Source organism: Ananas comosus, linkage group 13, assembly GCF_001540865.1.
Source record: "Ananas comosus cultivar F153 linkage group 13, ASM154086v1, whole genome shotgun sequence".
In the NCBI taxonomy this organism is placed as follows: Eukaryota; Viridiplantae; Streptophyta; class Magnoliopsida; order Poales; family Bromeliaceae; genus Ananas; species Ananas comosus.
This window is the reverse complement of record NC_033633.1, coordinates 3,217,388-3,283,420: the sequence shown is the minus strand read 5'-3', so window position 1 is coordinate 3,283,420 and position 66,033 is coordinate 3,217,388. Positions and strand designations below refer to the sequence as shown.

Sequence of the window (66,033 nt, the reverse complement as noted above, 5' to 3'; positions counted from 1 at the left end):
ACGGTGCCGATCGTCGATTTGGAGGCTCCATCATCGAAAACAAATGGGTGGCAACGGAGCTCGTTTGCTACCGATAGTATTCCAGCTCAACTCTATATATATATATATATATATATATATATATATATATATATATTTTTTAAAATCCGTACAAGTAGTTAAAAAAAAACTTATAAGAAAACAATATTTTTATTTTAATTAGCAATGTGTTTTACTGTAGCAATAAAAAAAATCCACCCTTTCGAATCCGTACGGTAAAAATAATAACAATAAAAAAAAGATAATAATTTGCAGATAAACAATATCCAATTAGAAATTAAAAATGTTAATCGCAATTTATTTAAATTTGAATAACAAGCATACAAGCAAGTTGTCAAACAGAATTATATGCAAGAATATATATGTATATATTTTAATAGATTAGCACCGTCAGATTTAATCACAATCAGATAGGGATCTACACCTTAGATTGTTGGAACAAATATCGCATAGGAATCCGATTGCAATTAAAATCTAACTAACTTTGTGATAAAAATAAAAACAAACAAATATATAGATAAACGCAAATAAATCAACTCACAGATAATCGCTAAATCCCAAAATTGTGGAAAAAGAATATCAACATATTAATCCGGAAGCGTGCGAGGCACTGCCCTAAGGCGTATTCTCGTCCTTACGTGCGGGATTAACCGGAAATAACACCCCAAGGTACGACCGGAATTCCTCATTCTGCGAGCACGATCGTGAAGGAGGTTGACGAAGATTCTCAACACCCAGTGGATAAGGGGAATGTTCAAAAATGAAAGATAAAAGAATAAATGGATAGAGATTAACCAATGATCAAAAATTTTTTTTTTTTTGCCTGCTCTATCTTGAGCAAGAAGAAAAGAAAAAAAGACATAAAAAGGAAAAGAGGATTTTACATTTTTTCTCTTACGAGAAAGAAGCGGAACCCGCCCAACGTAACGCGGAAGAAACGGAACGGAAAATATTCCGTTAGTTTCTTTCTCATTAAGAAAGATAATAAAATAATTAAATAAAATAAAATAAATAAAGTAGTAAATAAATATAATCATAAATAATAAATAATAAATAATTTAAAGTTCAAATAAAATAAATTCAAACTCAAAATTTTGAGTTTTTCACCAACATGTTCCTCCAGCACTCTCGCCGCCCATTTATTTCGGCGACTGTAGGGAGGAGATCATAGTGGCTATGGGTGGAGAGGTGGGCGAGGACGAGGGCGAGGGTGAGGCGGTGGAGGAGGGCGAGGGCATGTGTGTGGGCACGGACAAAGGACTGCGTGAGGGCAAGGCGGCGCGGCCGAGGATATTGTTGATGAACGAGAAGGAAGATGAGAGTTTTAGGAATATTTTGGGTATAAAAAATATGATATAAGCGGAACTCTAACGGAATATTGACGGCGGGAGCCAAAGTGAATATTTTTTATTTTTTAAGGGGGCAAAGCATACATTTTTGAATGACAGGAGGGAAAGTAAAAAAGTGGATATTGACAGGAAAATTTTCTGTAATTTAGTCTAATCTTATTGAATTTTTGTTTGAAATAAATTGGAGTTGAACTGAATTCCATTCCATTCCATTCCATTTTATTGTTCAGAAAGAAATGGAAAATTATCATTTTAATGCATCTACTTTTCCTAATATACCCTTATTTAAGTAGTAAGAAAGCTACGACTCATTTGGGATCATTGTCATTTTTTTCATTTTTTAAACACTAATTCCATAGAATTTGATTTACAGATGGAAAAACTTTGCTTTTATATTTTTTATGGTTGGTAGCTTGTAATACATTCCGACAAAATGACGAATGACAACTTAAAATAAAAAAAAAAATGGAAGCAAAAATAAAAATTGTTTTCAAGTTTTTATTTTTCATTGCCAAAAATACCTTGGATGTAAGGTTCGAAAGCAATGCACTCTCCCCTCCTACACTATTTCATGTAGAAATTCTATTAAAACAAAAAAATACAACGCCACTAAACAAGCCCTAATATTGCTATAACTAATAGCATATCAACCCCCCTAGAGCAAGTGGCAAAGGACTTGATGGTTGGTACATAAGGTTTCCAGTTCAAATCCTAGTTGATTCACATTTTCAGCTAAATTTATTTCTAAGTAAAATAAACGAAGCCATCAAACACGGGATTTGGTTTGTGCTGTGATAGATTACCTCTTCGACGATTTGAGCTTCTGAGGTTGAGACTGAACTCAGATGCGATTTGGAAACCCCATTGATTCGCATCGCTCACATCTCTCACTCAAATTTTTCTCCCGCCTTTTTCCCATTTGGGAGAAGAGCGAGGGACTTTTGAGGGTTTCACTTAGGGCTGTAATGTGAGCCGTGCCGGGCCTGCACGGCCCACATTCATCCGGGCCAAACCGGGCCAAAGATCAGCCCGGCCCGGCTCGAATAACATTCAGCCGGGCCGGGCGGGGCCGGGCCGATATTTATGAATTCCCGGCCCAGCACGACCTCGGGCCCGTATGGTCCGGGCCGTGCCAGGCCGGGCCAGGCTGGGCTTCGTGGTGACCCTTTAATATTTTAAAATTTATTAAAAATATTAAAAAATTCAAAATTTAAAAAAAATAAAATGATTCTCTTTTACCTAATATGTTAAATAAAAAAATAAAATTTCTTAAAATATTTATAAAATAATAAATTTTTAAAATAATTTTAAATTTAATAAAGTTATGAATTTTTTTTAGAAAACGGATCCTATCAAATTAAATTTCAGTTATTTAAGCTTAAGTTTTAATATACAATTAATTTTATACAACTCTTTATAAACATATCGAATATCAAATATATCCCTATAAAATTTAGTTTTCATATTTATTTCTATAAAAATTTAGTGATATTCATATTTATCTTTCTTATTTATTACCTTATAGCACTATTTATTATAAATATGTCCCCTCAAAAATTTTAACGGTTAGCATTATACAGAAATATCCTCTCAAAAAAAATTTCAATGATCATCTCCTTCCTTTCTACCATCAAAAATAATATAAAAGGGGGTTAAAAAGCCAATTTCTAAACATTAGAATTTTTGCAGAGATAAATATGAAAAATTGAACTTCGTAGAGATATATTTGCTATTCAATATGTTTACATTGAGCTGTATGCAATTAACTCTCTAATATAAGTTTGATATTTGAATTTAGGTATAATTTTAAATTGTGATTTCATTTTTAAATTTAAACTCTAAGATCAAGTTGTCAGTTTTAATTTGGATTCAAATTTTGATTATGCATTTAAATAATAAATTTTAATTTTTGAATTTTAGTTTGAACACGATATAAATTGTGAATTCAATATATCATTTTGAAATTTAAATGTGAACAAAAGTTTAAATCAAAACCTATATTTAAATTGTGAATCAAAATTTGCATAAGAGATGTGAACGCAAATCATGAATTCAAATTTAATTTAAAGTTTATATTTGAATTTTATCTTTGAGCGTGTAATTTAATTTCATATTTTAATTTGAATTGTATTTTGAACTAGGCTGGCATACTATTAATAGCACCAGTGACTTGGTGCTATTAAGTTTTCTACTATTGGATTGAAAGATGTGCGGTTAGGATGATGTTGGCTCTCTAGGGTTGAGTGGGTGGTTAGTTGAATAGTATAATCAAACGGATGAAAATAATAAAAGAGGTAAATCTAACGGTAGAAAACTTGATAGCACCAAATGTCTCGTGCTATTGATAGCATCATAGCCGGACTCTTGTATTTTAAATATTTTTTATGGGCAACTAAATGTTTTATTAATCAAACAACAATAATGGGTTGATTATTATTCTGATTCCTATTATTAACTGAAAACTTAGGAAATTTCGTCATTTTGTTTTACATTTCGATCCATTTTTATTATTAATTATAAAATATTTGAAGCCTAACTAATAAATTTTTAACTAAATATTTTTATACATAACTTTTTTAAAATATAATAAATTATATTTATCAAAATAAATTTCAATTTTATAAAAATAAAAATATATGGAGCCCTCAACTACAAGTCATTTTGAAACTTTCACTATTTGTAGAATTAAATTATTCTAATAACTTTATTTAAAAGTTGAATCAAACTTACTTATTTGTTTAGTTGTTCTATTAATATATAAAGTTGGAGGACTTATTTCAAATTGCCAAATAAGTGAGAGTGTCTTTATTTTATTCAAATTAATTAAAAAAGAAGAAACTATTACATATACCTAGTGTATATTAATACTCCATACACCTCAACTTATATTAGATGACTGATATTCTAATACCAAAACTTAGTTAAATATATCTGAACTATAAAATCTAATAATTTAAATTATATTTAATGAATCAGTTTTTAAAATCCCTATTATATTTATTAGGCTTTGAGTATATGGTGTGTTGTACACCAAGTGCACGAATGCCTAATAGAGTGCACTCATAATTTCCATAGAGAGAAAGAGGATAAATCTTTTCTTGCGCCTCACGTATCCTAATGCTCCATATACTACATGATATTTTAAATGATTGATAAAATATCTGATAATTATTACCGTAAGATAGAATATAGTAAAATAGAATATAATATAATATTAGAATATAAAATAATTAAATAATTTATTGTATATAGAAAATTATCTTTGATGCACATTTTAGAGCAGGTTTATATAAATTTTTATTGGAGATGCAGTAAGTTTCTATTGGTTTATGCCTTAATTGTAACGTGGTGGCTCGTTCAGAAATCATTTTCATGATGTGATCTAGTTACCAATTCATGTATTCTATAGAAGATATATAATATATACAATATAAAATAATTAAATAATTTATTGTATATATAGATATTTATCTTTGATGTACATTTTAGAGTACGTATATCGTCAATGGGCGCGTCCAAAATTTTTATTGAACATGTGGCAAGTTTCTATTGGTTTATACCTTAATTGTGACATGGTGGCTTAGTTCAGAAATCATTTTCATGATATTATGTGGCTGCCCATTCATGTATTCTATAAATAGATAGCTATGTACCATAATTATGAAAGAAATAAAAAAGTGTCCTGCAAGATTTCTTGTGCCTAAAAATGTACATCCCATGTGATTAAAAGAGTCATGAAGTATCTTTCAAGTACCTCCCATGTGCTCTAAATCTAATTTAATAGGCCAATGACAGATTTTTCTTGTTCTTGATTGCTTGCTAAAGGGCTCTCCAGGCATTCAATAGTAAACAGCTTTTGACTAATTAATCAGGTATTTAATAAGCTTTTTGAAGCTTTTACAACAGTGATAAGTTAATTAATGATTGAAATTAATTAGTTTCTGGGCTACTAACAATTTTCAAAATTGAGGCCCTCATCTTCATTGCAGTGAGGGGTCATAGTTCGGCATAATTGTAAATATAGTATTGTTGGAGATGTATACAGTTGAAAATATAATAATTATAATTATATGAATTTTGTTTGGTTAGTTGTAGTAGAAAATGCTGTAGTTATGTAAATACTTAGGGGTCCTTTGGTTAGATGTAATTAGAAATGTAATGTAGTTGGAGATACATACAGTTAAAAATACAACAGTTGCAACTATATACATTCTCTTTGGTTGGATGTGGTAGAAAACGTTGCAACTATAAACAATTTGTTTGGTTGCATATAGTTGAGAAATGATTTTCAAAAGTTTATCATTTTATATATATGATGGTGAGATTACCTCTAATGTAAAAAAAGAAAAAAAAAATGTTAAGGAGGTAAGCGTATCTTATTGCTTACAGTTGGAAATGCGGTCAATTTGGGCGTAGTTCCGACTATTGCAGTTCTTATTACAGTAGTTGTAGTTAAATATATCAAACCATATACTGAATTTGCATTTGTATGCAATTACAACTACAGTATAGTTATAACTACATGCAACCAAACGACCCCTATTGCATTCAGTTGAGAAGTGCATTTACAAACTTATATCATTTTATATACAGGGTGGTGAGATTACCCCTGCGTAGGAAAGGGAAAAAGAAAATTTTTTTAAAAAAAGTTTTTAGGGAGGTAAGTTTATTCTTATTTAAAATTACTCTCTCCTGGTGCTGCAATCGAGCGTCCTCGTGCAGTTACAACTATAACAAGTGAATTCAAGTGCATCAAAATAAACGTCAGATTTGAATCTATATGCAGTAAATTACAATACAGTTACAGTTGTATACAACGTAATCGTCCCTAAAGGCTATCAAAGTACACGAAATACTATCGAAAGTAAACGAAAGCATTACTTCTATGCCATTTCGACAAAAGGGCATCTGATTCAATGATCACACTGTTAAACATTATCTAGACTATTGAACTTTATCGGACACAAATTTTGCAATTTTTCAACATTATTTGCTTAGTGATCAAATGATCACAAATTCATCTTATATTAGCCATTAAAAATAGTCTATTTTATAATAAATTCAAATAGTCTAAGATCAAATTTAATACTACTAATTGATAATTGATTCTTATTTTTCTTCTAGAAATATTCTAGCTTCGTTCTTCTTTATTTTTCTCAGATTCTGAGCTTTGATTGAAAATAATGATGAATAAGATATTAAGATTATAGATAAGTTAATAAAGTTTATATATTGGTGACACTACAAAAGATTGTTATATCAAGTTAAGATATAAGATTTTAGATAATGTACAAACTTGTATATTCTAACAGTAAATACCTATAAATATAATTTCTTGATTTGCAAGCCTTTTTAAGTGAAACAATTTTTTTTTAAAAAAAAAAGATTAGAATAGATGGAATACAATATAATTTTGTTTTGTATTAGATAGAATATACCAAACTATAGGACAACTAACCAACAAAATGCCATATGATAGGGGGCAAATTAAAATTTATTCCATATATATAAATCCATTTTTACGATCGTGAAAAATAAAAGTAAAAAATGTACATAATTTATTTGTAGATTATTTTAAATTGATTACCCAAACTTTAAAAATTTTGGTTTTACTACTCAATTTTTAATTTGTTTGATTTGAGTCAGCCAACAGTATTTTGACTTTAAAATTTAAACTAATTTAATTATGTTAATGAAGTTATAGTTGCGGGAATCATATAAAATATACTTAATTATGGTTGCGGGAATCGGATAAAATATATTTAACTTGTAAAGATAAACGACGTATTCAAAATTTGAAATCGAAGTATCGTTGACCGATTCAAATCAAACAAATTGAAAGGTTGGATGGTAAATAAGTTGAATTGCACATTTGGTCCTCAAACTATGAGGTGCATGACACTTTAGTCGTCAAACTTTAATTTATTGTAATTTATTGTTCAAGCTTTCAGAATTATTGCAATTAAGATATACAGTTCAATTTAGTTGTCTAAATATTGACGTATGGTTAATATAAAAGTGATGTAACATCTTAATTATCTGTATGTCATCAATCACAACACCGTTACATCACTTTCGTGTTAGCAATACATCAATATTTACTCAACTAAATTAAGTTATAAAACTTATTTGCAACAATTTTAAAAATTCGAGCTAGAAATTACAATAAATTAAAATTTGAGCACCAAAATATCACCCAACTCATAATTTGAAGACGAAATGTACAATTTACCCCCAAATTCAAAAGTTGAAAAGTAATATAGCCAACTTAAAATAGTCTATATTTAAAATAAGTTCTATATATTTTTACCAAAGTTAAACTGATAATGTATGAAACTTTACAACTTTTGATTTTTGATCTGTTTCTTTAATTTGTTTAATTTGAAACATTCCATAGCTTTACTTAATTTTCACAAAAATGTTTCGATAGAGATGTAGGAGATGTGTCACATAATTCATGTGGGATGCTCTAATCAAACACGTTAAACGTTGCAAGTTATAACATTTTAATCCCCAAACAATAATTTATTACAATTTCAATTTCAATCTCAAACTTTATAAATTATATTTAAGTCTCATAATTTAATTTTCAATTTTGATTAAATATTGATGAATCGGTAATAAAAAAAAATGACGTAACATCCTAATCATTATTTTGATATTAATTACAACACTGTTACATCACTTTCGTATTAGCAGCATATTAATATTTAATCAACAAAATTAAATTATGTACCAGATTATAATAATGGGAAAACTTCATATACCCCCTATAGTTTCGCACTTTCTCATTTTTATATAAAGTGTATCAAATTAGTATCTATGATTTTATTTTTCTCTTTTTATTACCCATTTCACTAATTTTTTGTTAAATTGGTGACAAAGTTAAAACTAAAGGGTACTAAAGTAAATATTCGATAAACCTAGATAGGGTATATGAAGTTTTTTGTATATAATTTAACAAAATAATAACAGAGGAAAAAAAAATCAGTAATAAAGTTAAAACTAAAGGATACTAAAGTAAATATTCGATAAAACTAGGTAGGGTATCTAAAGTTTTTTTATATAATATCACAAAATATTAATAGAGGAGCGGACGAAAAGAGAAAAATGAAACCACATGGTACTAACGTGATACACTTTAAACCACAGGATACTAAAGTGAGAAAGTGCGAAACCACAGGGGCTAACTTGATACACTTTAAACCGCAGGTTACTAAAGTGAGAAAGCGTGAAACCATATGGGGGTATTTGAAGTTTTCCCTATAATAATTTAGAAAATTTAAACTAGAAATTGCAATAAATTAAGATTCAAGTGCGAAAGTGAAATTTAGCCTTGGTGGACCAAAAATGAATCCGTGCTTAAAAGTTGAGTATTCCTTGCGCAATTAAAAGGATTAAATATTCTCAGATCCTATAGTTTATACAACGGAGATTCCCTCTATATATATATATCCAGATCTCGTTATGAATATATATCTCGTTATGAATATGTGCATGTATATATATATATATCTCTAGATGAAATCATGTAGATAAATACAAGCAGAGTTTGGGATCACGGAGAAGAGCCAAATCCCAAAAGAATTTTTTTTTTTTTATTTACAAGAAAAGCTCCCTTAAAAATCCGAAGCTCTTCGCTACGGATCGTCTCCTTCTGCCATGTAATTCCTGATTCTCACCCTTTTTTTTCTAAATTTTCTGCGTTTTTTTATGATATTAATGGGTGAAAAGAAGTTTTTTTTGTTTTTTTTTTTTTTGACGATGATGATGATGATGATGATGATGATGATGATGCATATATGATGTTATGAACTGGAAAATAGTGTTTGAGAATGTCATTTAGTTTGCTGCGAAGTTGCTAACTACTTGGAAGATGCCGAGGACATCAAAAAGATTTATGCATTGAGTTTGTACATCAAAATTTTCTTGTGTGATTGGAATGAGATTTTTTTTTTTTTTACCAGTAGTTGGAAAATAGAAGCGATCAAATGTCTAGAATGGAATAGTATATTCATCTTGAAAAGTTATTTTTCCGAAAGAAGATAAATTTTTTTCGTAGGTGAACTATACTATCCTACCAAATTATACATAAGGAAATTTTTATATCGAATAAGTTATCATAGGATAACTTATTCCGACATCAAAACAAGGCCTACGAGGTCTCGGCGATCATGATTCAGTAGGTGAAGTTTGAATATGATATTCCAGTTTACACATTTGATCACATTCCTCAACAAATTAAGAGATACATTGAATAAGATGTTCATGTGTTCAAACAAAGCGTAAGAGTGTGCAAATAAGTTCTATACTTTTGGTAGGTAGATCTACATAGATGGTTGATTTTGTATACGACACTAACATTTTCGTGCATCTTGCATCATTTGATCTCATTTTAGTCAGAATTTCATAATTTTATGGCGAAGCCATCAAATTTGATGTCTTCTATATTGTTGTTTCTGCAGATCCAACATTCTAAATTTCAGAACAAAAATTGTGACATTTGGAGTTTCACTTCTTTAAAACTATCCGTTGGAAGTAATTTAGAGCCGAATTCTACTCCATTTGGAAGTTGGAATTCTCAGTTTCAATCTTTTGATTGAGTTGAATGCTTTATGTTAGTTATTAATTTTCGGTCACAGCAACATCAGTTAATGGGTAGAGTTTTTTCGAAGTGTTCAGTGATGCAATGAAGCTTCTAAGTTGATTTGTCACACACAATCTACTAGATAAGATTTTTTTACTTTGAATGAATTGCTGCTCCTTCTAAATGTTTTCGCATGGGCTAATTCAAGTTCAAGTATTTCATAATCCTACTAAACTAACAAGCCAAAGGTTAAAAACACGCAAAGAGCTGTTAATGTGAATTTACTCCTGTCAGATTATGATGATTTGGCTATTCTTTTAGGTTTTCTAGAGAACATATATGTCACAGTTGATGTCAAATGACATGGCCCTTTTTTGACACCATGGATTTGTGCAACTTGTATTTCGTTTTAGCGAGTCGCTCTTCTACTGATAATACAATGATTTTTGATAACTGTAAACAGAAAAGAGAAAGCAAAAATGGATACAGTGAAAGCATGCTTTTGTGTTTGTTTCCGTTTTCTTTCCTTATGCGATATGCCGATCAACTGTACAGCATTTTAGAGGGTTCAGGTATGCTTCTCCGGTGGAGAGAATTGCCGTTGTGGATGGTTTCTTGTTAATTTTTTGCAGAAATATGATATATGAAAAAGCAACTAGACCGAATTCCTCAACTATTAGAGAATGGAAGCTCCAATTTGAACCTGATATATCGAATCAGGACCACATTCAAATTCTTTTAGGATTCTGTAAATGGTCCCTAATGGTTCCTCATTTAGTTCCAATTGGAATAATTAGGATATTTTTCAATTAAAATCCAAAAGCACGGTCAAATTTACGTTAGAATCTGCTGAGATGGAAATTTTGACATAAACTTCTATTGCGATTTTCTGGACTTTTCCAGTAAAATATCTATAAGCTGGTTCTGTACTTCTGGATTGCATCACAGGCTAAGCATTACAACATAGAGTTTGAGATCACCGACAATATGATATCGAATTGTTTGTTAGTTTCATAAATTTAAGCTTGAGGCGACATTAAATACGATCTTTTAGGATGCGCAGTAAATACAGTTTTATGCCTATAGACAGAATACGACAAATTAAACAATATTAGTTTTGTGGATGGATAACTTTGTTCTCATTCTTTTTGATACATCATTCTATACTTCCATCATTTGATTCATCTCTTGTTTTGATAAGAGCTAAATAATGAAATTTGATTTTCTCTGGTGTGAAATAGAAGCTTCCGAGATCGGAGATGGTAAGTAAGTAGAACACATCTTTAAGCGCCTGCGGAACTGAACTTTGTGAAAGAAGAGATGACTTCAAGCAAAGCTGACAGGAAAGCTGCTTTAGATGTTGCGGCATGGATGTTCAACATAGTGACTTCTGTTGGAATAATTATGGTGAACAAAGCTTTAATGGCCACCTATGGCTTCAGTTTTGGTAAGTATAAAAAAGGCTATAACGAGCTTTGAGTTGATTATTTCTGCTACATGCTTAATCTCTTACATTTGCGGGGTTTGGTTCACACTGTGAGTTTGCGATAACTTCTTTATGTACATTTACAGTTTAAAACTTTTCTTTTGTCTTTAATTTATTAGGTATGGTAGTACAAGTATTAGATCAACGTTCGACTCATGCAGAGGCACAATGAGAATCACTTACCCAAAATTCATTTCCTTCGAAATGTATTCTATGGCGATATATAATTAGATTTGTTACAACCACTTAATCTACTACTTGATTTTTGAATTTTCTGACTGGGAGTGCAATCTTCTTCGCATCCTTTCTGTTGCATTTATCGTGTCATAGACTTTCAGCATGCGGAATTTCAATAGGTAGTAGTAAGGCCTTTCTCATCTTTCTAAGGACTCGCCGTGTTAAAACATTCTCACCCATGTACTTTGCTCTTTCTTCGGGTTATACACGACGAGGCTGCATATCTTATACTGTTAGTAAAGATACAGTGTCAATGTTTGCGTTCTGTATCTGTATGTTTCGCACCTGCCGGCCCATCTATCATCATTTGGATCCATTTCATTGCACATTTAATTTAAAAATCATTTTACTGTATATGAAAACCGAAAATTTGCAAATATTCAGATCTGCGAGAACCTGTAAGATTTGCGGGTATACTTGCCCCCCTTATGTTTGTTTTCTTACTATATATTGCAGAAATTTTATTAATCTGATACAGCTAAGAAGTGTGATTTTGATCCATTCAAAAAAGCATTCCTGATTTTGGTGCTGTTTTCGTGATTATGTTTTACAGCGACATCACTAACTGGCCTGCATTTTGCAACCACGACTATTATGACAATTGTTCTAAGGTGGTTGGGACTTGTTCAGCCCTCCCACTTACCTGTACCTGAACTCATCAAGTTCGTCATTTGTGCGAACTTGTCAATTGTCGGCATGAACGTCAGTCTGATGTGGAATTCCGTGGGGTTTTATCAGGTCGATTATGGATCTTATGCACTATTTCTTAATAGTTTGGTTGAGTGATGAGTTTTTTTTTTTTTAAATTTCCGTGCTATTCCGTGGTCTCCAGATAACGAAGCTCTGTATGATACCAGTATCTTGTCTCCTAGAAGTTTTGTTGGATAAGGTCCGTTATTCTCGGGACACAAAGCTCAGTATAGTGGTGGTTCTCGTAGGTGTTGCAGTTTGTACGGTCACCGACGTGAGCGTCAATGCTAGAGGTGTATTAGCAGCAACTATAGCAGTTTGGAGCACTTCTTTGCAACAATATGTAAGTTTACAAAAGGCTCTTCCAATTTCGCGACTTAATTCTCTGAAGCTTTTACTCAAGTACTTTAGTCCTTGATTTCTTTTCTTACTTCGTATATCGCAAGTTCCGTTCCTGACCACAAGAAACATAGTTTTTACTTAGAAACAATTTATCGTTGTTTAAATGAAGGGTGTAGCGCTAAGTGGCAAAATCAGATGCTACAGTGGCTTGGTACAAGTAAATTGAAATTTTCACTGCCTGTGGAATGAAATAAGTCGGCATCAAATACTCAACAAGAAAAAGCCCTCCTAGCTTTTAGCATTGCTCCGTTGTGTTGTAATTTAAATATTGCTTTTCAACGCAGTATGTTCATTTTCTTCAACGGAAGTATTCGCTTACGTCCTTCAACCTCTTGAGCCACACTGCTCCTGGCCAGGCAGCATCTCTTCTGCTAGTAGGGCCTTTCATGGATTTCTGGTTGACCAGCAAACGGGTGGACGCGTTCAACTACACTGTGCCTTCTGTGGTAACTACTGACCCTGCATTTTAAGAAGTATGTGATGATTTGAAAATCGAAAGATAGTACAAATGCTGCTACACCTTCGCAATCTTGTTACGTAATGTGCTGCTTCTTCGTTTTCTCGTTTACATGAGATTTTACTAATATGAACACCATTGGCTTTCTAAGATTAATCACGACTGAACGGTAGAAAATATATACGAGTTATTGTCTCATCGAAATTCTCTACTTTCCGCTCTGCAGCTTTTCATAATCTCGTCATGCTCGATAGCGGTTGGAACCAACCTGAGCCAATTCATATGCATAGGTCGATTCTCGGCGGTGTCTTTCCAGGTGATAGGTCACATGAAGACGATACTCGTGTTGATCCTCGGATTCACCTTCTTCGGAAAGGAGGGTCTCAACTTTCACGTAGTTCTCGGCATGATCCTAGCTGTTATAGGAATGGTTTGGTACGGCAACGCCTCGGCAAAACCCGGGGGGAAGGAACGTCGAAGCTATCCGGTTGTAGAAAGATTGCAGAAGCCTGTCAGCAGTTCAGACTCAAAAGCAGTTGAGGAGGTCTAAAATCGACCCGTTCGCAGTTTAGATTCCTCAAATTTAGTGACAGAAGCAAAATTAGTTGAATTACTAACACAATCATAGTTTTGTTTCATTGATATTTCTTTTCTATATCGAAATCTTTGTTTTAATGGTCACAAATTCCCTCCTCGGGAGTAAGTTATTCTTTAGGTATATAGTGATTGGCTATACCTCATTTATCCAAGCTTGTAAAAGAACTACAGTTTTTCAACAGTTTATGTTGCATTTTGAGACTCTTTGGACAAATTTTTAGTAAACAAGGTTCATATAAATTGTTTTCTTGTCATGATTTTTGCTGAAAACTCAATGAGGTGATATGTGGCAGAACCCTACAGATTACACAGCAAAGGTGGGAATCGGAGCTCAACCAATGATTGATTTTTTTTTCTTTTGTTTTTTTTTAATTATTAAGAATATATTGGTGCCAAAAAATATATATATTTTGTACCAAAGTATATACGCAGTTATATTTGTCAACAATACACATTGATACGCTAAGCAAAACGCTATGCTGTACTGTGCTGGTAAATACCCAGCACGACTTTACTTTATGCCACAAAAATTCTTGATCAGCAACTTGTAAGCATCAAAGATTGTGGGAAGTTGGGATTATTAATTAAAATTTGCTACCCCTGTTGTACTGCAGCAGCAGAGTTAATGTGAAAAAAAGAAATGCATGCACATAATGCACAATTCAAGGACCTACACCTTCGGCAATAATATCAGTTTTTTTTCCTCTTTTTTTTCTTTTAATAGTAACAACCTGTCGAGGTGCCGATTAAACGAGCCAAACAAAAAAAAAATGCTCTGCTTATTTATTAGCAAGCCGAACACGAGCCCTACTACTTGATGAAAGTTAAAAGAAAATTAGGATACAATTGGTATTCACAAAATATAATCTCTCTCTCTCTCTCTCTCTCTCTCTATATATATATATATATATATATATTCGAACTATATCAAGCTGACCACGTGGGAGTTGACTCTAGCTAGTTTTCGACTTGTTAAAATTTCGAGCTGAAAAATTTAACTCATGTTCGGCTCTTGTTTATTAAACAAGCGATCGATCTTGAGCTCATTTCGAGTTGACTCATGCGCAGCGAGCTGGATTGCCAGCCCTAGCAACAATTTTGTTGTAGTCCAAAAACTCCTAAACACAATCACTTGTATCCAGCTACCTAACTACCTCTTAAAATTCATTTCCCACCACCAAATATTGTAAGCTACTGTTTTGCACCACTACATATACTGCAAATATACTCCCTGCAACTATGTGAAATTGGACAGTTACACTACTGAAATTGGTTTTTGGACATTTACCTCCAAAATGTTTGCTAATTTCTATGACCATGCACATTGCACACATACAAGTAAGGTTTTCAAGGACACACACAAATACCTACTTTGCAGGAAACCACAAGATAACGCTTTATGTCTAACTTGCGTGCAGTTATCGCTGCAGTTGTATCAAAATTATTCTAAGGAAATCACAAGATCATATTTCATCTTTTTTTAAATGAAAGGGAATGGTTTTCAACATATAACTGACAAAAAGGAAAAGTACATCAGAGACATATTTCTGGCTGAATATATTCTTGCACTTCCACAAACATCCACATTGCTTCACTGAATCTCTTCTGTCCCCAGTGCCACTTTTGCTCGCATTGTAATTGCTGGTTGGAAATAAATACAGCAACCATAAAATTTGTCCAGGATCCGGATTATCACTCAGATTACACCGACAAGTTGATGCGGCAAACTCAATAATCACTATTCAGGAATTGTAAATTTAAAAGAATGTATACATTCAATATACATTACTTCACAATACTCCAAGTAATAGAATAACTGATGTTGGGAAAAAGAAAAGAAAAAAACAGCTTTCTGAAGAAACAGAGAGAAGTATGCGCAACTTTCAGAACAAAGGCTTTTTCTCATCTTTTTCTTTAAACTTACTTTTATCAGTAGAGAGTTAAGAAACAACATACGAATTGCACTTTGATGAACTTACCACCCCCCATGTTTTACTTCAGATACTCTTGTGCATATTGTATCACTAATATGAAAGTTCTGCCTTTTCTGATCACGTTAGCCACCTTAATTAATTATTAATGTTCTAAGAAGACAATAATAAGAGTTCTCATTCCTTACCTATTTACTTGCAACTCGGAGACATAAGAAACATGAATAAGAGGATTACAGCTGTTTCCTTGTATGCACGCAGAAAAAGGGTACTTCCCAGAATGAACAATTAGAAGAAAAAAGGTCATTATGGTGAAAAACTTAGGTGGTGTACACCAATTTGATAAAAAACAATTCTGGTTTGGTACACTGCAGATGTTCAACAAGATTAAATTGTATGCATACAGATGTTAGAGGGAATTCTAATTAACCCAAATAGATAAAGCAGCGGACAATAAAAAGACTAGAATACAACTTCAAGCAAAGAAAAACAAAAAGGAAGAGCGAGCAATATAGAGGCCAAAAAAATGGAGGAAATTAAGAGACTTATTACTTACTAGACTTAAAAATATCCCTCAGAATGCCAGATATCCACAAATCGTGAAATCTTGGTTCCTCAACCTCAAAAGCATGCTTATGAGGGAGCACCATTCATTCACAGTTTTGGTTGAAGTTCAGATTACTAAACATTTCATCACAGGGATATGCGAACGAAATCAAAAATAAAAGAAAAAAATCATAGTCGTTGATAGCTTAATCATGTTGTATAGAAACTTCGGTCGTACATTGATAAATTTAACATTTGCCAGGGTATCACTTGCCTACTTTTTCACTAATTTCTCAAAAATAATAATGTCGCATGCCCTGGTAGCACCATCTGTAACTTCTTAATCCCCTTGCCAACATAATGTCCTTTGTTAAAAGACTCTAGTTTCTCATTTTGGTTAAGCATCATCTGCTGTGCTGCTTCTTCTAAGCTTTCTATGGATCTTAAGCTAGCAAAATATTATAACCATATAATCACTGCAGACTGCCAATCTATTATATCCAGAACTGTCAAATGTTTGTTGGCATCACTAACAATAATGTTACTCGTAAAGAAGACGCCAGTCGTTGCATTTGAAACCATCAATGACAGATAGTAAGCTAGAAAAGTCTACCCTGAAATTAACTGTCAAGTCGGCGAAATCATTGAAATCATAGGATTTCATCGACCTAAAAGTTACATTTCTGTTGGACAGCGAGATTTGTGCATGCCCCCAAATAAATTGATACTATCTATTACGCACAAGCAACACTTTAAAATTTGTCTCGTTTGTTATATCAATATTGCGGCAAACATGTACGTCATTGATTCCGATGCTTCATAGATAGACATGCGCATAGCTTACTAATACAAGAAGATTGGAATGCTACATTGTACATGCCAAGTTTAAATAGAAAACAATAATATAAGAACTCCCCTATGCAACAACATTTCTTTTATTGCAAAAATATAACATAGAAAATATCTCATGATTTTCATTCAAATTTTCAGGCATTTAAAGAACAGTTCGGTTCAAATACCAGACGATTGAATTCACCAAGCTCGACTACGTGGCGGACCACCACCGCCGGCTTCTCGCTGTTGCTCTAGCATCCTGGCAGCTTTCTCTTCTTTCATCTTTTCCACAATCTCGAGCACCTTCGGATTGAAGAAACGATCTCTGACAAACTTCTTCTCCTCCGCCTGTATTTCTTTGATGGCGCTTGGGTATGGGTTCGGAGGCGGCTTCTTCCCCTGGAGGCGTGCGATTTGCTTCAGTTCTTTGTACGCCTTCTTCTTCGCTCTCTTCTCGGCGAGATATTCCATCTGAAGTTAAAGCGGAAAGGTGTGCTTAGTATAGAGAAAGGTGCGCGAGCAGTGTGAATAAAATGATAGCTTTATAGTATAGAACGGCGCGTGCTACTAACATCAGCTACAGCCATAGCTTCATCTTCGTTGACTCCCTGCCCTTTCAGCTCCAACACACGCCAAGCGAAAACTCGCGAAGGAGGCGGATCGAACCCACTTATCCTGTTGAAAATGGATATCCGATATTCCAATTAGAGTTTAGATTACGAAAACAAATTAAATAGCAACAATGCGAGGATATAAAAAGCAAAATCACGCTATTAAGAGATAAAGAAGAAACAAACGGCGGAAAAAGTCTTGTCGCCAGCAATCCTTGCTTTTCAAAATCTCAAACAACTTAACCATTTCAAAACTAACAAAATTTTCTCCTTGTAAATTATATTGAGGATGAAGACATTACATTCTCTCCAAACAAAGAGCAAACAAACAACTCAAAAAAAAAAAAAAAAAAAAAAAAAATCCAGTAAAACTGTAACATAAACAATATCAATCAACAACTGCAACACGCAAAATCTCGGATATTCGCAGAAATTCGCAATTTGAGAAACAACAACGCATATAAGAAAAGGGTTAAATTGCATTTTTGGTCTTCAAACTTTTGAGGTGCACGAGTACGCTTGAGTCCTCAAATGGCTTTAATTTGTTACAATTCCTGGCTCAAATTTTTTGAATTGTTGCAATGAAGTGCCGCAGTCTAATTCAGTTGGTTAAATAATGATGCATCGCTAACGTGGCAGCAGCAGCGTCGGCAGTGTTGTAATGAAAACGTCAGAACTAATAAAATGCCACATTACTAGCACATCAGCAACAATTCAGAAAGCTTGAACCAGAAATTGCAACGTATTAAAGTCTGCGAACTACGGCGTCAATAGAAGAAGAAGAAGAGGAGGAGGAGATTACTTGACGGGGTCGTGATACAAGGAATCGGGGTGCTTCTTGTAGAAGCGCTTGATGTAAACGTCCTCCGGCAGCTCGATCCTCTTGATCTTGCCGTCGGTCCGCGGGAAGGTGACAGGCGGCGCCCTGATTGTGATCCGAGGTGCAGTCAGTCATAAAACCCTAGAACCAGTTGTGTGTGTGTGTCTGTTCTGTTTACAAATCGAGAATTAGAGAGGAAGGCGGGCGTTACTGTTCCATGGCTTTGAGCCAGGCAGGGGCGGGCCTGGCGAGGCCCTTCACCAGCTTCCGCATCCGCGTCAGCAGATCCCCCCGCATGAACGACATCCCTCTCTCTCCCTCTCTCCCTAAGTCCGTCTGCCCTTCCCTCCCTCTGCGATTACACTCGCCTTATGTCCGTCTGCCGCGGCAGTGAAATATGCACAGAGACGGAACGGAAAGGGAGGAGGGGGGGCGGGCGGGGACGACGGATTAGGGATTCAACCAACCTATATTGAGCCGGATCGACAAGTAAGTTCTTTAAAAATTGATTTGGCCAAATAATTTTATTTTGGCTTTGTTTGATATTGAAGCTCATCCAAAGCTAATAGATAAAATATTGATAAAATAAAAATTAAAAAAAATATCATAACCGACTCTCTATCCACACGTAACGCAATCTTTCGCAATTCTAAAGGAAGACTTAGGCTTCGTTTGGGATTGCGAAGAGATTACGTTACGTGCGGGGATATATTTTCTGCGGTCCCAACGGAGAACGCAAAAGCATATTCGTTTATGCTTTTTTCTCAACTTTATTTTATTTAATAACGTTTGATAGGCCTCAATACCAAACTAAGCCTTAATTCAATTCAACGTTCAAGATAGAGCAAAAAAATAAAGAGTACTCGCAATCCCACATCCAAACGAAGTCCTAATCCAATTCAGCATTCAAAATAGAGTAAAAAGATAATAGGGACGTGTACATATTTTTTTCTCTATCTTTTTTTAAGTTTTAAAATCGTAGGTTATACATATGATAGGGACGTGTACATATTTTTTAAAGTATCATTTTAATCCAAAATTATGATTATCTCCTAATTTGACTCTTTATCATCTCACAGGGCACAATATGTCTTATGGATTATACTTGTTTAAAAAGACCTTTTGAAAAATAATAAAACTAAATCAAAATAGTTAAAAATTTTAGATATTTCATTTTGAAATAACAATCTAATTTTACTATCTGATTTTTTTAATTATGCCCTTCCAATTTAGATTTTGAATGTACTATTTATTTCAAATGACTTAATTATATACAATACCTCATTTAATATATACGATCCAAAATTTGTAATAGAAAATTAATCAAGTAATAGTAAATGAGAGTTGAGCTCCTATGTTTTTGAAAGCTGAGGAGCTCAATTTGCTTGTGATTTTTTAGCCATCGGATTGCCTCACGATTCATATAGTATTAATAAAAAAAACTTAAATGAGATATATCGTTAATAATACTATACGGATCTTGAGACGATCCGATGGTTACAAAGTTATAAACACAAAATGCTTCAGTATTTTTAAAAGTGTAGGAGCTTAACTCTAGTGTAATGACGAATCATAATTCACTTAAGTTTTATTAAAAATAATAATAAAAGGAAACAAGTACATCTTTTCCGAAAAAAGTTAGTTCTTCAACAATAAGGTTTACAAATCCTCCATCTAAGTGTTTAAACCCATCCCCCTACTGTAATAATTTTTTTAAAAAAATTGTTATTAAAAATAGGGAGTGAAAAGACAAGTTAAAAAATTTTAGTTTATGGATGAACACAAAGATTTAAGTGTCGTGACACGAGATCGTGCCGAAAACTTGCCGGCATGGTACTGCACCGTGCCGATGCGTGCCAGTCACAAAAAATTTATGTGCGCGAACACGTAAAGACATGAAATATTTATTTTCTTTAGCAAATAAAATATGTCAATTATTTATTATGTATTTTTATCAAATCTTTTGAACTTTAATAATAAAATTACTTAGTAATTTTAAGAATAGAGGACTTTGAGTTGTACCATCGATACGAAGGCTGTATCGTGCCGGTAACTTACTGGCACAGTACGGCAAGTTGGATACGGTCCGTGCCGATGGGTACTTTAATCCTTGGATGGACATATTGTAAGATTACAACCAAAAATAATTGTGAATATAACATTGCACTAGAAAAATAATAAGGCTTAATATCGAATTATGTAGAGATTGCTGAAACTGATATTCACGCTGATACCGATTATGTAACTCAAAATCTAAATTCTAGCATAAAATAATATAGAGAATAGGCATTGAATCTAAAAATAAAGAAATGAATGGGTAATGAATTAATTGCACTTCTTTAGTTCAAATTATTTGTTTGACTATAAAAAATAAAAATTTAGACATTTTTTTTTTCAGTAAATCAGCATATACGCTTTGACCTGGAATGACAGTAAGCTAAACCAATTATAACCAAAAAAAAAAAAATCTTTTTACCTATATATTAAATTATATTACATATTACAAATTTGGTCTTCAAACAATGAGGAGGGTGACATTTTGGTACTCAAATTTTAGTTTATTATAATTTTTTTACTCAAACTTTTAAAATTATTACGGTCAAGTCCTATATCCCAATTTCATTAACTAAATATTAATATATTAATAATGTAAAAGAAGAAGAAGATGTAATGGTTTTATAATTAATGATACGATAATAATTAAGATGTCACACTACTTTTATATCAATGATACGTTATAAAATTTATTCACTTAATTGGATTATGAGATTTAATTACGATAATTCTAAAAATTTAAGTCAAAAATTATAATAAATTAAAGTGCGAAGACTAAGAAGTCATGTATTTCATAGTTTGAGACCACACGTGCAATTTACTCTAAATTATATGGAGTTAATGTTTTAAAAATATAAATGGCAATAATCCCAATGGAGACAAATTTTAATGTTTTGTGTTTAAAAATTGAAGTATTTAAGAAAGCACAAAAGCAACTTCAATTATTCGAATAGTATAGCACAAGATTTACCCATATCCACTTATCTTTTAGGGGCAATTATTTTCGACTTTTTAATTAATCTCTTTTAAAAATTTAATATTAAAAATATTTTTTTAATATTCTAAGTTTGACTTAGGCTGGAATACTATCAATAGCACTACGCATTTGATGCTATTAGGTTTTCTGCTTTTGGATGAAAAAATATACGGTTAGGATGATGTGGGTCCTTTAGGGTTGAGTGAGTTATTAGTTTAATAGTATAATCGAACGGGTGAAAATAGTCAAAGAGTTAAATCTAACGGCGGAAAACTTGATAGCACCAAACGCTTAATGCTATCGATAGTATCACAGCCGGACTCTTCTAAGTTATTATTGTTGTTATCTTTATGACATTACCTTTTTAACCTTTCAAATATACTCTTTTACTGTTATGAATTTTTCTTATTTACCTTAAATTAAGAGCAAAAGAATATTTTAACGACAAAAAAATATATTTTAATTTTTTATCTTTTTAAATATATCCGTCCATCATGATCAACTTATTTTATTTTCTCTTAGGGCTCGTTTGGTTCGAGTTATGTAATATTACAAAGTATCTCGACATATTCAGGTATGTTGGATTTCGGCGTGAGATTACTACTAATGCTGCATTAGAGCGTTTGGTTTAATACAGTAATGTAATACTAAATTACAGTGTTTATAGCATTAATATGTTTGGTTCAGTTTATAAAATTTAATAATCCTGACATAAAAGTATAGTTTTTTCCAAAATTACCCATGTTGTAGTCATTTGAATATTGTTTTTTGCGGAAATGACGAATGGAGGGAAGGAGATCGTGATGATTATTTGGGAGGATGACGCAATAGAAGATGATAGGTGTTCGTGCGCGAGAGAGAGAAAGAGAGAGAGACGTCGAGAGAGAGCGAGAAAAAGCGGCGTGCGAGAGAGAGGGCCGGGACGAAGGCGAGAGAGAGATGAAAATAATACTGTTAGTTAGATTTGGGATTGTTGGAGGGTAAAATTGTCATTTTACATAATATGTAGTATTAACGGGTTTTAGTAATGCAAGATACACGACCCCCCTCCCGTTAATATTTTTGATGTAATTCTGCTCGATTTGTAATGCTACATTAACGACCAGATTACATAGCGGATTAACCAAACACAGTTATCCTGGCAGGATTGCCTGTAATCCTGTCAGGATAACTCGAACCAAACGCACCCTTAAATTAAGAGCCAAAAAAGCATTTTGACCTTTTTTTAACTTTTAATAAATATTTAATCCGGATTTAATCTGAGATGAGCTAACGGTGGAATTATTTTTGAATAACAAAAAATTATACCAGAGGTATTATTTTAAATAAAAAAAATAAAAAATAAAGAAGATATTTTAAAAGTTTTGAAGCGTCTTTTATCTTTTAAAGATTTAAGATGATTTGTTATAGTTATATATAATAGAGAGTATAGGTATACGTGTATATAGCGCGAATTTAGACGAGTATCGCTAATTAGTCACTCGTCTCTCTCTCTCTATCTCTTCTCTTTGTTTCTCAGCGTTTTTGGTTCTTTCACACTGATCGGTACTGCTTTGGTTGATGGCGCCTTCGAGGTAGTTCATATGCTCTATTTCTCCAAGTGTTAGTTTCTGACGTTCACAGAGTCTAACAATATATAGTGTGTATTGAGATGATCAGAACTAAGAAGAAGGAATGTAGTAACGACGGACCGGTCGTCGTGGCTTTGAGAAAAGGACCATGGACGGCCGAAGAAGACAGGATTTTGACGGAGTACGTGACGAAGCACGGAGAGGGGAACTGGAACGTCGTGCAGAAGAATTCGGGGCTTTTGAGGTGCGGTAAAAGTTGTCGGCTCAGATGGATTAATCATCTGAGGCCGGATTTGAGGAAAGACCCGATGTCGCCGGAGGAGGCAGAGATTATTGTCGAACTCCATTCCATTCTTGGAAACAAGTGGGCGAAGATGGTTCAATTCGTAAGTACCACGTGCTTTTCATTTTCAGAAACATCAAAGTCTACGACCAGAAAAGATTGTAATCTTACAATGAGATTAATAAAAATAAGATGGGGTAGGATTACAATCTATTTTGAGTTAGCATTTTTCTTTTTATTTTTCTTTTTATTTTTGCACGAATAAGATCATGATTTTGCGACATAGGAGGCGGATATCATTGTCGAACTCCATGCCATATTTGGGAACAAGTGGGCTAATACGGTTATAAGTACGGTGTGCTTTTATTTTCAGAAATGTCAAAATCTACGACCAAAAAAAAAATAATCTTACGATAAAATAATAAAAAGAAGAAAAAAAAAATATAGTCATTTCAATGAATGAAGATGACAGTCAAAATCTACGACAAAAAAATATATAATCTTATGATAAGATAATAAAAAGAAGAAAAAAAAAAATAGTCTTTTGAATGAATGAAGATGGCATAGAATTACAATTTATTTTGAGTTAGCATTTTTCTTTTTTTTTTTGCATGTATAAGATCATGATTTTGCGGCATCGGCGGCATCGGAGGCCTACGATAAAATTAATAAAAAGAAAAAAAAAAAGAAGTCCTTCTAATGAATGAAGATAATATAGAATTATATTCTATTTTGAGTTAGCATTTTTCTTTTTATTTTAGCCATTATAAGATCGTGATTATTTTCATTTTTATAATATGGAGTTATTTTTTATATATAAAATAAAGTGAGGCAATGTAAAATCATAATTTTGGCAAATTTTTTTACTTTTTCTATTTTATAATGTCTATATTAGATTAGATTTCATCATCTACATGAAAATTAACCTTTTCGAGAAGGATTTTATTAATTTGTTTGAACGGATCATCCTATGCTTATTATATACCTTGTCATATAAGGGCATGTTTGTTTGGATGGAACTGGGGTGGAAGTGAAGAGAAAGAAAGTCTTTTCGTCATCAATTATCACTTTCGTTGTTTGGTTCGCCGTAAAAAAGTTACGGTCGGAACGAGTTAACTTGAAACGGCATAATTGACTTCGGCCCATCATGAGCCGAAGTCAATTACGGTGAATAGAGGTAAAAAAAATAATAAAATAATATGCTAGGTAAAAATAGTTATATTTAAATATGATAAAAATTGATAAATTAAGTATTAATATTTTTTATTTTATAATTTTATTGTTGTATTACTATAATTTATGTATAAAAAAATAATTTAGTTGTTTTAAATTAAATTTTAATTATATAAAAAACATAATTATATTATTTTTATTTATTAAATTGTTTATTATTTATATATAAATTATAGTTTTACATCACACACTTTCTACCAAACAAATGGTAGAACTAATGAAGCTTCACTTCCAAAACTATGAAACAGACAGCGGAAAAAAAATAGTTTTTACCGAACTCCACTTCAACCAAATTTCACTTCGATCTAAAGTTCAACTTCGATGAAACAAACGTACCCTAAGTGTCCTAACCTAAATAATTGTGTAAACTCTAACTAGATAAGATGCTTACTCTAAGGCTGCGTTTGGCTGCACAATAAGATTCTCAGGATTAATTATTTTTGTCCCTGGAATATCTCTTTATTCTAGAATGGAGAGAAATAAAAGTAATTTGTTGTTTGGTTTAAAATCAGCTTATTCATTGGAATAAGTAAAATGATGTTTGGTTAATTTTTTGAAACAAGAGAAGAATAGTGAGAAAAGTAGATTGAAATAATTAGAAATGACAACTTTGCCCTTATCTCTATCTTCCATAATTTATAATATATTTAAAACATTTGTATAATTAATAAGTAATGAACATGATTAAGAAAAAATCAAGAATATTATACATAACCGTATAATTCAATGTAAGTAATAGGACAATAATTTAATTTACAGAACTGAAATATATAGTACTAAACACTATATAAACTAAAATTTTTAGCTTTAAAGAGTTTAACTTTTTTTTTTCCCGGGAAAACTCGTATATAAGAAAATTCATTGAAGCTTAATACATTCTAGAAAAGCACAGTTGGCTAATGGGGACGTTTGGTTTTTGATAAAAAAAAAATCCAAAAAAAATAAATTTTACACTCTTTAGTATTTGATTTACAGAAAAGAAAAATAATATTTCATTAAGGTTGTTTGGTTGAAAGAAGAAGAAAAGAAAAATTAAATTAATGTCAAATTTATTTATTAGTCTTTTTGGTTTATTTAGGCTAAATGAGTTGTTATGAGAGGTTTTTTTTTATTATGTATGAAAGTTTGTCTTTTCCCTCTAGGATTCTCTTTTAAAGGGAGGTACATTGAAGATTGGAGAAGCTCTCTTATTCTTCTTGCTTAATTCAAAACTTAGAGATAGAACCCTCTTGTTCTAAGCCTGGAACTATTGTTCATCTTTTTTCCACTCTTTTTTTCTGAAACAAGTTTTTTCTTAAGTGAGAATAAATTTAAATTTAAATTTAATTATGATATTAAATGATTAATTAATTTAATTAATGTAGCTAAATCATTATCTATTACTTAAATAAATAATTAATTAATTAATTAATGATAATTAATTAGCTAATTAAAATTAATATTTTAATGTGTTTATTCATAAACTAGTATTTATATTGATCAACCATTAGTATTTTGAATAATCTAATTAATTTCTTTACTAATTATCTGATTAAAATAATTTACTATCTAATTAAACAGTTAAATTATTTTTGTATTCAATTAATTAATTAATATATTTTTATTATCTCATACAATATTCATAGCTAATAAATTTATTAGTTTACTAAATTATTTTTAATTAATATTTTTTATGTTAATTAATTAGATAAAATATTTTTAATTTAAAATTGTAACTCTTCTTCCCCGTGTACTAATCTAACTATTCAAACACTGCTACATTATTTTCAGAACAACCCAATTTGCATCCAAATGCAAAATTGATCTAGTTTCTATATATAATGAACTTGTATTTATCCATAAAATAAGCAATTCTTACTTATATCCGAACTAAATGAAGCTAAAAAATAGCAAGAATAGTTATTTCAGTCGGACCGGGATATCTATACTTAGCTTATTAAAGGTACTTAAAGTAATATAAAAGTATTTTATATTATATATATGATACATTAAAATATTTTATAATGTTCAATAGTAATAGTAATATAATAATAATAATAATAAGTGTAGAGCTACTATACTTTCAAAAGTGTAAAGGAATTGGTGCTTTCGCCAGTTGAGAAGTCACTATTTGTAGCTATTGACCTTTCCTTTAAAAAATCATGTGCTTTTCGATCTTCTGATCCAGCAGGGAGCCGCCGCTCTCTTTCCACGCATCTTCCGACCAGTAATCTCCAGATCTACATGCAAAGATCTGGGGTGGGGCATTTTCACAAAGAGGTGGCATGCCACCTTGACCCCTCTCACCCAGAACCAGAATGGAGTTGTTGACCTGCTGAAGGTGGATAATCTTTGCGAGCAAGGTCTAAGGTAGTCGCCTTATCTTCTAAGAGTCATCGTCTTTTGCTGCTGGTTGATTTATGCTCACTTTGAAAGAGCCAATCGAGTTTTCACCAGAGCTAGTTCCGAATATAGATGTCCACCCCCGATGATCATCCATCATCAAAATCAAGGAGCCACCAAAAAAAAGTGAAAAAGGAAGTCAAACCACAACAGCCGGAAGAACCCATCCTCGACCAAACCTAAGAAGCGGGGTTAACAATCTATCAAAACCGACCGGGAGAGAGTCTTTTTTTCTGGACTTTAGATCATCTTGTAACCGGTTCTCCTAAGATGAGTGGTCCCTCTAGGATAATAATATTAATCCAAATATCATAAATGGTCAAAAGAGTTGATCCAACTTCCAAAAAGTTGGAAGCACAAACTCCTTTGTACTTTCGAAAGTATAGTAACTTTGTTCTAATAGTAGTTATTATTCTTATTAATGTTTGTCTGCCACCACGAATGACACACCTCGCATGGTCGATCTTTTTTTGTTTGGATTTTTCGTGAGGTAGTATTTATGATTCAGATTAGTATTATATGTATATGGATATCAGGTATTGCGAATTCATGGCTTCCAATAGACGCAAGTATCTATTATTAATTACCCCCTGCCATTAGGTTACCTTTGATTAGGAGACTTTTATAGTGAGGATGGAATGAATCATATCTTGATGATTGACTGAATTCTAAGTGTATTTGTTAGGATTCAGTTGAATTTGAAGTTGACTAGATCCTAAGTATATGTAATAAGACCTAGTCGATATTAAACTATAAATATATGTATTAGAGTCTAATTGGTTGTAAGAGTATGTTTTAGAGTCCAATTATATTTGATTTCACCTCAGTTGTATGTGCTAAGGTAAAGATGGACCAAACCCCAAGTATATGTCTTGAGGTAGGTCGGGTTTGAAGTTATCCGAAGGTAAAGAGTGACTAATTTTTAAGTGTATGTATTAGAATTAACCGAGTTTAATATATTTTTCACTCTAGTTATATGTGCTAAAGTGAGAATCTGACTAAGCTCTAAGGTATTGCGTTAGGGTTCGTTGGATTTGATTTTAATGAACTCTAAGTGTATGTATTAGAGTTTGATTATTTATGGGTTTCATTCTAGATAAATAGGCTAGAGCAAAAGACTAACTAGACTCTAAATATATATATTATGACTAGTCGGGCTTGATTTGACTTCTAGTCTAGGTATACGTGTTAGAGTAAAAGATTAACTAGATTCAAAGTATATATGCTAGGATTAGTTGAATTTAATTTGACTTTCACTCTAATTATATATATTAGGGCAAAAGGTTGACTATACCCTTTTAAGTATAAGTGTTAGGGTTAGTCAGATGATTTGACTTTCACTTTAGTTATATGCGCTAGAACAAAAAATTGACTAGACCTTAAATATATGTGTTAGAATTAGTCGAATTTGATTTGACTTTTACTCTAGTTATATGTAGTAGAGCAAAAGGTCGAGACCCATGACGAGGTTGGCTTCGTGATAGAACTTGATGTATGAGATTTGGGTGTGATTTTGCTTGTAAAGTTTTGGCATAGTTCATAAGATTGGTGTATAGGGTTTGGGTATGGGATTTGGTTCATAATCCGTGAAAAAAAAAAAAAAAAAAATTGGTTTATGGTAAAAGTTCATGTTTGAAGTTGAGTTTGGGTTAGATTGGGTTACGCTTGATTGGATTTGGGTTTTTGGATGGTAGATTGGATTGAGCTCAAATTTTTATAGTGGATTAGATATGGACTTGGTTGTTTTTGTGGATTTGATTGGATTTGGGGTCTTGGATGGTGGACTAGATTGGATTTGGGCTCTTGGATGGTGGACTAGATTGGATTTGGGCTTCTATGGTGGACTAGATTGAATTTGGGCTTTTATGGTGGAGTTGATTGGATTTGGGCATTTATGGTAATTAAATTGTATTTGGGCTTTTATGATGGATTTGATTGAATTTGTGCTTTTATGGGTTTAGGTTTTATGGCTTTTGGATCTTATTTTTAAGTGGATTGGATTTGGGCTAGATTTGGGTTAAGGCTATATGAGCTGCTTTGCATACACCTTTAAATTTATTTTGTTTGGAATTGAGATCCGAAGAAAATTTTTTTTTTGATTTATTACAATTTAAATTTGGGATCCGAAGAAATTCTCTTTTTAAATTGCAATTTTGATTTGGGGTCTGAAAAAATCCTCTTTTTAAAATTACAATTTTAATTTGGGGTCGGAAAAAATTCTCTTTTTAATCTTATTGCAATTTTGATTGAACTAAAATCCAAATGTCCGAAGAAATCATCAGTTTGAGTCAAAATGAATGAATTTTGAGTACGATTGTCCGAAGAAATCATTCGCAATAGAATTTTTGTGTTTTCTCTCTTTTTCTCCCTTTTTTTTTTTTTTTTTTTTTTGGCTGGTGTGAGGGATTCAATGTTCTCAAAAGAAGTCGAATGGTTCGAAGAAACGGAAAACCATTTGTTCCCCTTCCCTCTTTCTTCGAAAACGTCAAACGGACGGACAAGGTTGAAGATGACTACAGCGTAGATGACAATGGTCGCATAGATGATGATACCCGGCATGCTTGATTTAACATTCTCGAAAAGAGTTGAAGGGTCCGAAAAAACGGAAAATCATTGGCTCCCCTCTCCTCTTCCTTCGAAAATGTCAAACCGATGTGGTTGAAGATGACTATAGTGTAGATGACGATAGTGGCATGACCTATGCAGGGTTAAAAAAAAAAAAGGGGGGGGAGAAAAAGAGTTTTTTTTTATTTTGATATATATATATATATATATATATATATATATATATATATATATATAGCAGGGCTGCTGTACTCTCAGAAGCACGGAGGCCTCTGTGCTCCTGAGCCGTTTTCGATGATGGAGTTTCCGAATCGACGATCAGCTCCGTTAAACTTGATCTAGCGTATTTAAAGCTTCTTGATATCATTTACCTGGTGATCGAAAGGATTCAAAATCCATAATATTTAATGGTTGATATCTGCCGTTTTCAAGTTTAACGGTGTAAAAGTATTCAAATCAGATAAAATTTTGATACAAAATTTTTAATACTATCTACAACAAGATCAATATTTCCGATCGAAAATTTTAGTGCTATATCACCATTTTTTATAGAATTTTATTTTCAGCCATTAAAAATTATTGATTTTGAATCATTTCGATTGCTAGGTAAATGATATCGAAAAATTACAAAAATTATTTTCTAGAAGCTTCAAATACGCTAGATCAAGTTTAATGGAGCCGATCGTTGATTCGGAAACTCCATCATCGAAAACGGCTTAGGAGCACAGCAGCCCTGCTATATATATATATATATATATGAAGCCACAATAATTCTTGTCACATGGCAAGTTATCTTTCATTCTTACAGCCCCTCTTTGAATTAAACCACTTCTTATCTATAATTTATAATTCTTACCATATTTTGAAAGAACAAAATGAAAAATTTAATGATCAGTAACTGATATGGATATATAATCACAATAATAACTATAGTTTAATATATAATTAATACATATAATTAATCCAATGTTGTTATATATATAATAATCTTTTTGGCTTCCATAATTAGTAGCTGAAAGTAATTAGCTTCATGCTCTACTTTAAACAAATAAAAATTTCTAAATTAATGCACATTTAATTTGACCGTTTTTCTTTCTAAGAGTGGAATTTTTAAATAAAGTTTCCAATAATGCTTTTTTTAATTTGACAGTTCATCTAATAAAAATTAAATAAGAGAATTAAATTCCCCATTTACTCTTTCTATATTGTCTCTTCTTTTTCATAGATAACAGTTATAAAAATTTTCAATTATAAGCACACTATAAATATCGACTAAAGTAGAATGGAAAATTTATTAGATTTTTGGTCTATAATATTGTTTCTTTTCTTGTTTTTCCAATATAGTAGATTACTTTATTCTTCTTTTCCTTTTCTTTGTCATGCATTTATAGTGTCCCAATTTTTTATTTTTTTAGCCAATTTGCATCATTATCCTTTATCGAAAAAGTAGATTAATCCGATCAAATTAATATATTCATTTGATTAGAGAAGAAGATAATCAATTAAAAACTTAGTGTCAGTTAACCAATTAGTTTTTTTTTTATTTTTTCCCTTTAGGAAGTAAAGACTATATTAATTTTTAATATACTATGCCACAAAGATTTGATATGTTCATCTATAGATAATTTATTATCACCTATATATGATATAATGCATATTTTTATATAGGCAGAAAATAATCTCCTGTATCATATTTGATACACTTAGGCCCGTTTGGATTGGGTACAAATTAAAATTTTTAAATTTTCTAAAATACTACAAACTATTTATTAAAATTTGTATAAATTAAAATGTTTAAATTTGATAAAATATTATTTACCCGTCGCGAAGCGCGGGCCCAACACTAGTATATATATATATAAGGGAAGAGAGGGAGGGAGATTTTCTTTTTTTTTGTGCTCTCTTTGTGTTATCTTTTCTTATCCTTTATTTATAGTTTCTGAAATATTTTTGAGAGTGAAGCGATTTGTGGGGTTGGGTGAAAAATATTTTGAGAAGTCAGTTAAAAAATTTGAATTTTTTTTGAAATTCGAACTTGAATTTTAGAATGTGGATGTGATTGGCTGAGAAAAGAATATTTATGGAGTTGGTTGGTGATTCAAAATTCGAAATTGAATTTTGAATGAAAAAGAATATATATGAGATCGTTAGGATAAGAGATATTTTCTAATTGATTGGTGTTTTAAAAAAATTTAAAATTGAATTTGAACATATTATATTGTTTTAAAAAAATTAAATTTTCGAATGTGGATACAGATATGGGCTGTCATGCATCCAATGGGTCGGGTTGAATCCAAATCAATTGAGCCCAAATAATAATATTCGTTAGACTGAAATGAAGCCTGAATTTTTCGATAGACTAAAAGAAAATTCAACGGGATTTTCTGAGGCCCACATGAGTGTGCTCATATGTGGAACCTTTTAAACGGGTTTGGATTATTATTGTTGGGCCCGAATTATGTTTATATTCAAAAATTTCTAAGCTCATACGAGGCCTATTAAAATTGAATAAGTCGAAATTAATATTACAGGCCAACCATAATCTTTTTTTATTTATTTGTTTTACCTCAACAATGTTATTATTAATGCTAAAACAAGTACTAGTGCTATTATTATATTATATTATCTTTATTAATGTTATAAATTTATATTAGACATTATTCTATAATGTACCATATACTATAAAAATAAAATATTATATAAGGTTATAAATATATTATAAATATATAATGTTCAAAAATATATTGTCATTAATTATTTACATACATATATTATTTTTGATGTATTTTTATATATTGTTGTTGAAGTATTTTATATAATAATATTGAAGTATTCTGTATAAGGTAATTATATGATTATAATAGCATTATATATATAACATTTTAATTATTTATATTTTATGAAATATATTATTTTTATATGCATTATTGTACGTATATTAAATATTCTATAAGTAAGAGATATAAATAAGGACAAATCTTGATTCTATAAACTTTAATCTACTATTTTAACTATTCTTAATAAAATTATGGGAAAACTTCAAAAAAACCCCATGTGGTTTCGTAGTTTCTTACTTTGTCCTCCTGTGATTTAAAATGTATCAATTTGCCCCCCTGTGGTTTCTTTTTTCTCTTTTTCTTATCAATTTTATTATTTTTTTTTCTTAAATCAGTGATAAAGTTAAAATTAAAGGGTACTAAAGTGAATATTTGATAAATCTAGATGGGTATCTGAAGTTTTTTGTATATAATTTAATGAAATATTAACGAAAAAGCTACCGAAAAGATAAAAATGAAACCATTAGGGGGCAAATTGATACATTTTAAATCACAGGGGGGCAAAGTGAGAAACTACGAAACCATATGGGGGGTTTTTGAAGTTTTTCCTAAAATTATCAAATAAGAATATGGTCATTCCAGGCAATAAAAATAAAAAATATCAAATTAAAGACAATTTTTTGTTTATTACTCTGTAGTTTAGAATAGTAGGTTATTCCAAGAATAAAAATATTAATTTTTAAAAAATATTTATTCCTTTATTTCTATCCAACTCAGTATAATTTTTTTCATTTTGATGGTGAATTGGATCTTCTTCGTGCTCGTGGAGCAGTCCAGTGCGGGTAAACCACATGGATCTGTTTGTCATATGGTTGAACTCGGGCTTTCTCTTTCTACTTATTTTACTTCAATTGTTTGCATATTTTGGTTGGGGGTTATTGGGATCCTATGTATCTATTGGTTAATTAGCACGGTTAGTATCTTAATAGTGTGAGTTCCGTCATTGTCGCGCTACAATAACCACATTAGACCTTAATGATAATGTGACTAAATCATATTAGCAAGCATTCCCCGACAATATTGAAGACTTTTTTTGGCCAGTGTTTAGTTAAAATTCACGAGTTGTTTATAGGAATAAAATAAATACTGTTTGGATGGTTGGATTACAACAAAGTGAATAAGAGTTACAATTATAAAATATAAATTAATTAGTTAATAATAAATTTATAAATAATAAATTATTAATAATTAATTAATTAGATAATATAGTATATAATAATAAATTAAGAATAATTATAAATAATAAATAAATTAATTAATAATAAAATAAATAATAAATTAAGAATAATTTAAATCATTATTTAAGCAATAAATAATGATTTAAATACATTAATTAAATTAATTAATTATTTAATATTATAATTAAAATTATTTTTAGACTTTAATTAACCTTATTCTCACCTGAAAACAAGCTTGTTTCAGGGAAAAGGTGAAACAGCAGTCCAGCCTTATACCGCTTTGTTTCAGAAATCCGAGAACTACTATTCTCGGGTACCAAACGCAGCGTTTGGGAACAAAAGAGGGAACAACGGCTTATTCCCCTCCTTTGTTTCCGAACCAAACGCTACCTTAGGGAACAAGAAGAGCTCCAATTGTACATTGTAGGACTAAAATGGATATTTCATCTAATTAGCTGACACAAACTGAGCTCAGTTTGTGAAAAACTGCAAGAAATATTTAAGTTGCATAATGAAAGATGATTCGAAGTACTAATAAGAACTATTGTGCCATTTTAATCTTGTTGCACTTATAGTAGTAGTCCTTTTTCTTTCAGTATCATGTGTCAGTGGAATAATTTCTTCCTTCAGATCATCAGTTGTGGTTTTTAACACTTTAATTCCAGCTTACTCTTTCCTTAGTTGCCAGGGCGCACTGATAATGAGATAAAGAACTTCTGGAACACTAGAAGGAAGAGGCTCAAGCGCGCCAAACTGGCCTCATATCCTGATAATGTCCAGCTCCAGGTGTTGAATGAAGAGCAGCAGCAGCAAACACAGATTCTCGGTGCATTCGACGGCGGCATTAATCCACCCTACGAGCTTTCGCAAGAAAATGGCTCTGAGATTTCCTATTGCATAAATGAGTGCGCGAATTCTAACCACCAAATGGATAGTTTTCACCCTGCAAACATGCTTGTTCAAGATTTCCAGTCAGAAATTTATGCACTGACAGATCCATTCTCTGCCGGACTTCCACCACTCGTGCATTTATCCGATGAGCCTGAATGCGGTCTTGGTTCGCCCATTTATTACCAGTTTACTAACAACTTTGCGCCTTCTTGCAGTTCCGTTATTAGCAGGAATGATCACGCGCTCGTATGCGGCAATTCCTTTGGCTTTGCGTCCTTTGACGGGCTTCTTGATGAGCCCATGGAGCTCTTTCCCTTGCCAATTCCTTTCGACTCGGTTGATGCTTATGCTCAAGCTCATGTCCCAAGCACATCTGTTCAAAGTGAATGTGTCCCACCGCAAAACGACGGCATGTTGGAAGCAGTGGTTCATCAGGTACTATCTAATTCGAGACCTCAATCGACGCCCGAAAGTCACAATTCACCTACTGTCAGCGATCTTTTAGCTACGATTCCCCACGAGTCGCTTCCTGGTAAGAATCACCATCAAGTGTTTTGAATTTCATTCGAATTTCATTGATCCTTTTTATATATTCGAACACCGATCACGGTATAACTTGTTTTCATGTCTGAGTACACTAATGTCAGGTCCAAAATCGAGTGTGCGAGAGATGTCACCTACAGAAGAATTCTCTAGGCCGGACGAATTCGTTAATGATCAGGCTAGATTGAGTGAAGACATGACGGAGTTCCTCGATGCAGTCGAGCGCAAACCTCAGCATTGTGGAAATCCGGCTCCATTCAATGGTGACGTCGGGCTTGACTCATCACTCGAGATCAGGAATTTCGATCCCTCCGGTCAAGAGAAGCACGAGACCTCTTAGAATTTCCTGATCAGTGATCGATTCGTATCGGTTCGTGGGGTTAGTCATGATAGTTCGTGTCAGTGCATCATCGGGAACTTGTCCTTAATCGATGTTGAATAAATTGGAAGTAACAACTTTGTCACGTATATATGTTGCTCCACAAATTACTTTGTAGGTGTACAGAATTAAAATATGTTTCCAAAACGTTTTCTGCATGTAAATACAGCTTGCTTTCAGAGGCACGCAAGTAAACACCAACTTTGGCGGTTATCTACGCAACTTTTGTGGTAAGGTAATCTTAAAACACTAACAAATGAATTTGCTTCAGCGGTGCGTTGCTGCTCGACCATCTTCGGTGGAAGAACTTGCCTCGCGCTTTTGAAAGCCTCCTGCCTGCACATCCTGAATGTGCTTTAGTGCTGTTTTCTTCTGTTTGCGATAATATATTTATTATGACTGGTATGATCATATGCATGTACTGTTTATTTCTCATCATGCGTGCATTGCTGTGGGCTGGTTTACATAACATTTGTACCGTCACCATGGGTAATAGTGAAATCACCCGCGCATTGCGGCGGGTTAAAACTATAAAAGATAGAAGATTGATAAAATAAAAATTTTAAAATTTTTTGAATTGCCATGAGACATGAATAAATACTAGTATGAAAAAAAAAGAGTAAAAAAAATTTTATTTTATTATTTTTTTCTTGTAAAAACGATTTATTTAGGTGATAATAGACCATGTGAATACATTAATTAAAAAGTAGGCAGATGAAAAGACGAAGCAAGAGGCAAAACGTCTGGGAATGGTTCAAATTTTTTTTTTTCATCATTGATTTATTTTCTATTTTAGGGATAATTGCGAAATTTCGGGAATGTCTCATTTACCACTATTTTTTTTTTCTTTTCAATAAACTTCTCATATGTCACAGTTACCACCGTACCCGTTAAGTTAACTTGAGTTAAACGTGAGTTAAATATCTACCACAGTTAAAAAAAATTTAAAATATTAATTTTGCCCTTAACTTAATGGTAAATAAGAAATGTTGGTAATGGTAGAGGAGTATATTTGAAAAGACCAAAAGTCAAAATACTTTTATGCCCCTGACTTAAGGGCAAATAAGAAAAGTCGGTAATGATGGAAGGGTATATTTGAAAGGGTAAAATAGTAATTTTATACAGATAACAAAATTTATTAACAGGTTTTAACTATAGGGGTATATTTGAAATGAGTTGGAACTTAAAAAGGGTATTTTCAATATTAGCCTTCTAAGAGGGGTAAATTAGAAAGTCGGAAACTTTTTATGGATATATAAGCAATTGCCTCTCTATTTTATAGATAGTGTGAGCTAAGTTTGAAACTCTTTCTAATTATATATGCTTTCTATCACAAGTTATTATTGAGAAGCTAAATGGGGCCTGCAAATGAGCCGAACGCAAGCGAGTTGGGGTCGCCTTGTGTTCACTCGTTTATTAATCAAGCCAAACATGAGCTTGCCTGTTAAAATATTGAGTTAAAATATTCATCACGTCTTCGGCTTGTTTATTATATTAGCTGAGTGTACATGCAAATGCACAAAAAATTATTTTAATTTATTTCAAATCAATATAAATTTTTAACATTATATTTTTTTTCAAAAATTTACAACAAAAACTATGTTTTATAAATTAATATGTTATATTTTATTAGAAAATATCTGCAACATTTTATATTATTTTTTCAATATATACATTGAATATTTTTATATATTTTTGAATTTGGATAAATTTAAAATTTAAGTATGTTATTTAAACTAAAAATATTAAAATTTAATTCACATTTACTTTAAAATTTGAAATTTAATTTTGATTCATCGTAATTAAATATTTTAATTGTTAATTCAAACGTGATATCCAAAATTTATAAACTTAAATTTGTTAAAATTTAATTTTGATCCATTATACTTAAAAAATTTTAATGGTTAAATCATAACCATTTAAAGATTTAATATATTGATAGATAAGAATGCTATGTTTTAATAGATTGATTATAACTATTTATTTTTATTTGAGATGTTTTTAATAAATTAATCATAACCATTGGCATGAATTTTTTTTTTAAAGAAGTCTAAGGAGATAGGGTAGGTAAAAAAAAAAGTGACAGATACTTAATTCGTTGGTCATTGGATTATATCCAATGACTAAGAATTAATACATTTTATGATAATTTAAAAATGAAATAAAAATTATACCACTGTGATTTATATCTATAAAAATTGACTGAGTGATATTGTTAGTATGTGATTGAAATTATATTAATAGGGGATAGCATTTTGAAAAAGAAAAAAAAATTAAAACTTATTTTTTATAAGTAGTATATATAATTTAGTACACCCAAGCAAGCCTAAGCCCAAATCAACTCAAATCTTTCTTTTCCTAATAAATTTATTTCAGATCTAAGCAATTTCAAGTCCAAATTACAATCTAAGCAAGTTCAAGCCCAAATTAATTAGCTACATTTCTCTTTTTTTTTTTGGTTTTTTAGTTTAGCCCAGTGAGTTTATTACAGTCATAAGTACAAATCTAAATATGCTATAGGCCGAAATTATGCAGGCTTATCCATATTTAATCTGAGCAATTCAAATTCCAAATAATAATTTTATTTCTGTTTATGCTTAAATTTAACCCCAATCTCAATATGAGAGATAAAAGTTCTGAAAAAAAACTTAAAAAGTAAAACAGTATAAAAGCACATTAAAAAAAGAATTTCAAGTGAGATCCAAATACATCTCCAACTGTGGTGAAAGTGCCCAAAACGACAATATGCCGGCGCCGATGATGACGATGACAATGAGGAGAATGATGATAGTGCACTAGTGCTGATGACGGGGATAAATGAAAAAGGATATTACTAAAAAAAATATTTGAGAAAAATATATGTGAAAAAATATATAATTTATATTTGAGAAATATATAGATGAAAATAAAGAAATACTAAAAAGAGATATACTAAAACAGTATAAAATCACATAAAAAAAAAGAGAAAATTTTAGGTTAAATCAAAATACCTCTCTAAATGTGGCGAAGGTGGCGAAGGCGATAATGTGGCGGCATTGGTGCTGACGATGACAGTGAAGAGGACGATGACGATGTGCCGATGCTAGCGACAGGGACAAATGAGAAAGGATATTAGTAAAAAAAAAATTGAAAATATTTGAAAAAGATACAAATAAAAAAGAATATTACTAAAAACAATATAGATTTGGGTGGAAATGGAAAAATATCTTTTTTGGAAATAGGGAAATACTGAAAAAAGATATGCGTATGATAAGTATTATGATGAGATAAGATTAGATAGTGTAGATTAGTATTATGCGAGAGTAATAAGATAAGCTCTCTAGTTGAGAAACGCGTTAAGTGTAGAATATTTTAGCGGGTATTAGTTAAACATTGAATATTTTGCTAAAAAAAATTAAAATTATATTTAATTAACGATTTACATTTGATTGGGCAGATATTAAATTTTTTTAATAATATTAAGATAAGCTCTCTATTTGAGAAACACGTTAAGTGTAGAATATTTTAGCGGGTATTAGTTAAACATTAAATATTTTGCTAAAAAAAATTAAAATTATATTTAATTAATGATTTACATTTGATTGGGCAGGTATTAAATTTTTTTAGTAATATTCTACGCTTACATGGCACGCCAAAATGTAATACCCTAAAATTAAATCTACTATATCACGTAAGAAAATATATTATCATGAATTAAATTTTAAATTATCATATTTGCAAGTATTAAATTTTGGCATGAATTACGTTAGAAAAGATTGGCGGTATGTTAGAAAGAAAATATTTGAGAAAACGTGTAGATAGTAGATTTAATTCATATTTAATTCAAAATTTAAAGTAAAATTTAAAATTTAATTTAGAGCACTACGTGATTGGCGGGTACTATGAAAGAAAATATTTAAGAAAACACGTAGAAAGTGTATATAATAGATTTAATTTATGCTTAATTCAAAATTTAAAATTTAATTTTGAGTGCTATGTGATTGACGGCTATTACATTTGAGAAAAAAAAATATTTGAAAAAATGCGTAGATAAGAGATAAATTTAGTTTTACATATTACGTGATTGTCGGATATTAATTTAATTTTATATATTACGTGATTGGCGGATAGAAAGAAAATATTTGAGAAATGCGCAGATAGAAAATACAAATATTGAGGGTATTTTTGATCTTGTATGAGATATTTTTTTTTATAAATTTATCATAAACGTTCGTAGGAAATATTCTTATACGCTTTTATATATATATATAGTATAGATATAGATAGGAATACTATTTTTTAATAGATTGATCATAACCGTTCGTTTTTAATTGATCATAACCATTTGTTTTTAATTGATCACAATCGTTTGTAGACTCGATATAAATTAAAATTTTAACAGATTGATCATAACCGTTCGTTTTTAATTAATCACAATTGATGAATAGTTCAAATTTGATACCCAAATTAAATTTAATTTACGATTTAAACTTTTTTTAAATTTAAATTTATAATAAAGTTTAATTTTTTATTTAGATTAAAATTTTAACTGATTAATTATAATCGTTCGTTTTTAATTGATCACAACCGTTCATAGAATTGAATTTATAAATGAATAAGAATGCTATCTTTAACAGATTGATCATAGCCGTTCATTTTTAATTGATACAACTGTTCGTAGGATTGGATTTATAGATAGATAAGAATGCTATTTTTTAACAGATTGATCATAACTGTTCTTATTTGAGATTTTTTTAATAAACTGATCATATCCGTTTGTAGGAAATGTAGAGATATTATTTTATTCCTTTTTGAATTCCGTTTGTCATTGCCAGAATTCTTATATGCTTTTACATAGAGTATAGATATAGATATATATATAGAATTAGAGTACTATACTATCTGTAGTACCGGAGCTCCGATACTATAATCTCGTTTTTGATATTAGGATGTTCAAATCAACGATCTATACTGTTAAATATGATATAGGGTATATGAAGTTCATAGAAATAAAATTTTGATTTTTTTCGACATTGTTTACGTAGTAAGTAAATCATGTCAAAATGAATGGTTGAAATTGAACAATTTTTAAAATTTGAGGATAGAACTTTTAAATTCAAGATCAAGGATGTTGTTCTTGATTTTGATAGTTTAAAGTATTTTCTATCAAAATTTGAATAAATTTAGATTCTTCTACACCTTTAAACTATAAATTCACCATACTAGTCATTGAAAATTGACAATTTTGAAATATTTTGATCATAAAATAAACTATATCGAAAAAATATAAAATTTTATTTCTAAAAATTTTAAAATACAATAGATCAGTTTTAACGGTATGGATCGCTGATTTGAACATTCAAAGATTAAAAGCGAGACTATAGTGCCAGAGTTTCGGTATTACAGATAGTATAAGAGTCTAGCTCTATCTCTCTGTATATAATGTAAAGAAAATTATATTTTGTGAATACCAATTAGTAGATTAAGATTCTAATTTTCTAATTTCTTTCAACTTTTTATCCATTAGTAGGGCTGACAATCTAATTTGTTGTTTGCAAGTTAGCTCATGTTCGACTCGTTAGAGTTGACTCTAACTAGTTTTCGGCTTGTTAAACTTTTGAGCTGAAAAATTCAACTCATGTTAGATTTGTTTATTGAACAAGCAATCGATCTCGAGCTCATTCTAAGTCAAACATGAGCTGACTCACGAGCAGCGAGCTGAATTACCAGCCCTAGCAACAACTTTGTTGGAGTCAAAGAACTCCAAAACACAATCACTTGTATTAAGCTACCTAACTACCTCTTAAAATTCATTTCCCACCACCAAACATTGTAAGCTACTATTTTGCTCCTAGGGATGTAAAACGGGTTGTGCGGTACGTGGGCCGCCCTGCACGGCATGGCCTCGGGCCGGGCAACAGCACGGCACGGCTCGAGTATTATAGCACTTGTGCCGGGCCGGCCTGGCCCGAGGCTCTGGGCCGTGCTAGGCCTTTTATTTGGAGCACGACGGCCCGGCACGGTATGACCTGAAACGGGCCTGGGCTATATCGTGCCGAAGGGAGGCGAGCGGCCCAAGCCTGGACCCCGAGATCCAATTGCCTTGGGCCATGGGGTCTGAGCTCCTGAGGTGCCCTTCTCCCAAGGAGCTCTCCTCCTAAGGTCTGTCTAGCAAGCCTTGGGAGGAGAAGGTTTTGGTCCAATGGACAAAAGAATTTTGGTCCATTGGACCAAAAATCTATCTCTTTTTTTTTTCAAAAAAATAATGCAATTTTTTTTTTTAAATTAAGTATTTATTTTAGTATGATTATTTTTATGATTTTTTTTAATATTTTAATCAAAATATTAATTTAAATAAAAATATTTATTGTTTATTTTTTAAAATTTTATACTTAATTTTTTAAAAAAAATTAAAAAATAAATACTGTACTAGGCCGGCCCGAAGCACGGCCCGCCCTGGCACGGCCCGTGCCTTTCAAGCCGAAGGGCTGTGCCGGGCGAGAGGATAGGCAACTTGGGTCTGGTACGGCCGGGCCCGAAATTGAATCCGAGCTGGGCCAAACCGATTTGCACCACTACATATAATGCAAATATACTCCCTGCAACTATGTGAAAATGCACAGTTAGCAACAACCTTTTTTTACCACTCTTTTAATCCGAAGGACATTATTCTTTACCAATCACATCATTTTTCTTTTCTTTTTTTTTCTTTACAAGCTTTTTTGGAGTGTATAAATAAATTTTCTCTTCCTTTCTAAGTAATGCAATTAGTACATCCTAAAGCGTACATTTTACAGCCTTTTAATTCAATGGCTATCATTTTTTACTTATTATATTAAATTTTTTCTTATTTACTAAAGATAATTTGAATTTTTGTAAATCCTAATATGTGGGGTATAAGATCTATACTCTCTTTTCAAATATACAAACAGAGCTTTTATTTTGCTTCTTAGCAATAGTCCGTATACACCAAAAATTGGGTATATATCTTGTACTTTTGTACCAAAAATTATTATTTTTTACTTATCACAATCAAATTTTCCTTTCCCTTTTTGCTGTAACAATTTGAATTTTTTTGAATGTTAAGTATATAGTGTAAAATCTATATATATATATATATATAGAGAAAGAGAGAGTATCCGGCTATGGTGTTTGTAAAAATACCAAACACTTTGTACTTGTAAATTTTTTACTGTTAGATCTATCCCTTTGATCATTTCTATCTTTTATATCATACTATTCAACCAACCATCCATTCAATCCTAGAGGTCCCACATAATCCTAACCGCACATCCCTTAATCCAAAAGCCAAAAATCTACAAACACTAATAATTTGGTACTTTTAAAAGCATAGAAGCTCAACTCTCTCTCTCTCTCTCTCTCTCTCTCTATATATATATATATAAATATATAGAGTTGGGCTGGAATACTGTTGATAGCGAATGACCTTTTTTGTTATTAAGTTTTTAACTATTGGATGAGAATTTGTAAGGTTAGAATAATATTTAGGGTTGAGTGATCCTCACTGGATTATAATATTTAATACAATGGTTAGAAGTGATGAAAGGAATTGATCTATAGGCTAAAAACTTGATAGTAAAAAATGACCTTTTGCTATCAATAGTATTCTAGTCCGACTATATATATATATATATATATATATATATATATAGTAGTTAAAGTTGCTATGTTATCAGAAGCATAGAGGATTGATAGTTCCAATTTTGTGGCTCTTAGATCAACTCTTTGATCATTTCTAATTTTTGGATTAATTTTATTACTCTGTGCAGATCACTCAATCTTAGGATACTACTCAACCTTATGAGAGACCACAATTATCCTAATTATAAGAATTCTTGATATAAGGTCAAAAAGTCGGAAGTATAAATCCTCTATATTTCCGATAGCATAGTAACTCTACACACATACACACACACTCTCTCTCTCTCTCTCTCTCTCTCTCTCTCCTCTATATATATATATATATATATATATATATTTGGTGTAGCAAGTAAATTTCTCACTGTTGTTTTAAAACAAACTAAAACGGCCCTAAAAATTTCTAAACTGAGAATCTACTGCAATTACAACACCTTGTTGGTAATAAATTTACAAACCCTCATCGGACACTCCCCCTCTCTCCCCTCTCTCCGATGCTCCGCTGCAGCGCGACAATGGCGGCAACGCTCCGCAAATCGCCATTGCATTCAACGCCTTCGACTCCACCATCCCCTTCTCTCCCAAAGCCATCTCCTCTCTCCGCAGAACCGCTTCTTGTTGGGGGAGAAGCGCTTCTCCGCTCCGCGGTTCCCACTCGCTCCTCCCGAGGCTTCCCCAATTCCTTCTTGTGGTGTTGGGTTCGGCGAGTGGGTTTCGGCTTCGCGAAGCTTCGAGCGGTTTCCGATGGTGGTGGTTTTGGGGGTCGGGAGATGGAGCTCCCGCGGTGGTGGTGGAGGAGGAGGGAGGAGGAGGAGGAGGTGGTGGTGGTGAAAATGGGAAAGATGGGAGTGATCGATCAGTGCTCTCATGGTAATTTTTCCACTTTTTTTTTTTTTTTTTTTGGTCAAAACCCCTCTTTTATGGGGACAAATTTTATGATATTATAGTTTAGTTGTTCCAACAATGATTAGAGATAATTTTTTTATACATTTTTTTTTGCTGTATGTGTGGCGAGACCCCCCTCAGAAATATTTTTAATTTGACACATGAAATTTGGATTTCTTAGAGTTAAGTTATTCTAAGTTAGTAAAGTTGAAAATTTTATTTAATTTAATGTCCCTACTAGCTATTAGGTGGTAATTATTCCAGTTGCGTTTGCAAAAAAGTGATTAAAGACAATAAATTTGATGAAATTATGACTTTAATTAGATCCCCAATTTAACTTCGGGAAAATCTGTGGTTTAGCGCATTTCTATTTTATCATCCTATGATTTGAAAAGTAACATTTTTGTTACCTTATGATTTTGTTTTTGTTTTTGCCGTACGGACTTGTCGTTGAATAGGATAGCAACATAATACAATTTACAAATCATGAGATTATAAACTGCTACTTTATAAACTACAGGTGGTAGAATACAGCTTATTAATAGCCTAAAATTTTTGTTTTATGACCATGTGATTTGTAAATTACAACATTTTACTACCCTATTTAACGATAGGTCCTTTCGATGAAACAAAAACAAAACTATAGAGTAGTAAAGTAACATTTTTCAAACCACAGGGGTGCTAATGGAAGTATTCCCTTCAATTTTATTTCTTCCTGTAGAGAATTCAACTTAATATTCTTCGATTAGTACAAAAAAGGTCTAAGAGATGGTAACTTATCTCTCTTGGGGATTTAGGAGTGAATATTTTGTGTGATGAATTTCAAAATAAATGCAATTGGCAAATACAAGCATGTAATTGAGACAGTTTTGCATTTGATATGTTTTTCTTTCTGCTGTCAATTGTTTTAAACATCGGTGCAATCTTGTTTCTTATTTTATAAAATTTTGGAATATGTTATCCATTTTCCCCTTCCATATGGTTATTTTTCCTGCAGTATTATATGGAAACATGGCTGATTGATGATGATCATTTAGTTGTGCAATGAAGTCTTAATTGTGGAACCAACTGTTTTAGATAATGGTAATGCTCAGTGATTGTCATTGTTGACTGTTAGAATTCTCGGTAATAAAGCATGAGTTGGCAAATGTGATGGAATCTGTTTGTTCTGTTGCACTAAAGAATTTGATATGTTAAAATACAATATTACTGCTATCTTCATGGAGATTTTGCTGGGGTTCTTATCAACTAATAAGCAAATTCGGGACTAACCAACACTTTCCTGGAGAATATGAGAGCTTGTTAGTTACCCGTTGTATATCATTTTAGGTATCTGATGGCTCTGGATAAGTATCCGGTGACAACTAAAGCTATAACATCTGCTATTCTAACTCTTGTTGGTGACTTAATATGCCAGGTAGATACTGGCCCTCTCAAAATTTCTTGAGCTTGTTGAACACGATTATAGTTTGACGGATATGATATGCTTTCGCCATTCTCTTGCTTTAGATTCTTAATTTAGATATAATTCCATGCCCTCCATATTCAAGGAGGTTGTAAAATCTTGTTCCTTTTTTGAGTAATTGATGTTTATGGCCTTAATATTAGAGACTGAAAGTTCTTTTTCCAGGTATTACTTACATGGTAAATAATTCTGAACTACATGGTAAATATGAGAATCCTTATTTATTTTTCTTTCTTCAAATGTAGTAGTTGCTTTCTCTTTTTCTTATTAGATTATATTCTCTATGTATATACATCTTTCAAGCTCATACCTGACAAAATTTGCTGTGGCAACTTATGCAGCTTGGCATTTGTAGATATTACTACTACAACCTGAAATATGTACCTACTCTAAACATCGCCTCGCGCTATAAATCAGATAACCATGAGAATATTGCATGATACTGTAGGTAGGTTGTCACTCATATTTAAATTTGAATCTTGGAGAGTGTCCTTTATTCTGCATAGCCGTAGTGAGTAGACTCCAATGGCATACTAATGAAAATCAATCCTGGATTTGGATCTTGTGAAAAACAATTTGTAATTTTCTCAAATTATTTTTTTATAAGACTTTGTTCTTGGGTTTTTGTGTGACTTCAGTAATTTGGGCCAGAATATTTGGGAGCATTTTAATTAATAAATTTGTTTTCTTACAATATTTTCGTGGTGAATGCGCCCAAACATCTCATTTTTCAGCCCTTTTTTTCCTCTCCTTGTGTTGTCTTCATGAGAATTTGACTCCTCTTCACAGCAGATAGAATTTAGCTGTTACTTGGTATTGAAAGGTTGTTTTAGGGATTATAATTTTTCGTAAACTGGGTTGAAACAGTGTCATCCTGAATGGCACTTGTTTCCTGGTTAGTAGATTGGCGCTTCTAAATTACCTAGTTAATTTATGGTCAGCATTCCGGTAAAACCATAGATTGTTCTAATGGCATATTGAAACTGTTTGACTTGCTAATTTTTGTTTGACGGAATCATAATAAAGAAGTCCTCTTCTTATTAACCACAAAAATAAAAGATAAAAGAAAATGAAAATGCAGATATCCATAATTAACTTACGCGAAGAGAAGGAGCATAAAAGTGGAATTCAGTAAATTACATATTTTTGTTCTATGTAGGTCAACTATATAATAGAAATAAGCATGATATAGAGCAGAGTTGCTATGGTTTATATTTAGCCAAATTGATCTTATGAGGACTGTCTGTATTGTTTTTGCTTTGTCTTTTCTATTTTTTTTTTTCTTTTTTGAGACAAACCACCCTTCGGCAGGGATTGAGACTAAAATTGTGGTGATATTATATAATATTATGCATATAATTTTAAGTTTTTGACTGCCAATTACTACAAGTAGCATCTTACATTGTTACCCTTTGTTCCGATTTTGGCAGCTTCTAATTGATCAGGTGTCAAAGCTGGATCTGAAGCGAACTTTTGTCTTCACTTTGTTGGGTCTTGTCTTGGTGGGCCCCACATTGCATATATGGTAATGACGAAAATGTGCTTCTCGTTTTTGAAATTGTAAATCCATCCATTAGACATCGTGCTATGATTTCTTCTGCTCATTTTCTTCTTGCATATTTATAGAGATTATATTTTATGAGTTTAATTTGTCAATTTGAAAATTTCTATTTGTAGGTATTTATACTTGAGTAAATTGGTGACTGCGAGTGGAGCATCAGGTGCATTTGTTCGCCTTTTGCTTGATCAGGTAGGCTTATGTTTCACAATAAGCAGAATTGACTTGCCTTTTGTGCTATGTGTTTATTTGTTTGAGCCTAAAATTAACGAACTGTATTTTTTTTAACAGTTCATCTTCTCCCCTATCTTCATTGGAGTTTTTATGAGTTTACTTGTCACGCTAGAGGGAAGGCCTTCCCTTGTGGTGCCAAAGCTTCAGCAGGTGATTTATGCCTCATTTGCTTGCCGAAGCAACACTCTAGCAGAAACTTTCTTTACTCGTAATTCTGCCAAAATATGTTTCTTTTGCAGGAGTGGTTTTCATCAGTGCTAGCAAATTGGCAGTTGTGGATCCCATTCCAGTTTCTGAACTTCTACTTCGTCCCACAGAAATTTCAGGTTTAATACCATACTCTGTCTTTGCAATTTAGTCTTGTTTGTTTGAAAGGAAAAGGTGAAGAGAGATATGTTAGTTCACTTTCCGAAATCAACAATTCCTATTCATTGGATGCCTTTGTTCAGTTAGTTTTCTTAATAATGAAAAAAATAGTATATACTGCTTTGAAAATCAACCATATTTTGTATAAGATTTGAAGTATCTTTCCCTTTGAAAATCGTCTTCTTTGATTCTGAATCTTTTGTGATTTCTGTATCAGGTTCTTGCCGCGAACTTTGTAGCTCTTGCTTGGAATGTTATACTGTCGTTTAAAGCTCACAAGGAAGTTGTTTTGAAATAAGGTACATTCTACTTCTCTACTCTCTTGTACTCAAGCCTATGAAATGTGCTATCATTGAACAGACTGAAAATTTCACACTTAGGCCTCGTTTTCTAAACTTGAATTTTATGTGATAAAGCATGCCAGCAGATCTATACTCTTGTTATTTGTTAGTTAGCTTGCCACGGCTGGCATCTTCTTTAGACATGAAAAAGGCTGTTAGGTGTATGTATTACAAAAAATACACCATTTTGTAACTGATCAGTCATATATAGGAGTTGCGTCTGGGAAATGGCACCTTATTACTTTTCCACTATTTATTTGCCATGCTGTTTATTTAGATTCATCAGCTTTGTTTGATTTTTGTTTCACAATAGCAGTGGACGACTAGTTTTTCGAAGACTGCACGTGGAGAAACTTGTTATTGGAATTTGTTCTTTTGGTCTTCAAGAATGAAATATTGAACTTAGATTTTTCGGAAGACTGCATATCATCAACTGGGATTGAAATGTAAGACATTCTCTTGAAATATAGAAATGTGAGGTGTAAGGATGTTCATTCTAAATCTAATGAGATTGCCGCACTTTCGACAAAAAGAAAAATGTTTCACGTCGGTTTTTAAGTATTGACTACTATTAGAACCTGTGAGATTGTTTATCAAAACAGTAGAATACTAAAATATAATCTTTCACTGAGGGCTGAGGCAAAGCTTAACATGCATGAGAGGATGAGAAAGTGCACTAACTTGACCTTTCTATATCCGTTATCTTCTGTAATTCTTTATATATGGTTAAAAATGAATCTGTTTGTGCTTTTCTTTGCCTGTATTACCTCTATAACACGATTATAAACACAAGAGCTTTTTGCTTGTCAAGTCAAGCTTCCTATAATTTCTCTTTCCCTAACTCAAATTTTCTGATTGGTGTCTTTATTTATTTCTATATTGTCACTCAATTTGCATGTTACATGTCTGTCTCCTAACATAAATTTAGTTGTAGGTCATTTGCTTGGGCAACTGTTTCCACAGAGGGAGCAGTAAATTGTTGCCATAATGGAAGCATTCGAACAATCCGCCAAGATGTTTGATAATGTCCTGATCATGATATTATAGAGCCTAGATAAAGTTTCGGGATCATTGTACAATAAAACGTGTAATTTCCTATCTGAGCCGTCAATGGCGACGATGGATGTCCATCCTTTCGTGTAGCCCTGTCTTTTTGCGGATTGTTTGTCGTTAAGTTATTTTGGCGACAATTTGTTTCTTCTGCGATCGTTTTGTGGACAGCTGGAATCTTTGGCGAAATTTTTGCTTTCTTACTTTGCTATCTTATAAAATGCAAATTCAATTATGTGCTATGTCGTTGTTGCTGTTGTTTTTTTTTATTTGCTTTGAAGAGTGAAATCACTTGCTCATTTCCGATGTCAATGTTTAATTTGTGAAGTATTCAATGTATAACTCATGAACTTGTTGGATTAGTTCATTGGTTATGCAATAACATTGGTTGTGTTATCATGTTGTTGCTTTTTTGAAGTGTTTGTAAAAAGATTTATAAATTGCATCATTCACTCATTTTATTCACTTATTAACGTTGAGCCATTGAGAGGCACAGAGAAGGTGCTTTGTTTGGTTTAGTATTTTAGCTTTTTCTTTGTTGCTGTAGCATATGCTTGTGTGGAATAAGTAGAACTATGAGGTCCAATCTAATGAGATTATGGGATGAGACAATCTCTGTTATGTAAAATCTATATGGGTTTATCTAAAAAAGATCAAAATAAAATTAACATGTTGCACTTGAAGCACCATTCTCTACCATGTTAAAAATGGATATTTAATATCATTAAATCACATACTATACAAAAAAAAAGAAAAAAAGAATTGATTACAGATGTAGTCCCTGATATTTCAGTTCATTCAGCTACACCAAATGAATGAGATGGTAGTCGTGCCAACACATCAACAACATATTTTGTTGGGGCGAGTATTTTTTTTGGTCTATTTTAGTAGAGAGTTTGACAAATAAAAAATTTAAACCTCCCACTGCAATAAAAAAATTATTATGGGATTCTCCAAACTAACGCACTGTTCAAAGAATTCAGATATGTTACTCAAACAATCGGGTATGATAAACACAAAGCGTATAAAAAATTGATAGATGAGATAAAAGACCAGAATTGCTTAAAATTGGACATGAATCTGATAAAAGAAAAATCCGAAAATAAATTAAAAGAAAGGAATTAAGCTAGAATACTTCTAGAAGTAAAAAGCCATTGGTTTTCTACCACATATTTGATGGAAGCGCATATGAATCGACTATCGACACAGTTAATTATCATCTAATATCTGATATATTTTCTATAAACCAAATTTCATTTTTTTTTTAACATTATTTAGTTATTTGTTCAAATGATCTCAAATTAATATATTTCAGGAGCATATATAAAGTATGCTTGAGAGGATTTGAACATCAGTATTTCAGTATTAGAGGTGAAAAGAATAGACTCATGAACGAACTGCACAAGCTTGATAGAGATGAAGAAACGGATGACCTTAACAGCGAGGACCTAAGGAGAGAGGAGTTAAGAACCAAACTTAATACAGTACTAAAGGATGAAGAATCTCTATGGAGAACTAGAGCGAAACAACATTGGTTGAGAGAGGGAGATGATAATGCCAAATTCTTCCATTCTATAGCGAACGGAAGAAGAAGAGTGAGTGAAATTGGCCCGATTGTGGATGAGGGACTAACCATTACCGGAGAAGAAGATAAGAAGAATTACTTCTACCGTAAATTCAAAGAGCGTTTCACTCCAGAGGTGCTAGCCCCTAAGTCTGTTGGGGATTGAAAGGATCTTTTCTAGGAGAATAGTGTTTCAGCAGCTAAACTATCGACCCTAACTAGACCTTTCCAGCTTGCGGAAATTAGGAACGCGGTCTTCCACCTTGGGAAAGATAAAGCGCCTGGTCCGGACGGATTTCCGTTAAGCTTCTACCAAGCATTCTGGGATACTGTAAAGGAGGACATAATGAACATCTTTCTGGAAATGTGGAAGGGGAATCTATCCACCTACCCAATCGATTTCACCTACATCTGCCTTGTACCGAAGATCGAAGATCATCCAAAAAGTTCATAACAGAATTGACGGCTGGCAAGCAAAGCTTCCCTCCAGAGGTGGCAGACTTATCCTAGTGAACTCAGTACCTTCCAACCTACCCATATACCTCCTGACCTTGTTTAAGGCACCCAAATGGGTGATCCACCGCATCGAATCCCTGTGTCGAGATTTCTTCTGGATTGGAGGAACTGACCACTTAGGCAAAGGATGTCTTGTCGCATGGAAAAGAGTCTGCCGGCGCAAAGAAGGAGGACTCGGGATTTTGGATCTGGAAACCATGAACTGCTCCCTGCTAACCAAATGGTGGTGGAAACTACTTACTGCACCCCAATTGCAGTGGAATAAGATTATCCATGCCATGCATTATACTATCTCCGTAGAACTCCTCTGAAAGAAAGAAATTCATTTAGACCTTATTCTTTTTGGTGGAGGGGTGTACTCGCTCAGAAAGATATTTTCAAATGGGGTGTCTTTTTCAAGCTGGGCGAAGGAATTACACTAGACTTCTTGCATGATCGCCGGTGTGGGGAAAAGACTCTGGTCCAGTCATTCCCAGAAATCTACGAATTAGCTACCTGTAAACATTTGCGAATCAGTGATTGTCTGACGAGAGACGGCTGGGATTGGAATTGCATACCGAGTGAGGATTCAATCAGCAATCTAGGACGTAGACAAAGCTTAGCAGATCTCAGGGAGAGAGTCTCTGCCTTCAGTCTTGCTTCGAGACCTGATAGCGTGCACTAGCGTTGGAGCCCTTACGGGCGATTCTCAGTGAAATTGACCTATCTCGCTCTTCGTGATAGGGGCACATGAGATGCTCGTGCTCCCAAACTCTGGAAGCTGAGGGTCCCCCTCAAAGTGAAAGTCTTCTGCTAGCTCCTTCTTAAGAAGAGAATCCTCACTGCCGACATCTTAGTCAGAAGAGGATGGACGGCTAATACCGTCTGCGTACTTTGCGGCGGGGAGGAGGAAACAGCGGACCATCTTTTCTCCTGATGTGTCTACTCTAGATTTCTCTTAGTGATGACACTAGAAGGCACCCAAATTGCAGGCTTGGGACTTGGTGTTCACCCGCTCTAGGATAGTCTGGCGGCTAGGTCTAGCATGCCTTCGAAGGCAAAGCTTGACGTTCTAGTAGCTGACTGGTGGGTCATTTGGAAAATCATGAACGCGGTAATATTTCGTCATACCCAGACGGATCCTATCCTAGCGGTCTCTAAGATATTATAGCTGTACAAACTGTGGGAGATGTCCTTCTCTGCTTCTTAGTTTCTAGCTACTAAACCCTATTTACTTCAGCTTTTTTTTTTTTTTTTTTTTTTTTTTTTTTTTTTTTTTTTTTTTTCGCGCCTCCGGAGGCCATATTGCCTCACCCATGTAGCTTAATTCACCTTTTCATTTAATGAAGCGGGTAGCCTGCTACCCATTCCTCCAAAAAAAATAAAATAAAATTTTACTTTTAGAAAGTTTACGATATGTAAATAATGTTTAATGGTGTCAATTCTTGATTTACAAATGTCATTATTATAAATAAGTCTTGATTATCAAAAAATTTCATGCACCTTACCCCGTGTCTCAAATATCCATTGCATAAAAAATTTAAACAATATCAAATCCAGCATTTTAGTTATGTTTTAAATAAGCCCTACTATTAGGATTTTTTTTTGAGTAATTTTAACAATTGCATGTTGAGATAACATATTTTTAAATGCATACAAGCTTCTTCAGGCACACCTTTAATGTCGAATTCAAGAGAAATTATAAAAAAATATAGGCTAATTTGCATAAAAAATTTACTTATTTTGGGCTTTTGTAAAATCGGGCCACGTTTTTCATTTTTGCAAATTCGGTTCGCTTTTTCAGCAAACTGACCAAAATATCATTATACCTTTTTCTATCTCCTCTTTTTTTTTTTTCGTTCTTTTTTTCTTTCTCTTTCCAGAGAGCGGCGAAGGCAGAGGAGGCGGCTTGTCTGGTGCATCCTTACCCTCGCCCGCACACCCCCACACCTTCCTCGTCTCCGACCCTGCCGCACCGTGACTTTTTTTTTTCCTATCCGACTCCCCTCCACCGTTTCTGACAACGATGCCTCTCTCGCCCTTCCCCGTCCTTCTCGTCCTCTCCCTCTCCTTCCTTCTCTGCTGTCTCCGACGACGACGCATCTTCGTCTGCGCCGATAATATGCCGGCGCATCCTTACCCTCGCATGCACACCCCTGCAGCTTCCTCGCCTCCGACCCTGCCGAGGCCACGTCGCGACTTTTTTTTTTTTTCCTCTTCGACTCTCCTCCACTGTTTCCGATTACGACGCCTCTCTTGCCCTCCTCCTCCCTTCTCGTCCTCTCCCTCTCCTTCTTCCTCTGCCGCCTCCAACGACGATGCATCTCGGCGCCGGCGTCGACACCGTGGAGGTCACTGCGGCGTTGCAGCCTCGGAGCGGGGGGTCCTTAGCGGCATCGTCGCCTGCGCCGTGGCCGTTGGCAGAAAGGGGTAACCAAAAGAATTATAAAAGAAGCAAGAAAAAAAATAAAAATAAAAAATTATAGAAAAAGAAGGATGAAGATGAAATTGCATTGTTAATTGCAAAAAAAAATTATAAGTTGCACTACTTAAAATGTAAACTGCAGCTTTAAGATGAAATTTACACTTTTTAAACAAAAATTATACTCTTTGGGAGATATTTACACTGTTTCTCCTCTTATTGCACTCTTTCAAATATAAACTACATCCATTAAGATGAAAGTTACACTTTTTAAATGAAAATTGCACTGTTTCTCCTTTTGTTGCATTATTTTTCCTCTTGTTACACTATTTTTTATCTTAAACTGCACCCTTTAAGAGATATTTATACTGTTTCTCCTCTTGTTGCATTGTTTCTCCTCTTGTTGCATTATTTCTCCTCTTGTTACACTATTTTTATCTTAAACTGCACCCTTTAAGAGGAGAAACAGTGTAACAAGAGAAGAAATAGTGCAACAAGGGAAAAAACAGTGCAACAAGAGGAGAAACAGTATAAATATCTCTTAAATGAGTGCAGTTTAAGATAAAAAATAGTGTAATAAGAGGAGAAATGATGCAACAAGAGGAGAAACAGTACAACTTTCGTTTAAAGAGTGTAATTTTTATCTTAGTGGGTGCAGTTTACATCTGAAAGAGTGCAATAAGAGAAGAAACTGTGTAAATATCTCCCAAAGAGTGTAATTTTCGTTTAAAGAGTGTAATTTTTATCTTAAACCTGTATTTTACATCTTAAGTAGTGCAACTTATAATTTTTTTTTGCAATTAACAATGCAATTTCATCTTCATCCTTCTTTTTCTATAATTTTTTATTTTTATTTTTTTTCTTGCTTCTTTTATAATTTCTTTTTGTCACCCCTCTCCACGGCGCTGGCGACGATGCCGCTTAGACCCCCCCGCTGTGAGGCTGCAGCGCCGCAGTGACCTCCACGGTGTCGGTGCCGGCGTCGGCGTCGGCGCCGGCGGAGATGCATCGTCGTCAGAGGCGGCAGAGGAGGAGGGAGAGGGAGAGGACGAGAAGGACGGAGAAAGGTAAGAGAAGCATTGTCGTCGGAGATAGTGGAGGAGAGTCGAAGAGGAAAAAAAAAGAGTCGCGACGCGGCCTCGGCAGGGTCGGAGGCGAGGAAGGTGCACGGGTGTGTAGGCGAGGGTTAGGATGCGCCGGCATATTGTCGGCGCCGGCGAAGATGCGTCGTCATCGAAGGCGGCAGAGAAGGAAGAAGAGGTAGAGGACGAGAAGGACGGGGAAGGGCGAGAGAGGCATCGTCGTTGGAAACGGTGGAGGAGAGTCGGAGACGAGGAAGGTGCGGGAGTCTGCGGGCGAGGCCGCTCTCTTGAAAGAGAAAGAAAAAAAGAACGAGAGAAAAAAAAAGGAGAGAGAAAAAGGTATAAGGATATTACATCATCACCGTTAACATTTTTGTCAAAAATTAACAAAATTTTCAAATTATTAAATTTATTTGACACAAGACTAAAATATAGGATAAATTTTATTTAAATTTTTTATACAAAAAATATTGAATTACCAACTAATGTACAAAAGTTATTATTATTATTATTTTTAATTAAGCCGAAAAATAATGTGAAAGCATATAGAAGTAGGAGAAAGCCTATATTGTAATACTTATATCACATTATCTATTTCCAGCCAATCACTTTTTTTTTTTAAGAGCAAAGTAGAATATTTTTTTTTTGGAAAAACTTCCAATACCACCCTCGTGGTTTCGTACTTTTTCACATTAATACTCTATGATTTAAAATGCACTAATTTAGTAACATGTGGTTTCACACTTTCTTATTTTAGTACCATGTGGTTTAAAGTGCATCAATTTAGTACCCTGTGGTTTCATTTTTTTTCTTTTCATTGGCTCCCCTATTAATATTTCGTTAACGTATATATAAAAAACTTCAGATACCCTATCTAGGTTTATCGAATATTTACTTTAGTATCCTTTAGTTTTTACTTTGTTTTTGATTAATTTTTTTCCCATTAATATTTGGTTAAATTATATACAAAAAACTTCAGATATCCTACCTAGGTTTATCGAATATTCACTTTAGTACCATTTAGTTTTAATTTTGTCACTGATTTAACAAGAAAAATAGTGAAGTGGATAATAAAAAAATAAATAAAACCACATGGTACTAACTTGATATATTTTAAACCACAAGGTATTAAGGTGAAAAAATGCGAAACTATAGAAGCTAACTTAATATACTTTAAACCACAAGATATTAAAGTGAAAAAATGTAAAACCACAATAGGGGTATTCGAAGTTTACCCTTTGTATGATAGAATAAGTTGAATTTGAGGAGATGAATCTGATTAGTTGGGGACGGCACATCAGCTCTAAACTTTTTTCTAGAAGTTTTTTTTTTTTTTTTTGAGAGATAGATAGCACACTATCCGTTTTGTTTATTCCATTTTAGAAATAAATATAGCTGGAAATGTGAATCAATTAGAATCAAACTTGAGTCTCGAATACCAATCATCAAATTCTTTGCTACTTACTCTAGGGACGGTTGGTAAATTTTTTTTTTTTTTTGAACTTGATAGTTGTTGATAGTTGTCTACCATGGCAATACGAACAAAGCGTAAGTCAAACTTCTGTTGACAGCATCATGTCGCAACGATGACGTCAGCTCCAATCCAGAAAACCATCTAGAAACCATTTCTGGGTCACCCCAGTCAGGCGCTGATTTGAAAACAGATTAATTAAAATTCGCACGTATTATTATTCCCCTTATTTCCCGACAGCACTCCATGGCCGCTCATGTTATCGAAAAATTTTAAAATGCAGCAGATATATCAGTAACGTCGTGTCTCCAACCAATTAAATAATTTTTTAAAATTAATTAATCACATTATAATTATAAAAAAAAATTTATTATATTTTTTTAAGAAAAAAATATGTGAGTGATTTATTATTATTGATATGGTATAAGTCTGAAATATCGCAGCGACAAGCAGACAACCACGAGCAGACAGACTCCCCCAGTCAGTCAACCAACCCAGCACGTCACCCAAGATTGCCCTGCACTCCTCTGACTGCCACCACCTACCTCTCGTCTTTTTTTATTTTTTTCCTTTTTTTTTTTTCGGTCTTAAAATTTACATACATGACTTCAAAATAATTGTCCACGTTGGTGTCAGATCGTTCTTTTCGAATTTAGTAAAATATAATATCAGTTCAAATTTATGAAACTTACAGATTTTTTTTGCTCTTTGACTTTTCACTTCGTAGGGGGGTCTCTAATGCTTAATATTTTGATTTGCAATTTTTTTTTTTCAATATGAGGTTTTTGGTATTTTTATTTTTATTTTACTTAGGAATTAACTAACCGAATTTTTATTTAATTTGATAGAATAGGTCATCTCGCCTCCAATAATGTTATGTTTTTTTTATGTAGATCACGGTTACGTTTCAGTAGCTTTCGATCACCATTTACTTTTAAGGGTCTGATTAGCAAATTTTGGTACTCAATGCATGTTTCTTCGGGTTCAAATTTTAGGCCCATACTTTAATAAAATTATATAGTCGCAAAAATTATATAAAATATGCTAATAAAAGATTCGTGAAAATAAAATGGTGCATTCAAAATTTAAAGTTCAGAAGTTATTAAACAGCTTGAATAAAAATAAATTAAATGATTAAATAGTAAAATCCAAAATTTTTAAATATTAGATGTTTAGATCGAAATAGGTTACAATTCAGATAAGCATTATACATTTTCATCAAATATTGAGTTTAGCTAGAATATTTCAAGAAGTAAACGAAGCTGTTTACTTCTACATTATTTTTGGTGATAGAACATTCGATTTCATTAAATATGAGATGGATTATTTTCTAGAAATTAATTTTTATGATTTAATAGTATCATTTGCCTAGTGATCAAGTGATGCCAAAATTTTCTAATATTAACTATTAAAAATAGTCAATATTGGAACCGCTTAAAAACTAGATAAATATTATCAAAAAATTATAAAACTTAACATTTTATAAGTTCAGATGTTCTAAATTATATTTAACATTGTTGATCGTCGATTTGAATGTCTCATTGACAGAAACAATAAGAAAATAAACGGTCTAATTTATTTTTAGGAATATTATATTCTAATTCTCAAAAAGCTTTTAAAAATACTGTACACCCTAAAAAATGGTGCATATCTAAAAAAATGTGTGGTAAGACTTGTGAGATAAAATTAATCATTCGATGATTGGTGCGTAGGATTCACACTAACTTTAAAGTGTACGGATAGAAGCGATTTAAATTTTGAAAAAAAAAAAAAAAGTTGTACACCCTTTTTTGGTGTAAATCTGGGAGTAAGAATTATACCAAACTTTTAAAAAATGCAACATCTGTATCTAAAAAGAGTGTAAGATTCACGCTTTTTAATTCTAAAGTTTTAAAAGTATTTTAAATTTTTAATATTAAAAAATTGATAAGATAGAAGCTCAACATTAATTCTTGAATGAAAAAATTATAAATTTTATACCAATTTTGAAACAAACAAATAGTAGTGCTCTAAATTTTATGAAAAATAAGTATTGTGGATGGAAAAAAAAATTTATTTTTTATTAAAAAATTAATACGACAGAAGCTCAATTTTAATTCTTGAATGAAAAAATTATAAATTTTCTATTAATTTTGAAACAAACAGATAGCAGGGCTCTAAATTTTATAAAAAATAAATAGTGGATGAAATTGGTTGGGGGTTAAGGGTAGAATAACCTCTTAACCTCCATTTTATCCCGAAACACTTTTAAAAATAGGTGGGGTTAGCTAATCCCAGCTAACCCCACCTCAAATGAGTTATCCCGAATTAGCTAACTCTATCTAACCCTACCAAATCCAAACTAAACACTATTTTCTATTCATAATAACCCACTATTCTTCTGATCTCACATACTCTAATCAAATACTATTTTTTACTATTCTGAATTAATTTCAATCCCTAATCAAATACAAAAATACTCTAATCCTAATTTAACTCTAAAATTAAGCTTATTTCTGAAATAACTAGTATTTTTTTAACCCCGATTCAAACGGTAGCCTAGAGTATCAGAGGGTGGGAGGAAGAAGGCAGGATAGGAGGTGGAGACGAAGAGGAGGGCGGTCGACAACCCGACCCAGGTCTCCGCTGTCAGCACTTTTCACAGCAAACACGTGGCGGGCGGTCTTCTGTCGGGATCCGAAAACTTGGGCTCGCAAACCGAGGCGGAAGCCGTATATACCACTCTTTAATTTATTCCAGCACAGTACGCGCACAGCCACCTTAGTTGACTGTTGCGTGATCGCCCCCGTAGATTCGGCAATATTTTTTTTCCCAAAAAAAAGCAAAAACAAAAGTAACTATATGTCTCAAGGATTGAAGTGGGTTTTGATATGTGCCGTGTAAATTTTATGACTAACTCGTATCAGCAGGTTTTGCACGCATCATACCGTAGTGTGTCGATAAATTTTTGACATAATTTTATATTACGGTACTTAAATTTTTGATATATATATTATAATTTAGGATGAATTGCACGTTTGGATCTCAAATATGAGGTGGCTGATACTTTGGTTCTTAAACTATAATTTATTATATTTTTTGGCTCCAACTTTTTTTTTGAGGGATAGGTAGCACGCTACCCGCTTCGTTTATTTCATTTAGAAATAAACTTAGCTGGAAATGTGAATCAACAAGGATTCGAACTTGGGTCTCGGCTACCAAACACCAAGCTCTTTGCCACTTGCTCTAGGAACGGTCCGTGGCTCTAACTTTTATAATTAATATAATCTAGTTTCACAACCTATTTTAGTTCACTGAATGTTAACACATTATTGATTTAAAATTGATATAATATCTTAATTGTTATCGCATCATCAATCACAATATTTCTGCATCACTTCTATATTAATACTTCGTCAATATTTAGCCAAGATTGTGGGACTTGATTACAATAATTTTAAAAATTTGAGCTAGAAATTACAACAAATTAAAGCTTAATGAGGACTAAAGTGTCACTTGACATAGTTTGAGATCAAAAGTGCAATTTACTGTATAATTTATTGTAGATTATGCATCTTGCATCTTATTATCTAAAAATTTAAAAGTCATTTTTAAATTTCTAATATTAAAAAAGATTGATAAGATAATTAGGTAAATATGGTCTTTTGAGCTTCTAGAGTGTAAGATAGTGTACATATATATAATTGCTCTTAAAAAAAAAAAATTATATACATGATATGTAGGATGTACGTCTTACACTTCACCCAGCCATATAAGTGTTTATTTTAATTCTTAGCATTTATTGGAAGTGTGATTTTCTCTGATACTAATTATTGGAACTGGTATTTGTACTGATACCGATTATATAACAAAAAATAAAAAATATAACAAAATAATATGGAAAAGAGATATTGGAGGAAGAAGAAGATAACTAAAATAATAAGTAATTAATTACATTCTGGGCAACACCTATACAGCCATGTCTACTGTGGCTTCTTCATCTAATTAATCCATGCCTAACTATATATAGCCATCAAATCATGACAGATGATAAATCTAATTTTATTTTGGATAATTACGTATCCTAATCATAATCAAATAAAAGATTTAAACTTATCCGTAACTATATTTTAGTTAAGTTTGGATTATTACTTCCAACATTCTCCCTTAATCAAAACTTTATTTTCAAGGTGCGAACTCCGTGAAACGCGCATTTTGATTTTGCAATCTCCGTCGCTGTCGTTGTCGTCGTGTTTGAGTTGTGTAACATGACGCCTATCCAATGATGTTGCCATGCATGAAATTTTTGCCACCTGTAGTTGTGATTATCCATATTATCCCTAAAGATTCGCGGGTTTCTACCAATATCTGAATTTGATATTTTGGGTTCGCTAATTTCAATGTGTGTTTTGCATCGTACCAAAATTTTGTATTTTTAATTCTGTACTTTTGTCTACTATTTTCTTTTCTTCATTCACATTATATAAAGAGTCAATTTCCTCTTTGACTTAATGCGTAATTATTTTATCGACAGAAAATTCTTTAATCATATCGTCATTGTGAATTTTCTAATCGATCTGAGTTGCACTGTTTTGATCATCGACATACTCTTCACGAATTTGATTTTCTTCATAATTTTGATGAGATTTTTCTTTCCAAATTTCTTTGCAAATTTGGGCTTCAGTATTTTCATTGTTGAGTTGAATTTTTTTTTCTTCTTGAATTTCATTCTCTTTCTGTAAATATTCTCCTCCAATTTTCGATAGCATTTTCCGCGCTTCTCACGCCGTCTTTATAGTTGAAATTTTTCCAATCAACGATAGATCTACTGCTTGAAAAATATATTATAGAACTTCTCTATCTCTTTTTTTAAATTCTTTTTTACCAATTTTTTTTTTTATAATTACAATTCTTCATCACATTACACAAATCTTGGGATTTTTAAAAATATCGAATGATGATTTTCCATCATTTAAAGTTCATTACATCGAACTTTGGTAAGTCTGATTGAATAAACCAATTATCTAAATCTATAACAAAACTTGAAAATCTGAAAAATAAGTTTCAGATTTGTACCTTTCGGTTTGGATGACGTTCTTAGTTCATCGAGATTTCACCAAATTTTTTGTATTTCAGCTTGCTTGCCTAGTCCTCCCGGCTATCTGGTCAAGTCTTCTTGGATCTCTTCATGGGCTCTCCTCGCTCTTTTTTCGTCAAGCGTCACAATCATCTGCTGTCGTGTATTGTGCGGAGGCCAATTTCTTCAAACCGATTCCTTCGGTTTCGTACCTGAACATCACCTTCGTCAATCTGCTATGAGTCGCTTGACTTTGATGTAGCTATTCGGTACATTGGATTTATATTTTTTTAGAATATGCTATATATGGTTTATAAGTCGCATGATACTTTCTGGCTCTGATGCTAATTGTTGAAAGCGTGATTTTCTCTGATACTAATTATTGGAACTGGTATTTGTACTGATACCGATTATATAACTCAAGATCTAAAATATAACAAAATAATATGGAGAAGAGATATTGAAGGAGGAAGAAGATAACTAAAATAATAAGCAATTTAATTACATCCTGGACAGCACCTATGCAGCCATATCTACTGTGGCTTTTTCATCTAATTAACCCATGATTAACTATATGTAGCCATCAAATCATAACAGATGATAAATCTAATTTTACTTTAAATAATTACATATCCTAATCATAATCAAATAAAAAATTTAAACTTATCTATAACTATATTTTAATTAAGTTTGGATTATTATTTTCAACAGTATTAAAACAAAAGAGATTGATACACTACAACAAAAACGGTCTATAACGACACTTTTAAATGTAGGTACATGTCAAAAAAGTGCTGCTAGCTAAAATTACCGACACTTTTGAAAAGTGTTGCTATATGTGGGGTCGCTAGGTATATAGTGACAGTTAAAGAGTGTAGCTATAACCTAAAAGAGTGTTGTTCATTTACCAATACTTATTTAAACATTTAGCAACCGCCGAAACTCTATATCGTTGGCTGCGGTGGCGGAGGAGGACGACAGAAAAGACTCTTCGTCTAGAATTTCAGTAGATTGAGTGAAGAGAAAAGAAAAGATGGTAATTGATTTTTCTTTTTTTTTTTCTTTTCTGTTTATAATCGGGCCAAATGGACTGGGTGTGGTGGATTGAGTAGAATAATCTTTTATTTTTGGTTGGATTGGGTTTTATATTTAGACATTAGTAGATATTTTTTTAAGTTTTAGTATAAATGGGACACTTACTAAAAAGTGTCCCAAATATGTGTCCCTATAACCTAATTCTGTTGTAGTGATAAGACTACTGAATAAATAGTAACCTTTGTTTGGCTTAAATGAAATATTTTACATCTTAGATCTAGATCGATGTATATATATTATAGAGCATTATTGCTCAATTTAAAAAAAAATAAAACGATTAATTAAGATACCCCACAATATTATCACAAAAGACGGTAATATTAACATTGTTAATTAAATGCTCGAATCAATTCAATACTTAAGCTGAAAAATAAGTAATTGAATTTCTCAAATTATATATAAGTCAGAATTTTAATTTATAATTACTATTATAAAATTAATATTTTTCGCACGTTTTTTTGGCAGCTCCTAAGTCCTAATAGTGTGTATATATATAGCACAAAATCTAGTACTGTTGGACTAATTAAGCACTAAACAAAACTTATTTAAAAAAAAATTCAATTTATTAAGTTAGAAAAGAAGAATCGAATGACTGAATTTAAAAGGACAAATTAAATCAGTCGTGAATCAAGTAAAAGTGTCTGAAATATAATTGAACCTTAAAAAAATTGAGCCACGAGAAATGTGTGAACTAATCTTAATAAGATATCATTTTAATTAAAGGACTAGAATGAATCTAGAAAACTTAAGCTTATAAAACTCGTCACATGCATGATACATAAGTTAGAACGTTATGAGACTAATTATACTTTTTTGGTACGTAAATCACATGCGTGCGAAAAGTCTAGTTAATTACTTTCAATCAATGTTTATTGTTTAAATACCGTACGATCTAAACTTACTACTCGCATATAATATCACCATATATTGAGGAGAAGAGCTAATTTTACTAATTAAGCACAATAACAAATCAAAAGAAATCAAAATACTAGCGCATTAATAACATATACAAATAATATTTTAAAAACTGATAGCAATACTCATTTATAAATAACATGACTAAAAGAGGAGCCATGAATATATCATTCACCCACTGATTGCACTATATATATATATATATATAGAAAGACAGACCTTGAAACATCCGGGCCAACTAGCCTAGCTGCCCGGGCTCAGAGGAGATGGATCGGACTCGTGAGAGAGTTTGAGCGTAGAATGACTATCGATTAGCCACACGATATTTTTGTAACCATTAGTTTTCCGTCTCTTGTCTAATAGTTGGACCTCCAAACGACGAGCAGCACGTATAACATATCTATACTATTTGAAGTATTTAGAAATTCAAAGTTCGCTATTACATTTTCAGATACTTTTCCTCTTGGTCATCGCGATGGTGGAACAACGAAAGTAAATACGGTTGAAAATAATATTTGCTTAAAAAAACTGATCGGATAGGATCTTGAATCCTTACAGTCCCGAAGAGTAATCTTCGTTTTAAATACCCGTATATATATAACTTATACTATGACCTTATTACTTAAATATTATATATATATATTATATAATAATATATTATTACTTACCCTATACTATTCATGCCTATATACTCTTATGGATCCGATCCTTTCTATCTAAGTTATTTTTGAATGACTAGAGCTTTTTCGACACAAGAACGATCGCATGACGTTAAATGTATGATAGAGTATTTAAATGGTTATGAAATTAAATTTATATTTTCCTAATATCAATTTACCTGTACGATTCAAAAAGCTTAATCAAAATGAATCTTTACGGCGTATGTGAATCGATTGCTGCCTAACGGTACCGTCTGCCTCGGTCATGGCCTCAAAACCTGCCCGGTCCTCTGGCTTTCAGCCCTAAAAGAATCGGATTCTCAGTTGAAATTTTGAATAGAAAATATATGCACTACCCCTAAATAAATCAATAACTGCCGATCTTAAGGTTGAGAGAAGCTTCCATATAGTCCACTTTTAGAATGATCGGTTCGACGGGCGGGGTGGTCCTCTAGTCCCCCTCTCCGCTGGGCGGGTTGCATGTCCGGCCCCCGGCGCTCTGTCCCCTAGCTCTCTGCCCGGGCTGTTGAGGGCCGGCGAGTGTTTCATTATTGCGATGGAGCGTTTCCTTATCCTGTTTGGGGTGTCTCCGCGGTCTGCCGCGACTGCCCGTTGCATCGGGGGGGGCGGCGCCGGCGGTTCGATTATCATAATTCGAATCTTTTCAAAAATTATGAAATTTTTTTTTTGAACGTTTCAAATACTACTAAATCATTATAATGGTGGTGGATCGCGCTGGTCGATTGGTCCGAAAAGCTCACTAAAATTGAAAACAATGCTTGAGATGGATAGCAGAAAGGCTCTTTATATATTAAGAGATAGTCAGCCTACACAATATATATATGTATTATAATATGAATATATCGCATGCGATACATTAATAAGTCAAAACATACGCATATTTTGCTGCGTCCCTATCAAACCGTTAACCCCTTGGCCGACTTAAACTGTCCCTCCATGACAAAAAAACAAAAAAAAAAAACAAAAAAAAAAAACAAAAAAAAAAAAGAAAAAAAAAAGAAACAATCAAAAAAAAACAAGAAAAAAAACCAAAAAAAAAAAAAAAAAAGAAAAAAAAATAAAAATAAAAGAAAAAAAAAAAATAGAAAAAGAAAAAAAAAAAAAAAAAAAAAAAAAACAAAAAACAAAAAAAAAAAAAAAACATCAAAAAGGTTCATAACTGAAGATAAAGACATTAAAGTGTTGAGTCGATCCTACATAAGGCGAAATAGATAATTTAATACACAATGAAGTATAGACAATAATAAAAGAAGTTGATCAAAAGCTAAAAAAACTACGGTCACCAACAATGAATTTTACTATCTAATAAAAATAATAACCAACATCCAACTCTCATATCTCTCCTCTCTCAATCTCTACTCTCTCTAAATAACTTTCTCTCTACATATCTCTTACAGCATAATAGATGTAATAATAAATATATAATTATAATATATATAGAAGAGAGAAAAGAGACTAAGAAAAGAGGAAAAGAGGAGAAGTAAAAGCAAAAAAAAGAAGAAAGAAAAAAAAAAAAGAAAAATGAAAAAAAAAAAAAAAAGAAAAAACACGAAATAAAAAAAAAAAACTAAGTAGACGTCGCAGAGAAGGAGGACAAAAGAGAGAAGAACAAAAAAAAAAAGAAAAAAAAAGCGAAGAAAAAAAAAAAAAAATATACAAAAGGTCAAACAAACAAAAAAAACAAAAACAAAAAAAAAGAAAAAAAATAAAAAAAAAACAAGAAGAAGAAGAGAGAGAGAGAGAGTCCAGCTACTATGCTCATATAAGTACGATCGCCCTCGTACGTATAAGTTGTTTTCGATGATAGAGCTTTCAAATCGACGATCCGCACCGTTAAACGTTATCTAGAGCATTTAAAACGTCTAAAAATAAAATTTTATAATTTTTCGACATCATTTACCTTATGATCAAAATGTTACAAAATTGACAAATTTTAACGGCCGGTATGAAATATTTGTGAGTTTAACGGTGTAAAAAAATCGAAATCAGTTGAATTTTTAATAGAAAATTCTATTCACTACATATATAAAGATCAATAACTTCGATCTTAAATTGAAGGATCCGATCATCCATTTTTAAGACGTCGTTCGATTTTGGCCGTTCATTTTATACCCGTTTGATGAACTTTCTTATGATTTCGAAAAATTACGAAATTTATTGTCACGCCCCGGGGCCGATTTTAAAAGCCTTTTGAAAACAGAGTTGCGGAAAGCGTGCCTTTTTTTTTTTTTTTTTTT

At 32.5% G+C, this 66,033-nt stretch overlaps 4 protein-coding genes across 5 annotated transcripts; 3 read left to right on the top strand and 1 right to left on the bottom strand.

The window, feature by feature from the left end:
• Positions 8,745-14,084, top strand: LOC109719101 (UDP-galactose transporter 2-like). 2 transcript variants are annotated; one of them, XM_020245631.1, is made up of 6 exons: positions 8,745-9,052; positions 11,220-11,422; positions 12,252-12,436; positions 12,531-12,731; positions 13,075-13,236; positions 13,474-14,084. In XM_020245631.1, the coding sequence occupies exons 2-6, from the start codon at positions 11,296-11,298 to the stop codon at positions 13,795-13,797; spliced, it is 999 nt and encodes a 332-aa protein (XP_020101220.1). In that variant the 5' UTR covers positions 8,745-9,052; positions 11,220-11,295; the 3' UTR covers positions 13,798-14,084. The 2 variants fall into 2 exon arrangements, with proteins under 2 accessions (XP_020101220.1, XP_020101219.1); XM_020245630.1 differs by having other exon boundaries at positions 11,217-11,422.
• On the bottom strand, positions 17,073-19,042 carry LOC109719044. The gene is made up of 4 exons (XM_020245540.1): positions 18,798-19,042; positions 18,569-18,691; positions 17,728-17,830; positions 17,073-17,626 (listed from the first exon to the last, which is right to left on the bottom strand). Exons 1-4 carry the CDS (start codon positions 18,890-18,892, stop codon positions 17,354-17,356), a joined length of 594 nt encoding a protein of 197 aa, XP_020101129.1. The 5' UTR covers positions 18,893-19,042; the 3' UTR covers positions 17,073-17,353.
• LOC109719699 (transcription factor GAMYB-like) lies at positions 22,394-35,440 on the top strand. The gene is made up of 4 exons (XM_020246481.1): positions 22,394-22,458; positions 23,277-23,574; positions 34,348-35,089; positions 35,205-35,440. Exons 1-4 carry the CDS (start codon positions 22,394-22,396, stop codon positions 35,438-35,440), a joined length of 1,341 nt encoding a protein of 446 aa, XP_020102070.1.
• Positions 43,569-49,328, top strand: LOC109719697 (protein sym-1; the record flags this gene model as incomplete). The annotated part of the gene is made up of 8 exons (XM_020246479.1): positions 43,569-43,987; positions 45,332-45,419; positions 46,898-46,992; positions 47,145-47,217; positions 47,317-47,409; positions 47,499-47,585; positions 47,843-47,924; positions 48,901-49,328. Coding segments are annotated over 7 exons (936 nt in total), but the record flags the coding sequence as incomplete, so codon positions are not given.

What these genes read in the sequence shown, in the direction of transcription:
- LOC109719699 (XM_020246481.1), top strand. Translation starts at nt 22,394, where the DNA reads ATGACGAATGGAGGGAAGGAGATCGTGATGATTATTTGGGAGGATGAC. An exon ending in GACGCAATAGAAGATGATAG is followed by an intron (nt 22,459 to 23,276) that starts GTGTTCGTGCGC and finishes TGAGATGATCAG; the next exon opens with AACTAAGAAGAAGGAATGTA. An exon ending in GGGCGAAGATGGTTCAATTC is followed by an intron (nt 23,575 to 34,347) that starts GTAAGTACCACG and finishes CTCTTTCCTTAG; the next exon opens with TTGCCAGGGCGCACTGATAA.
- LOC109719101 (XM_020245631.1), top strand. Translation starts at nt 11,296, where the DNA reads ATGACTTCAAGCAAAGCTGACAGGAAAGCTGCTTTAGATGTTGCGGCA. An exon ending in CACCTATGGCTTCAGTTTTG is followed by an intron (nt 11,423 to 12,251) that starts GTAAGTATAAAA and finishes TATGTTTTACAG; the next exon opens with CGACATCACTAACTGGCCTG. An exon ending in GCACTTCTTTGCAACAATAT is followed by an intron (nt 12,732 to 13,074) that starts GTAAGTTTACAA and finishes TTTTCAACGCAG; the next exon opens with TATGTTCATTTTCTTCAACG.
- LOC109719044 (XM_020245540.1), bottom strand. Translation starts at nt 18,892, where the DNA reads ATGTCGTTCATGCGGGGGGATCTGCTGACGCGGATGCGGAAGCTGGTG. An exon ending in TGGCTCAAAGCCATGGAACA is followed by an intron (nt 18,692 to 18,797) that starts GTAACGCCCGCC and finishes GATCACAATCAG; the next exon opens with GGCGCCGCCTGTCACCTTCC. An exon ending in TTGTATCACGACCCCGTCAA is followed by an intron (nt 17,831 to 18,568) that starts GTAATCTCCTCC and finishes CATTTTCAACAG; the next exon opens with GATAAGTGGGTTCGATCCGC.